This window comes from Theobroma cacao, chromosome 10 (genome assembly GCF_053813885.1).
Source record: "Theobroma cacao isolate CCN51 chromosome 10, ASM5381388v1, whole genome shotgun sequence".
NCBI lineage: Eukaryota > Viridiplantae > Streptophyta > Magnoliopsida > Malvales > Malvaceae > Theobroma > Theobroma cacao.
The window spans coordinates 6,480,487-6,552,575 of record NC_142648.1 but is presented as its reverse complement, the minus strand read 5'-3'; the positions used below and the strand labels follow the sequence as shown (position 1 = coordinate 6,552,575).

The following is a 72,089-nucleotide window of genomic DNA, read 5'->3' as shown; positions in this document are numbered from 1 at the left end:
GACATTATCATTATCAATGAAGCATTGCCAAGATATTTTGCATTTGTTGTAATCATACAAGAGAATATTATGATTAAATAGGCATAAACATGATTACAAAAGAACTTTGACTATTTTCACTAATCATGATTTCAATTCATTTCGCGAAATACATGCATAATTTCAATAAAAAACATGGGTATAAGCAAAAAGATGATCAATAAAGGTAAGATACTTGTTTTTTCTCAATGTTTCATAATTTATGAGTAATACCAATTGTTATAAGATATTGAAAATAAAGTACTCAACTTATGAATATATCTAACTTAAGCATCCAAGCATCAATGAATACCAATTGTTAAGATTCAAGAAATAAGCATACAATTGGTAACCTTTAAGCTCAAGTTGGATGCATACATAGTCTTTAGATTATGTAATCATTTAAACTCATGGAAGACGTAGTTAACATTTAAATGCATGTTCAAAAATATTTCAACTATGTCATCATAGTATATTATGATCTAACTTAACTCTTTAAATTTCTCATTCAAGAACATAACTCAAGTCAAGTTATATACTTCAAATCTTAAGGTCAAGTAAGATGAGATATCATATAAGCATGTGGCTTGACCAAAACGATAAATGAACTAAAAATATTTTTCATGACGTTCAATGTGTTCATCATAATCAACAAATCAGTTTTGAAATAATCAATTAAGCACAATTATAAAGCATATTCCAAATATTGATTCTAGACCAAGCATTTTAACTTTTCAATTTCTCAAAAAATAATGTCATCTATGCAAGCACACAAGATCAACAACTTCAAGCATTTACTCATGCCTTCATTTTCATCAAGAACAAGTCATAATAGCATTTTCAACATGTGACAAACTTGTTCAAGCTATATATCAATATAAGCTTAAGCATGGCAAATGGTTTTCTCCGATGGATTCATATTGATTAAATCAATTCAAGTAGTCAAGCGTTGTTTTAACTATTTTGAACTTATCAATTTGATTCTAAATTTTCAAAGCAAGATTATTCAAAAGATTAACATATTTTAGAGACAAGAAAATTAAAAAGATTAACTTTTAGGCTCAAATTCGTTGTTTAAACTACTAGAATGAGTGTGAGAGCAAGTTATCAAATATGCTTATGTTATTATCAATTACCTTATCAAATCATTTATGTTCAAGTGTAAATGCATCTCATACTCACATACCTTGCAATCAACAATTAATCATATATATTTTCAAGCAAATGCAACATGAACAACACTTAATATTCATACAAACAATTCATAAACAATCTATTTCATCACTCAAGCATTTTTCAAAATTTAAAAGAGAAAAGAAATAGATATCACTCCTTTTCCATTTGATGTTCAATCTTCAAATTGCTTTTCCTTGTTAATTTATACCTACAAGAATCACTTTCACTTGTTAATTTATACCTACAAGAATCACTTTCACTAGATATTTGTGTATCCAAATTGCTTTGGATTCTTAAGGGTTAGTCTTAACAACATATGCACAAGATAATAAGTTAAATAAGGAATGCAATAGGAATTTATTTGTTTAGAGGAGTTCTAACTTTTTATCTTTCATTTCCTTTAACAATACTTTTCAATTTCCTATTTTCTTCTTTTAATTGATCATAATTTTTTTGGAATATTTCAACATCAATTCTCAATTGATTGTTTTTGTTACGACCCAAATTCCGAGCCGTGATAGGTGCATAGGCTCAATGGACGTAGTCCACTAAGTCCAAGCAAGCCTATTAATATGACCTGTTCACCATTCCATCAAAATTGCTAAGTCACATTTTATAACTTTGAATCAAATTAATACTAAGCATTGCCAACTCATAGTGGCATACAAATCAAAATGTACATATATTGTCTAAACATACAATTTAATAATTTACATCACTTGTACACATTTACAATAAAATGACTCTGGGTTTTCAGCGGAGTGACCACAGTGAAGGTGTAGCTACTGAATGCCATTGATACCTACCAAAGGTACGAATCTACAAAGACACCTTGACCTAGCTACCGACTGCCTCTTGATTTGAAAACATAAAGTTGAAAACAGTGAGTATAAACCCAGTGAGTGAACAAGAAGGGAACAAGCATACCATAAGGAATGTTTAACAAAATCATGATGTATTCATTTTTCAAAATAATGCAATTTATTTTAGTTCTTATTAAACCCCTCATGTAAACCCCACCCCACATGAGTAAATCACTTTATGAAAAGGGTCCATGCTCAACAAAGGATTTGGAGAGTGAAACTTTAATAGCATTCATGTGAATCAAGTCAAATAAACGACGGATCCTCACAACAGTAGAAAGGTACGCTGCAACGAGAATGAATTTTTGCTGTAGCGACACTTGACTTAAATTATCAACTAGCCGAGGGTTTCTTAACTGGCCGAGGGTTTCTCACCAAACCTCCTCATTTTAAACTTAATTCATTTATTCCTTAATGTTGGAAGTCAATACTCAACTATGGTACCAAATAAATGGAAAATAGGATAGCAACCGAACCAAATGAGAAGCAAAACAGAAAGTTTTTCGCTGCAACGAAATTGAAATTTTTGGTCACAAAACAGAAAGTTTCTCGCTGCAGCGAAAAGCTACAGTAACATTCTCACTGCAGAGAGCATACATTCTCACTATAGTGAGATTTTCGACCAGCCTTACCCCTCCAACCCGAGAGTTTCTCGCTACAGTGAGATTCAATCTCACTGCAGCGAGAAACAGGGAACCAGCAAAAATTCCTTATTCCCTCAAGCAAAAGCCACCCTGTTCACATGACCAACACAACATGAAACTCATAATTTTTCAAAGTTTAACATGTCAAATTTCACATGCATTTCAACCATTTACATATTGATGAACTTTTTATAACACACATATCTATACATGTATATATATATATTCATCATCATGCACACTCTCCCATCATCATCAGCTCATGTGCACTCCCCACTAGCACATGGCTGGGTCATCATTGGCTTATGTGCACTCCCACTCGCACATAGCCGGATCATCATTGGCTTATGGGCACTTTTACTCGCACTTAACAGGGTCATAATTGGCTTACGCCCACTCCTACTCGCACATAGCCGAGTCCACATCAACATACAAAGAAGCACCCAATGCATATCATGCATATTATCATATTGTGATAACACATAAACCATTGTATAACATATTTTCACAATATAAAAATCACTTCACCAAAGACTTGTTCCCAATGTACATTTTTAATGAAAAATTGGATAAAATCTTTCAAATGTTTGTACAATTGCATTCACATTCCCAAAACAAATTTTGAAATGCAAGTCCACTCACCGGTATTTGTTGAGCCTTTAATCGACTTTAACTTCCCTAATGGTCCAATTGAGGCTGTGGGACTTCGTTAGAACCTATCATCACATTAGCATCACCAATATGTCAATTCACATACTTATAAAGTCCAAAAGCTTTCTTTTAGCTAACTTCCAATGGCCATTTAAATGGCTATCTATTCTCACTACCTTTATCACTCTAAAATGAATGAACATCCAACTACCAATTCACCGCCAAATCTAAACACTAATCATTCTCAGCACCAAAACTTAATTTTAGTATACTACTCACCTTGGTAGCTTGTATTTGAAATTCTTTCCAAAACTTTCAAGCTATTTTTGAAGCTTCCTCTTTCTCTCTCTAAAACACCTAACTAGTGAGAGAGAGTATGGAAATAAGATTTTTCAAGGGTTTTAAGGAGAGAGAGTGGAAGAGCACAAGGGTTTATGAAAAGGGTGCACCAAAAGCATGAAATTTGGAGCTATTTAAGGAAGGTTGTGGAGCTTTCTTATCAAGCTTTCATGGGGGATGAAAGCAACATGAGATGAGAGGAAGAAGAAGAAGAAAAGCTGTTGGAGAATGTAAAAGCTACTGGAAGAAAAATATATTTATAACCCATGTTTATCCACTCCATTTAAATTACCAAATACCCCTCCACAAATTAGCTTGTTCTCCTCCAACCCTTTATGCAATCTTTTTACTCTTTTAACACTGGGACAAGGTCCATAATGGTCTAGAAATGCTCGGGTTCATGAAAACTTAAAAATTCTAACCCGAGGTGAAAAATAAACATTTTGCCCCTACCATGAAAATCATCAAAATTTTTGTTTTCTTGTCATTTACCTATATTTTCATCTTTCATTTATGCCTTAGGCCTACTTAGGGCATAATATTGTTTAAAATCTTACTTTTATAGGCTTACTAAGGAAATGATGAAATTACCCCTGATAAGGGATATCGCGTGTACTTCTATCTAAGAGTCTATAAAGGTCAAGGTCTCATAGTTTTCTTCCATCAATGATTCATTTTCAATCTAAGATTTAGAATTTTCTCCTTTTGACTTAAACTTAGATCTTGATAGGTGAGAGTTAAGTTTTAAAACATATATGCCAATCACTATCTGTATGGATATGTAGTACATGAGAAGAAGAACCTACCTCATAGTTTGGTCTTGAAATCCGAAATTTGATATTTTCTTCATCATTACTTGAGGAGCTTTCATCCAAGAAATCATCATCTTCTAGTTCTTTTTCAAATGGTTACCCATATACCTCATCTAGCTTGTCCTATATCTCCTTGACATTTTCACAGTTTTGAACTTGATTGTATTGCCTCTCTCAAAGAGCACGAATTATGGTATATGTGGCTTTTGCATTTAGCTCAATTAGATCAAGATAATGTGAGTTCCAATTAGTCATGTCTTTCTTTATGTTGTAGGGACCATATTCAATTTGCTTCCACGTTTGATAATCATTTGCAATAATGAAGTGTCTCATTCTATATAGCCAAACATGAAAGTCTTCACCATTGAAATGTAGAGGCTCAAGATGTGGTAGTCCTTCTTGGGTTTTGCAATCATCAAGTGCCATGAGACAAAGGTTTGCAACTTCATTATCCTTCTCATCTTAAGAGTCATCACTATCGCTGCAAGTTGCTATCATTGCTTTCTTCTTGAATCTTCTTGAGGTGTTCCTTATGTTGTTATTGGAACATTCATATTTCTTATGATCAAGCCTTTTGCAATCAAAATGTATCAAGTGATCTCTTGTATGTTCTTCCTTAGGCAAATCCTTCCTTGTAAGTTTCTTATTTCTAAGGTTTTTCTTCATGAATTTATTAAATTTTTTAACTAGTATAGCCATGTCCTTTTTATTTCACACTCACTGTTAGTGCTTCTTTCTTCTTCCTCAACTATAGATTTAAGTGCTATTCCTTTTTGTTTGAACTTTTCTTTCTTAGGTTATTCTCTCTCATTCTCATGCCTAAGTGTCATTTCATAAGTGAGAAGGGAAGTTATGAGCTTTTCTAACTTAAAGTCATTGAGGTTTCCAACTTCCTTTATAGCTATGACTTTAGGTTTCCAAGACTTAGTAAGATTATACAAAATTTTCTTGACAAGTTGGGCATTAGGAAAGTCTTACCTTAGAGCTTTTAAACCTTTTACAATATTAGTGAATCTTTCAAACATGTCATTTATGGACTCGCTTTCTCAAATTCTAAAAAATTCATAGTCATGTGCAAGCAATCCGAAATAACCGATAATCCTAGAAAACAAATTTAGTTCATTATTTTTTCTACAACAGACATAATCATTTCAAAAGAAAATATCATTTCTATAACAAAAGAACAAGAAAGAAATGAAGAGTAAAAGGAATATCAAAGCCTTTTTCGATTCTCAATCTTTGATTGCCTTCGATTTCTTCTCGTTTCTCTATTGGAGAACATTTTTCTTTTCTCTCAAAACCTACCATTCATTCACTCTTTGAAGCCCCTCTCAACTGCTGAAAATCACATATTTATAGCCTATAGAAAACCCTTAAAACTCATTCTTGATTGGCTGTGATTTCATAATCCACATCAGAACATTACGACCTTGCTCCATGGGCATCGCTACATTGCTCCATGGGCACCATGATGCTTCTCCTTGGCCACTGAAGCATCAAACTCTCGGGTTTTTGTATGGAGATGCTACTTCTTCTTTGGACACCATAGCATTGAGTGCTTTTTGGCCATGATGCTACTACTTGTGCTTCCTTTGTGCGAACTATTGTAGTACCTCATCTTGAAATGTAAGTTTCTCCTACCTTGAGGTTGATTTGGGTAAAATGGTAAACATGAAAGTTGTAGGTCTACCTCTTAGATTTCCTATGGTCTAAAAATTATGTTGATTGAATCTCTGTAGCTTGAGTTAAGTTCAAATTACCATAACATGTTTAGTGAAAATCTACACTTAGTCCCATTTGCATAGTTCATCACCATTTAACTTTATGCACTTGAAAACTTGCAGACACAAGGACTAAATCAACATTGGCTTAAAATAGGACTTGCAACATGAAAATAAACTAGAATCACTTGAATTAGACTAAATTAACATGGTTTAAACTAATCAACTAAAAACATAAAAACTGTTTAAAAACTACTTAAAACATAAGGACTTAGCTACATTAACATCCCAAGATGTGGCTAAATAACTCTATATAATAAAGTTGTTAGTTAGGTATTTGTACAAACATTTTGATGGAGACTTGTGCATAGGTTTAGATTCTAGGTTAGCAAAACTACCCATGAATGTAAATATTAAGAGAAACGAATGTCAAATTAAGTATTGAATGAACCCATAATCCTAGGTTTTAATCTGTTTCTTTTTTCTAATGAATTTTTAGTTTTCACTAATTAGTTTAGTTTTTGATTGAATTTAGTTTTAATTAATTGCCTACAAAATTGAGTTACTTGAATAAGATTGATCTCTCATAATTTTAGTATTTAGTGAACAATTAGGAGCAAATCCCTGTGGGATACGATTTTGGACTTACTATCTATATTACTTGTTCAATGCGTATACTTGTGTGAACTAAATTGACAACAAGTTTTTACGTCGTTGCTGGGAATTTGTGTTTCCTATTTATTTTGCTAATATTAATATTCACAGATTGATCTTAATTCGAGTTTTTTTTTGTTTGTTTTTCAGGTACTTTTGGTTGAGGTGATGAATTATTATAACTATCAACGGCCATCTGAACAATTTATGCCTAGAAGAGTTGCTAGTGAGTATGAATTAAATGTAATTAGTACTTTGACCACCCAAGTAGATGCTTTGTCTCAAAATATTAACAATTGGGGTGTTAATGTTTTTCAAAGTGTTTTTGTAACATGTGAGCTTTGTGGAGATAAGCATTCCAGTAATTGCTGCCCAGCGTATTATGAATCAATGCAATTTGATAGAAGCTTCAATGGGCAGCAAAATAATTCATACTCCAACAATTACAACTCAGGGTGGAATCACCCAAAATTTTCATAGAGTAATGATCAAGGTCCTACATATTCATTATAACTTATTTACCATAATTGTTTTCAGTCACAAGTTAGAGCCTCTATACTTGAGAAGAAGCCAACTTTGAAAGAGATGTTTATGCAACACATGGCAAATATGAATGTAGTCATTCAACGCAACGAATCTTCAACAAGAAATATTGAGACACATGTGAGTCAACTTATTAATGACATCAACAATAGGGCTCAAGAAATTTTACCAAATGACATTGAGCCTAATCTTAGAGGAGAAGAATATGGTAAGCATTTTGATGAGGTAAATGGCAAAAATGTGGTAGATGATGGAGATCAAGTAGATCAAAAGAATCTTCCTAGTAAGCAAATTCAAGATTAAGATGTTCATATCACTTAGGTGATCTGATTCACGATTAGGGTAGACATATGCCTAAATGCCATATATAGCCAAATTAGAACACTACCTTAATGAACTTTATTTAATTCATTATTATAAGCATAAAGTGACCCAATTAAATTTGGTATTTGTACAAGCATTTCGATGGAGACTTATGCATAGGTTTGGATTCTAGGTTAGCAAAACTACCCATGAATGTAAATATTGAGAGAATCGAATGTCAAATGAAGTGTTGAATAAACCCATAATCCTAGGTTTTAATCTATTGCCTTTTCTAGTGAATTTTTATATTTCGTTAATTAGTTTAGTTTTTGATTGAATTTAATTTTAATTAATTGTTTACCAAATTGAATTACTTGAATAAGATTGATTTGTCATAATTTTAATACTTAGTGAACAATTAGGAGAAAACCCTTGTAGGATACGATTTTGTATTTACTGTCTATATTACTTATTCGATACATATACTTGCGTGTACTAAATTAACAACACTCCATTTCTTAAAAAAAAAAAGAAAACCCAGAGAAACTCTTCTTTTCTAGCCTAAGTTTTTTCTTTCTTTTCTCAACAAGTAGAAACGCCTCCTTTTTTATTTTTTTTCTTTCTTTTAAGCAGCTAAAAAAAAACCTCTTCCTATATTATTGCATTTTTTTAAAGTATTTGTAGGTGTTTTCTTAAAAACTTCCATTTAATTGCAAATCCCTTCAAATTAGATTTATTTGATTTGATTTTATTTTATTTTATTAGGATCAATTTCAGGGATTTTGTGGAGAAATTTTAGAAATTTGGCAAAAGGAGGAAATGTTGATTACCATGATAGCTGACCTTTCCTTGTTATTTTATTTATTTATTTATTTATTTTTTATGAAAATTGGGCTTGTAGCCTAGTTGATAAATTAAGTCATAGACCCATTAAATCTTTAAGCCTCATTAAAAATGAGTAAGCACACACATAAAGAAACAACAATAAATGAAAGCAAAAGAACAAAAATAATAAAATAAGATAAAATAAAAGAAATCAAGCTCGAAAAAAATAAGGTGTCTACACGTAGCATATCGGGAGTCATAAAAATGCCTTGCATACACGACTCCCATTTCCACACATGTTTTGATACATGTCTTTGTATGTTTAGGTAAGTGCCTTTGCACGTTTGGATTATTTGATTATTGGATTATATTATTATTATGGTTGATGTATAGGCTTCATAAGCTTAACACCATATTAGGATTTACACTTCATTGTGTTCGGTACATAATTAGAATGTTTGAAAATTGTGTATGAACTTTGTTGATGATGATGAAATATTATACTTGTGTTATGGTTGAATTACCTTGTATGTACCATTAGACTTTTGAATTATTTATTTAAATCATTTTTGAATATAAGTTATACCTTGAAGGGGTGTAAGTTAGAAAATTGGATCATGTTGGGTGTAAATGTGATTGGATTGGAAAACTAAAAGTGTAGGATAGACTCTTATAAAAGGTTGATCCCTAGCCATCAAAACCCATGAACAAGGTTTTGTTTTAGAAAGGATCGACCTTTCACCCTTAGTGGGTCGATCCTAGCAATGTTGTGAACACTATTTTGATTATTTAGTCCTTGATTGTAAAATTGAGGTTGAGAACTCTTATTTACTTTATGAGGCTATTGTTAATGTACTATTTGAAATTTGCATAATCTTTTGAACTTCATTTATGAACTACTTTTCCATTTAGCTTGTTCCCCTTCCCCGTTTTTGATCATTGAGATTTTACAGCTCACACACATGGATTATTTTGTTTACAGATTAATAGATCTTTTGGTGGTTTTTGGTGGTGTACTTGTGGAGTCCCCTGTTCGTCACACTTGGTAGGTCATCAAGAAGGCATCTCGTATATACTTATCTTGAGCTGTGTCACTCTACTGGTCGTGTCTTATTTTACATTTAATTTTATATTTGCAAATACATGCTCATATTTGGCCAATGGATGGCAATAGATGATCAAAGGATTTGTAATTATGATTCCGCTTATGTTTACAAATTACAATCTTATAGCTTTGTTGGAAAGGTTATAGAACTTGTGAACGCACATGAATGCATGAAACTTTTCGAAATTACTTGGTTGAGCATTTGTGTCACGACCCGGAACTCCCATCGAGCCCGTGACAACCGCCGCGACGTCTCGATCAACATTCATTACCCGAAATGTCAATCGAAACCCCGCAAGGCTTTAATATCAGCTTCTCATTTCCCCTGTGGGTAATTGTTTCCAAATACCACATTCTAAAAGATTTTAAATTGTTTTCAACTTAAACAAATAAAATAATAATTTTCGTCTCACAGGGGTATTTTGGTCATTTATCCCAAAAATCTCAAAATCATCTAAAAATATAGTATGTAAGTGGAAAACACATATTTCATAATCAAAAATAGTTTTGGATGTCTAAAATATTCGTTTAAAATGGAATTATGACTGTTATAATAAAATAAAAATATTAAATAAAATATTCAATTTTCACATAAAACGATATTTTAAGAACACTGCATAAATAATTTTTATAGCGTAAAAGCAAAATAAATTCTTACATACCGTAATACAGATAACCAAAGTATAGAATTTAATTTACAGTGACACGTGGGCTCACGAATGACCAAAAGTATCAAAAGAAATGAACCTACAGTTTTTGGATGTGGCAAGTTCAACTGTAATCCTGGCCGATATCAGTTATCTACAATCTATTCTGAGCCTGAAATGGGTGAAAAGGAGGGTGGTGAGATTATAAAATCCCAGTGAGTAAACAAACATCACTCAAAATATCTAAAGTCGAGTAAAAGGAGACTATTAAAACATTTCATCAAACTGTAATTTATCATCTTTCAACTTATTTTAACCAAATGAAATCAATTTATTTAAAGCAAATAATCAGTATGGCTTATGAATTTCTTAAAAAGCTTGGCTCATGCCAAAAATTATTATCATACTCAGTTATCTGTGATACCTTGGCCGAAGGCTATCCCAACTGAGTCCGCCAAGGCTATTAGAAAGTCGTGTTTTTATTTTGAAAATATAGCCATTCCTTGGCGTTGGCCGAGTTCCCCTTCACGTGGTGGTTTGGCGTGAAGTGAACTCTAAAAGTTATACCTTGGGAGTTACCCTACTCGCCTCTCCAACCGAGGTAAAAATATAACAGGATTCCGTGCCCCTCTAATAGGCTAGTCCACAGAATCCAGCCCACTGCAGCAGGTCAAACCCACCATACAATAAAATTTTGACAACATGACAGGGTTAATATATTACTACCCAGCCTGCAAGGATAAAATAAAACAATTCATACAATTCATAAAAAACACAGCCCAGCCAGTCATGCCAATATAATAACATAAGCCATTAATTCAATTTTAAATTTACAACATATCAGTGGTCTCCAATTACTCTATTTTCAAAATCGTTATTTCGTTTCAAGACAATTTATAAAATATTTTCATTTAAACTCATTTTGTTTACAAAACATAAAAATTTACCATTTGAACTCATTTTCATAAAATTCACCAAAATCGAATAAAAACATACTTTAGATAATTAAAATGATGGTAAGGTTACTCACCGTGTCTAGAGTGGGGATTTTTGAAATACTCAGACTATTGGTCCTCAAGTGCAATTTCCTTGCTTTTATCGGAGGACTCACCACCTTGATACAGTTTTAAATCAAGAAATTCACCACATTCGTACTAAATTGAAATTAAACTAATTTAGACTACTAATGCTTGATATGGAATGCAAAAATGTCTAAATTTTTGCCTAAATGCGGTATTAGCCTATTTCGGTCTTTTACCCGATAAATTGATATACGCGTCCGTTTAAACTCCAAATTAATTTTTTTCAATTTCTATACCTCAATTGCACCCAAATTGACTTAATGTCCCTCAGTGTGGTGCAAATTATCAGTCCCGATAGCAAATTACGAAAATACCCCTAGTGGGTAAAAATTTATATTTTTGCTCCGAAAATTTCCATTATTTTTCTAGGCTCATAATTCATCATTATTCGTCATAATTCCTCAAACAAACATCAAGATCAGCAGCCAATATTCCCCTAGAAAATTCAGCATAATGGGTTTCAATGGGAGAAAATTATTTCTCTAGCTTATTTTTGCTATATTTCAATATAACTTAACTAAAATCACTTAATTCAATTATAATCAACCAAAAATCAAGCTCAAAACTCATCCATGGAGGTTTGGCCAGCATGGGTGTCCATACCCACTTTCTAATTTTGCATGGAAATGAGAAAAAAATGCATGGGTAGTGAAAATCATAAGGAAAATCAATGAAATTTACCTTTTCAATGCTTGATTTCTTGATTTCTCTTGATTTTCCCCAAATTTTCAGGTAGGTTTCTTATTTGTTTTTTTTTTCCCTTTTCTCCCCTGGTTTGGACAGCTGAAGAAGATGAGAATTCTGGAATTTTTACCTTTTTAAAGGCTAAAATAATATAATATTATTTTATTCATTTTTTAATGTTTTATTAATTCCTTAAATTCTAGCCATCCATTTGTTTCCAAATTTTCACCATACACTTGTCCCACATATCCATAGCTTAGATAAAATTCTCAGACTTATCCAAAGTCTTGGTGGAGTAATTTTTTGAAGTTTACACTTTTGCCCCCGTAAAAGTCAAAAATTACATTTTTGCCCCAAAATCTGAAAAATTGCCCATAGACATATTTTTCATCCCTTATACTCATACCATTCTCCAATTTGTCAAATTTGATCTAAATTCTCTCAAAATCTCAAATTTTATTCGTGAGTGGCAAAATTACGATTTTATCCCAACACTCTAGAAATCACTGGAATTAAACTTTTTCACTGCCAAACCCTCAAATTATACTCCAATACTCAAATCATACTCCAATAAGTCAAATGGGCCAAAAAAAAAATTCTTTTCTAAAAATTCCCATTGTGTCCCTAGGTGGCAAATGACCAATTTGCCCCTGGACAGTAAAAATTTTGGTTTGATTCCAAATTGATCCTCGAACTCCAAATCACCATATTAAACCATTATGGGACTTTAATATTCTTAATTTCATTTTAAATTCTCTATTTGATCTACTTCGAGGCTTAAATTAACTTAATTGTACCATTTGGTACATTGTCGTCTTTTAACGATTTTTCTTTCGGGGCTTTCCAAGTATGCAAGCATATTGTCAATCATATGAATGACATGAAAAGTATTTTATAAGGTCGGGCTTGACAATTTGCACATATATATACAATGAAATACAAATTTCTAAGGATTTCGTGTGGTTATAATTGCTTGAATGTTGGTTAAAGGCTTGCTAGGGATAGGCGGTTTATTTTGTTTATTCCATGTGTCGGTCACGGACCCCCGAATTTAGGTTACGATAGGTGGTCATAAATACCCAAATGGAAACAGGTAAGATGATTGATGTGCCAATTGTTGGATAGTTCTCTGATGTGTTTCTAAATGAATTATCAAGTTTGCTCTCAGAATCAAAGGTTGAGTTTTGTATCGAATTGGTGCATGATACTAAACCTATATCTATAGCACCATATCGTATGGCTCAACAGAGCTCAAAGAGCCCAAGGATCAATTGATTGACCTATTGGATAAAGGTTTCATACACCTTAGTTTGTCACCATGGAGTGCACTAGTCCTATTCGTGAAGCAAAAAGTTAGATTACTCAAGTTGTGTATTGATTATGAACAACTAGACAAGGTAACAATCAAAAACAAATATCCCCTTCCATACATAGATGACTAGTTTGACCAATTGCATGGAGCTCATTATTTCTCCAAGATTGATCTGTGTTCCAATTACCACTAGTTGAGGATTAAGCAGGAGCATGTGCCTAAGATTGCCTTCCAAACTAAGTACAGACATTATGAGTTCTTGGTACGTCCTTTGGTCTTGCGAAGGCCTTAGCAGCTTTCATGGATATGATGAATCAGGTGTTCAAACAATACTTAGATAGTTTTGTGGTGGTATTCATTGATCACATTTTGGTGCACTTAAGAAGTAAGGAGGAACATGAGCAACATCTCAAGATTATACTCCAAGTGTTGAAAAAGCATTAATTGCATGCCAAGTTCTTAGGTGTGAGTTTTGGCTTGATAGCATTATCTTATGATGGGTTTGGCTATGGACAGCATGCTCAAAATACATAGCGGAGAGAAAATTAAAACTGTATAACTAAACAACAAAATCATGCCTCCACCCATGGATCACTTTGGTGATATTTAACACATAAAAGCACAAAATAAATTATTATTTAGAAAGTTACCGTGCCAAGTAATTTCATAATCATAATGGCACTTCCCGAAGCAATCTCATGAACACCATAAAGAGCAAAAACCCTAGCCAATCAAGTGCTTGGCCTCAAATGGTAGTACACACGATTGCACTTGAACTTTCAACAAAGGAAGGAGTTTTTAACGATACTTTGTGCTAGCAAAAAGGACAACAATTGTCCTTTTCTTCTTTTTCACAATCTTGGTCGAACTTTTCTCGAAAATTGCTTCATAAGCAAATTTCTCTTTCACACAAAGGGAGTGGTGGCAAGGAAAGAAAAAGTTTTTCTGTTTTGACAAAAATTACATTTTCTTCAATTGTGAAAAACTCTCATATGAAAAATATTAAAAGATGACTTATATAGTTAGGTTAAAATAACTTCAATTTTACAAGTAAGCCCTCAATATTATAACACATTATAATATTGGGCCCATTACTTAATTAAACTCTTTTGATTAAGTCCTTGGAAATTAAAATCAAAATTAATTTTCTTTATATTTTGCAATCAAGGTCTTATAATTATAACTATTTATAATTATGTCTAAAACTTAATTAAACTCTTTTAATTAAGTTTATAGAAGTTAATTACCTAGCATGTGATTTAAGTGTAACTTAAATCATCTCTCTCCCAATTTAATTCAAATGCAATAATTGTGTGACCTATTAGGTTCCCAACATGTTGGCAATGAAATTGATTAATGACTTAATTGATTAATATAAATTTCAATCAATTAATTTATAATCAATTCCATAGACCAAGATTGGCATCTAGCAATGCATCATGGCCACCCAATTGTTGGGAGAGTCAAAGCGTTCTTTGACAACCTTTCAGTATACAGTCTATTAGTGTAATTCATTCCCTCATCATATATCCCGGAGATGATAAGAGCTTGGTATGGTGTCTACTTTTATTGACTTCCATATTTGTTTCTACAATTATAACATTAGCTTTATAAAGAGTTATGAAACTTTTTTCATAATCTCCATGTCACCTTGGTCAAAGACTTCAATAAGCTAATGTTAACCAAGAACTGATAGGATATGTCCTTTAAAACACTTGAGGTGATGATTCCTATTTTGACCACTCATTTGCCTTCACATACTTCATACTATACCCAAAAGCATCTTGTTTTGGCATCCTTGGTTAGGCACTTGTAGGGATGAAATCAAAGCATAGCACTCCACACATAAGACAACTTGGTGTCTCAAGTCTAAGGAGTATTTACACAACTGAACATGAAAAGTGTTGCATAGACATTAGAGTGTATTACCAAATGCACTTCTCATGGCGAGTCATGTTCAGTGAACTTGCTCTCCTAGGCAAGCACCTATATTTTAGTTCCAAGTATCTCTATACTTCAATCTATAAGATCGATTGCTTATTTCCAAAGTAAAGAACATAGAATATACTAGTCTTTAAGCATTATTGATGTCCAGTCTCAATAATACATTAGCCAAAAACATTTTGAGATTATGCTTTGATGCATAGGAATCTCATAACTGCAATCCATTACAGTTTCCTTGCAAGGCATATCAATCTCATGGATTTCATCCAATTAAACTTATAACTCATTATAATTGATGTCTTATTGATGAAAGAAAACCTCTAATTATTCAACATGAATGATACTGTTGCATGATTGAAATCAAGCCTCAATCAATCCCAATTGGCTGCAGGGCTCATCTCAACATCTTCTTAGGTCATGTGATTTCCAAGGATAAAGCTAAAATGGACCTAAAGAAAATTGAGATCGTAGAGAAATGGCCAAGGCCAACCTTAGTAACTAAGATTTGTTGCTTTTTAGGATTAGTCGATATTATCAACGGTTCATCATGGGCTTTTCTAGACTTGCCGCACCGATGACTAGATTAACTTAAAAAAATGTGAAATTCCAATTGAACAAGGCATGTGAGGAGTGCTTTAGGAAGCTCAAAGCTTGTCTTACTTTGACAGCGATACTTAGCCTATCGCAAAGCATGGATGACTACAAAGTTTATTACAATGCCTCACGTGTAGGTTTAAGATGTGTGTTGATGCAACACAGCAAAGTGATAGTTTATGCCTTGATAAAATTGAAAAGGCACAACAAAAACTACCTTACACATGATTTAGAGATGACTAATATTGTATTTGCACTTAAGATTTGAAAGTATTATCTCTATGAAGAAACATGTGAGATTTATACAGATCATGAGAGCCTCAAGTAGATTTTTAAGCAGCAAGATTTTAACCTTAGGCAATGAAAATAGATGGGGTTGCTCAAGGCTATGATTATACAATCTTGTATCATCTCAACAAAGCCAATGTGGTGGCTGATGCTTTGAGTTGAAAGTCCATGGGAAGTTAGCCCATATAAGCAATGGTAAAATACATCCATGATCTTGGAGACATGGGATTGCACTTTGAGGTCAATGAGACTAATGCTTTATTAACACATTTTTGGGTTAAGTCAATGCTACTTGATCGTATTAAGGAAACCCAAGGTAAGGATGAATGAGTGACTAGGCCTTAGAAGATTCCCAAATGAGGAAAGAACAATAATTTGGTAGAGACTTTGATGGTTTACTTTGCTATGGAACGAGAGTATATGTGCTAAATATAAGCGATCTCAAGAGAGAGACTTTAGAGGAGACACACTTATTTGCCTATGTGATACACCTTGGAACCACCAAGATGTACCATGATTTAAAAGAGGTATATTGGTGGGAAAGCTTAAAGAGAAAGGTATCCAAGTTTGTGGCTAAGTCTCTAGTATGCAACAGGTAAAGTTAGAGCATCAAAGACCAACAAAGTTGCTACAACCTTTACTTGTGCCCGAATGGAAATGGGAGCACATTTTAATGGATTTCATGACAAGATTACCTTATATGAGTTTGAGTGATTATGGATAGATTGACTAAGTTCACTCACTTTCTACTAGTGAAAACCATCTATGGAGCGGTACAGTATACGAGACAGTATATTGGTGAGATTATGGCATTGCACAGGGTGTCAATTACCATAGTCTTTGATAGAGCTACATAATTCACTAGTCAATTTTGAGGTAAACTTTAGGAAGCTTTGGGAATTAAGCTTAACTTCAACACGACATTCCACCCTCAAGTAGATGGACAGTTTGAGAGAACTATACAAACCTTGGAAGATATGTTACGAGCTTGTGTTGTTGATTTTAGAGTCATATAGGATCGATACTTGCCTTTGGTGGAATTTTCTTATAATAATAGTCATCAAGCTAGCATTGATATAGTGCCTTACGAGGCTTTGTACAAGCATAAGTGTAGGTCACCCATCGCTTAGTTTGAGATTGGTGACTGAAAGCTCCTTAGATCGGGATGGTTCAAAAGGCCACTAACAAGATACGAATGATTCGAGAGAGGATGTTGACTGCGTAGAGTTGACAGAAGTCTTATGCCAACCATAAGCGTAGAGACTTGGAGTTTGAGGTGAGTGATCATGTGTTCTTAAGAGTTTCACCAAGGGAATTATGAGATTCAGTGAGAAAGGGAAGCTAAACCCTAGGTATATTGAACCCTTTAAGATCTTAGAGAGAGTTGGTTTAGTGGCTTATAGGTTGGCTCTACCCTTAGATCTTTATAGTATTCACTCGGTGTTTCATGTATCCATGCTCCATAAGTACAACCCGATTAGTCTCATGTGATCTGACATGAGGAGATTCAATTAAGAGATGACTTGTCATATAAGGAAATGCTAATAAAGATCTTAGATAGGCAAGTCAAGAGACTTCGTTCGAAAGATGTAGCTTCGATGAAAGTTCTTTAGCATAATCACTCTAGTAAGGAGGTGACTTAGGAAACCGAGGACGAGATATGAACAAAATGCCCACATTTACTTCATAACTGAGTTTAGTAACTCTTTGAATTAAATTCTAGGATGAATTTTCTTAAAGGGGGAGAAAATGTGAAACCCTAACCTTTTAGAAAAATTAAATTGTAACTTAGCTTGGTGAGCATGTAAAATTTTGATTTCAAATGATGTTTTTGAACATTTACAACCTAGTAATGGGTGCTTTGGTTGCCAAATGAGTTTCTTTATAAGTTGGGACTTATGAAGGACCAAATTTCTTGGTTTTGGTCTTGAAAACTGCATTTTGGATCAAAAGTATTGATACTTAAAGCCCAAGAATGCATCTAATGAATGAAGTATTGAGACTAGATGAACAAGTCTCGATACCTTCAAATCTAGATTAAAAGTATTGATACTTACTCCAAAAGTATCAATACCTTCATAGCAGATTAGAAAAAATAAAGGTAAAATAAACTTTTTCCAAATATTTAAGCCCTAACAACCTCTGACTTTGCCTTAAATGGTTAAAAAAACATTTGCACTTTATTTCCCAGCCTCTCTTTTCTTTCTTTCCTCTCTATTCTCTTCCTCACCATATTTAAAGGATTCAAGCATTTTAAAATTATAACCAAGTTCAGATTTTGATTTCCAAGACTTCTAAAGGTAAGGTTTCCTCATTTAAAAACATCTAAACCTTGGGTTTTGATTTCCAAAAATTATGGTCATTGAAATTCATTTTACTCTTTAAAACTTAGGTTTTGGAGTGGTTTTGGTACTTTCAAGCTCACTAAGGTAAAGTTGCTTAAACCCTTCACTCATTGTAGTATAATTCATAGTTAGGGTGGATCTTAGTTGTTTATTTTTAGATTTAAGTTGAGAGAAGAAGTTGGAAAAAAGATTTACGGTCATCGATGAATGTTATGCCTCAAGAACAAGGTATTAATAAAGGATTAATCTTGTATAAGTGTTGTTGGAAAAGTTGGCTTTTGGAGAAGATGAGTGTTCATTGAAAAGTGTTAAAGAAAAAGGCACGCTTCGTATTGGTGAGTGGTAACGGCTTTTTAAAAGTATTTTGATATATAAATACATAAACATATTTGGAATAGCATTAGGAATGCTTTTAATAAAAATCCAAATTTTTATGGGTTAAATGATGATTGTCACCATGTTCTAAATATGGTTCTAAAATGCGTATATGCTATATGTATAAAAATGGTTTTGTGGGGAGTAAACCTTTCAATGCTTTTGCTCTTCAAATGTGAATTGAGTTTTGGATTGTGGATGATGCTTGAGTTATATGTCGTAGCATGTTTAGAGAATATGGTAAAGAGATTACATGTCTTAGCATGTATTAAATGTTTATTATTTAGCTTGTGAGCTAGAATATGATTTACATGAATTTTACATGAAATCACATACTCTTAGTATGTTTTGGATGGCCATTGTATGGCTTAAATATTTAGCATATCATAAGTGCATCATCACCGCGACTCACATGTTCATAACATGTTTTGAATATCAAAATTAGCATGGGTTACATGTCCCTAACATGTTTTGTTGCGTGTCATGTCACGTTTTGATGGGTTGTATGTCTTTAACATGTTTTGAAACTACATGCCTCACCACGTTTTAAAATTCACATGCCTCACCACATTTTGAACTTACGTGCCTTGTCACGTTTTGCACATGCATTTCATGTTTTGTATCACGTGTTGGAAACATGTTTTGAAAACATCATTAAAAGAGCATGTCACATATTGTATACTTCATAAAGTATGACATGTGAATATTACAATCTCATTGTTTGATATGGATTGTTTGGATGATGAGACATGTGTTGAGAAAATGATCTAAGGATTAAATGTTTGAACATGTGTTTTGGTTGAATGATGTTTGGAATTGACTTGGGAGGTCAAGGGATGCAATCCTTTTTGAATTTTGCTTAAAAGAAGTTAAAAAATTGGTTACAAGGAAAAAGTATTGATACTTGCCAAGAAAGTAACGGTACTTGTTCAATAGAATGCTTTGGGTAGGCATTCTAGGCAAAAGGTATCGATACCTTTACCCAAGGTATCGAGACCTTGAAAGCAGAAATCATTCTACTTGGAAAGTATCTATACCTTGGGTACAAGCATCGATACTTAGTTGCAAACTTGATGATTTCCACACTATTTAAGGGGTTTTGAGTTCCATTATGATTGGATTATCTCTCCTAACGCTTAAGAGGTATTGTTGGACTTTGTGTTGTCCTAAGGTAAGAATGTGTGGGTGATTGAGCATTGGTTTGAGGAATGTGCATGTTTATTTTAAATGATATTTGCAAATACTCATCCATTTCATTTGTTCCCCCTCTCCGTTTCTACTCATTGAGATTTTATATCTCACCACATGTAAACTCTATTTTATTTTAGATCAGTAGACTTTTGATAGGCATTGTTAGAGATTTGTCCTTCCATTCCCCTTTGGTAAGTGGTTGTCAAGGCTCCCATTTGGTTAAAGTTTTCCACCTTATGTAAATCTGCTAGTCGAGTTTTCCGCTATCAAATGCTTACACTTGATTTAGTATTTGGTATTGCCCAATTTGTGGCTTGAGATTTTGGGTAATGTTATAACTATAAATTAATATTGTTGTTTAAGTACAATCAAGTTGGATTGTTTGAAACATAAATGTCATCCATGAGATATTTTGTTTTAATTATATATACATGTACATGATGAGGTACACCTCCCATGTTTTGATTATGAGATGTCACGAATGATTCGTTTTGAGGCATGGTTGGATCTAGCGGATTATATTTCATATGGACCCTTGTGCCGGTTGTGAACTCGAAATTAAATCATGATAGAAATGAATGGAATACAAATTTTGAAAAAATCAATTTAAACAATAAATATTCGATTAATATTTATAAATTACAACCCAAACTCTACTCGAATTAGATAAACACTACTTGTTAGATATCCAAACACTTTAACTTACACAAGTCACTTAAGATCAAATTATTTTAAGTTTTGGATAAAGTGACAAAGTTTTTGGTTGTTAAAGCCAGCTGCCTTTCAATTTCCCTTGCAAACTTATATAAATTTTACTTATTTATAATTATAAGTTGATTATATTTATTAAATATAATTTATAAGAAAATATAAATTGATCTAAAGTACAAGTAAGTGATATTACTCAGATAAATACTATAATCAAATTTAGATATTTGAAAATTTTAAGATACGATACTCGTAACCGGCCGAAACCCAAATACCCCCAAAACTCTATTTTTGAACTAATCTTAAATTCAAATATATTTTCAAACGTATGTATGAACCCATAATTGCAGTACACAAAAATTAAATATCCATCGCCATCCCTACAAATAAACCAAATTACAACTTCATTTCCTCAAAATTTAGAAGACGGGATGGAACAACATAATTATCAAACACGTAGAGTGCAGTCTAGAGGAACCCCAAATTATATTCTCCTTCATAAAAGCTAAAGGAAATTTTGCTGAAGTTGATAGGAATGAAAATCCCAGGTCAGCAACTGGTTCATCTGGAAAGCATTCAGAGTCTAAAATCTGAAACATGACAGAGAAAGAAGTGTGAACAACTGTGTTGGGTTATTCAAGTTCGATTGAGTTAGTTCCAAGGTGTGTTTTTTTGTTTCTCATATTTCTGGTCTTCATTTGCTGCCTTTAACGTCAGTTTTAGCTTTGATTCAATGATTTATTCATTCTGCAAAAACCAACTCTACATTAGAGGTAGTACCAGGATTTTATCAAGTTTTAGAGATGTCAACTTTCTTCAAAACTATACACTGGCTTCAGTAGCTATCAGATCTATATCAGGAAATGCAACCCATCGGCACTCATTTACGATTTCTTACCTCATAAACTCGTGTGGGTTGTCTCCATATTGTGCTTTTGCTGTTTCCAAATAAGTCCGCTTTAAAACCCCAGAAAACCCTGACTTTGTCATTAACTTCTTGAAGAACCATGGCTTCTCACAAACCCAATTCACAAACCTCATTAGAAGAATCCCGAAATTGCTGGTTGACAATCCTGAGGAAACCCTCTGACCGAAATTCCAATTCTTTTACTCTAGAGGAGATTCAAGTTCTAACCTTGCAAGAATCTTGTCTTCACACCCATATGTCTTGAGATGTAGTTTAGACAGCCACATCATTCCCAATTTCAATTTCTTCAAGGACTTGACTGGCTGTGATGATGATAAGGTTCTTGTAGCTTACAAGCGTTTTCCAGCTGTTCTTGAACGTGATTTCCAGTCCCTTGTTGCTCCTAATCTTGCACTGCTGCGAGAATGTGGAGTGCCAAAATCAAATATTGTAAGTAAACGTGTTGTCTACCCGCGTGTCTTTGCTCAAAATCATGGAAAGTTTGAAAGGGCTGTGGAAGAAGTAAAGAAACTGGGTTTCAACCCATTAAAGGAAGTTTTCCTTTCCGCTCTTAAAGCTTTGGTACAAATGCGCAAATCAACGCAGGAAAGGAAATTCTAAGTTTTTAAGGAATGGGGTTGGTCTGATGAACAGATTGCTTCAGCTTTTGGGAAGTTTCCAATCTGCCTGATGCTTTCTGAGAACAAGGTTAAAGCAGCAATGAATTTTTATGTCAACACAATGGGCTTGAAATCTTCATATATTGCAAACCATCCACTCCTTCTTGGACTTAGTTTGGAGAAGGAATTATTCCTCGGTGTACAGTTATTCAAGTTTTGTTGTCCCAAGGTTTGATCACAAAAGAAATCAGCCTTCATGAACTGTTGGAATCTACTGAAAAGAAGTTCCTTCAAAGGTTTGTGATCCCTGTATGAGGATCCTTGTTTTTTGAAGCTATATGAGGAGAAGCTAGGCATTTCAAAATAGATGGTAAAGCTGAACAAAATGAATTTTACTGTCATTTTTTTAAGGTTCAATCTCACTGATCTTCTTTTATGTGTTGTCCAAAGGTTTGATCAAGAAAGAAATCAACCTTTCATGAACTGTTGGAGTCCAGTGAAAAGAAGTTCCTCCAAAGGTTTGTGAACCCGTATGAGGATCCTCATTTATTGAAGCTATATGAGGAGAAGATAGGTGTTTCAAAATAGATGGTAAAGCTGAACAAAATGAGTTTTACTGTCATTTTTTATAGTCCAATTGTTTTTTGTCCATAAGCTAATCAGTGAGATGATGAATTTTTCTTTTGCATGACTTTTGAAGTTCATGAAGAAGGGCAGACACCGGACACAATGATATGCATTCTGTCTGTCTATTTTGGAGATTTTAAATCTTTATGATCTGCTCTATAAAATGTGCTGATGCCCCTATCTTGATTTAAACAGCCCACTGATGCATTTCCCTTCTTGTTTGTATGTCTTGCCTGTAACTGTTGTTCATTAATGGATATTGAACATAACATGACAAGGTATGAAATAAATTTTTGATTTCGAGTCAGCGTCATATACTGAAGAACTGGAGAAATTGTAAAAGAGGAAAAGCTTTATTTTTGCGTATTGAATGCTGTACTTTCCAGAAAATGTTAGTTCTCTAGCCTTAGCTGAACGTCGCATTTCTAGAGAGTTCAAATTTCAATAAAGCCTGAATCTTTAAATTTATAGTCTGGTATACATCCAGTATTTGAATTCATTGTCCAGAACTCAATAGAAAGAAATAGGAATATGGGGCCTTCAAAATATTAAATGTATCTCTCTTCAACTCGAGACCAGCTGAGCTGTTTAGCTGGAGTTTGCTGTGCCTTTTCAGGCAAGTTTGTAGCTTCTTTACTGATCAAAATTTGAATTTTATCCTTCCGTCATCTTAATTTGATAGTTTTAGTCTCTCTGCCTCAATTTTAATAAATTTAGCCTTTACACTTTTATTAAAAACGGAGTTAAGTACAATGGTGTTAAGATTTTGTTTTCAAATTGAATGACGTGGCATTTTGGTGATGATATAGTATGTTGCGGTGGATTAATTTTTTAGTTACAGGAACATATAAGTTTAAGAAACATCACATTTTATTTAATTAAATAAAAATTAATATTTTTATAAATTCTACAAAAATAATTGTTAGTACTTATTAAAGATAAAGTTTTTTTTTTTTGGTACTAATGTGTGTCAAGTGGTTAAACAAGTTTAGGTTAAACAATTTCTTGAATGGCCTTATATAAGAGACTATGTAAGTTGCATTTTGATTTCCTTTAAAGAGGGAACACGAAATAAGTTTCATAGAAATGGTTTATCTAAAGAAAATTAGTATTAAATATGCTGACTATTTCTTAAAGAAAATTAGCACAAGGGTGTCTTACTATTTCTTGTTTCCTTTGTAGCAAGGTTTATCCTGCTTGTTTAAATAATGAAGTTTCAATTATCCAAAAAAGAGAGTGCCTGATCTACTAGATACTATTGTGGTATTACTTGCAGCAATACCTTATTCTTCTACTCAATTTTTCCTTTTCTGTTACGTCTGCTGTTTCCGAAACTAGTTAAGAATATTTTGGTTCATTCTATGTCTTGAAAAGTCTTGAATTTTTAAGAACGTTCGATCTAAAATCAATTTGTAATATTTATGTGTTCAGGATACACCTCGCATTTGTTAAATTGAAATATTTTAGACATATAAATATAATAAAGGTCACTTCACTTAATGCAAATTAGGTTTAAGTTAAATTGTTTCTCTTAAAAATTTAACACGATATTAGAGTAGACACCGTCCTTATTTGTTGGTCACTCTTTTGCTGATCCATGTCACGTTATAGGTCTATGGTCCACCTTACATATGATGGGAAGTATTATAGTGATAGACCCATATCTGTTAAATTGAGGAAATTTCGAACATATAAATATATCAAAATTTCCGTCAACTATTATTTAATTGATTTCAAGTTAGATGTTTATCTTAAAAATTTAATAAGATAATTTCAAATTTACATCGTAAAAATTTTGGATATTTGAATTATGATCTTACCGTCGACAGTGGCAAGAACCAAGTAACTGATTATTTGCATTTTAACTTTTGGACTCTATAATGGAATACGTTTCAGCTCAAGCATAATTCCTAAAGGTTAGCGTAGGCTCCGAGGCTAAGCCCATGACTGAAATGTGGTGTTCTGACAATACTTTTTTTTGGTATTGATTCTTTCTTGGAAATGCTTATCAAATTTGATAAAATCCATAATTATCAGATTTGGTGGGAATTTGAAGGTGAGAGAAATTTATTTAAATTGAGTATTGAACATGAATACTTTGCTGCCGTACATACTTGATACGTAGTCTTGAGTTCATACTAAGTGAATGCATGATGTGGGTTGTCAAGGGGCTATTGAAATAATAAACTGATTGCTGGAAAAAAAATTACTCCAACCCGAGGCCTTGCTCAACATTACTCAAGTTGGCAATTAATTTAACAAGGTGAGTATGGTCGGTTTTAAATGAATTTTTAAGTATTAATATTTTGTTAACCAAATGTATGTGAATTGTTGTGGTGGAGATGTAATTAAGAAATGGTACAATGTGAATTCTTAGGAGCTGCTTGAGTTAATGGATTCAAGGTCAAAACCGAGTTATTGAATCCATGAAAGCTCTAGTGATGATGATAGATTGAATTATGCTAAGTCTTTTGGCAAGAATAAGCTTAAGCTAAGGAAGGTTGATTAAGTAATATAGGTGAGAAATCCCACCAATTGAGGTGAGTGGGGTTTATTATATGAATATTAATGCATGTAAATGCGTTGCCATGAAACATGATTGGGTGAATTAATGCCTAGGCCAGTATTGATTTTAAATTCTGGAATTTAATTTGAGTCCAATGCAAATGCTTGATGTGTTCTGAATATTTGAAATGTTATCGGGAAGCATGAGTTGCTAGACAAGTAGGTTAATTATTAACCTTATTGTCCCCTTTGTATGTTTAGCCATTAGTGGTGAGCTGTATATATTCTGTTCGTTTTGTTATGAGTCACATGGTGGCCAATGTATTGAATTGTCTTAATGTTTGATGCTACAATCCAAGGACCTTGTTGCCTTTATTGGTATGCTTCATGAGCGGATAGTTTTCTGCATTATTTGAGGTACATCAAGTTTGCCAGAATCTTGCATAAGATATTCTATATGTCAGAGAGTAGCTTGTCTATTATAAATAATCTAATTGAGGATAATTTGATACAATTTATAAGTGGGGCATATTGATGACTGTTATTTGTGAATTAGCTGAGTATATTGAGTTTAATATGACGTGATGAAGTAACATGTATTGGGGATATGAGGTGGTTGTTAACATGATAGTCTTGAGATTGGGGTATGTGTTTTGTCCGATGGTTAAATTCCAGATGTTGATTTGATTGTAGTTGACTGGCGTCCTTTCCCCTGTGACTATGTTCTTCGCATGCAAGGATGGTGGTAAGTAGGGACGGTCATATCAATCCCGCTTGTGATTTTGGATGATAATTATGATATTCCGTCAGTGGCTTCGACACTGAACGATGATTATGATATTCGGTTAGTGTTTGAGGCACTGTATGGGCAGAGGTGTAGGTTGCCCATTGGATGATTGGAAGTCAGAGAAAGGAAATTGTTGAGGCCGGAGATGGTACAAGTGGTAGTGGAAAGAACACCTGCAGTGCTATGATGCCATCTGATGGGTGTAGTGGCTTCAGCATTGGATAATGATTATGGTATTCTGTTAGTGTTTGAGGTATTGTACGAGCGGAGGTGTAGATCGCCCATTGGATGGTTGGAAGTTGAAGAAAGGAAATTGTTGCAACCGGAGATGATACAAGCGATAGTGGAAAGAGTACAAATAATTCGAGAACAGATGTTGGCAGTTCAGAGTAGACAGAAGTCGTATGCTGACAACATATGCAAGCCCTTAGAGTTTGACGTAGGCAACTATGTTTTCCTAAAAATGTCTCCACGCAATAGAATTCAGAGATTTGGCAAGAAAGGGAAACTCAATCCTTGATTAGCCTATTTGAAATATTGGAGCATGAAGTTGTCGTTGCTTATCGATTGGCACTACCGTCGGATCTTGGAAAGGTAAATCCAGCTTGTCATGTATCCATACTCAAAAAGTATGTTTGAGACTCTTTGTATATGATACAACATGATACAGTTCCATTGGAAGATAGGTTGAAGTACCAAGAGCAACCCATGGCCATACTAGATCGACAAGTGAAGAGGTTTCGCTCTAAGGATATCTTCATGGTTAAAGTACTGTGGCAAAACCATTTAGTCGAGGAGGTGACTTAGGAACTGGAAGTGGAATGCAAGTGAAATATCCAAATTTATTTGAGGACTGAATGTACATTTTATACCCCCTATGTCATTTCAATTCGAGAACGAATTTATTTTTAAGTAGGGGAGTTTGTAACATCCCATCCCCCAAGATGTTAATCAATGAGGATATTTTTTCAATTAAAGATGAATTATGGTTATGGAGGATATGAGGTGACATGGGAAATAAAATAATATTTTAATAATAAACCATAAAATAATAATAAAATAATATTATTTTATTAATGGTTGGTAAATAAGACGATGTCATATCAAAAGCTGATTTTGAGGAGCTAGGTTTCACTAAAGTGGAGGAGAGTAAGGAAATTTTAAAGAAATAAAGTATTGGTGGGGCCATGTACCATTATAAAAATAAAGTATAAATGTGTGTGTGTGTGTGTGTGTGTGTGTGTGTGTGTATGTGTGTGTGTATAAATATTATTGTGATATATCGGTGGCATGCAAAATAGATATTTTTGTTATGCATGTATAAAGGAAGGGTAAAATTATAATTAATAAAAAATAAAGGACTAAATTTGTAATTAATGAAAAGTTTAAGGGACTAAATTGTGAAAGATGAAAAGATTGAAGAGTCAAATGGTAAAAAAGGGAAAGTAAGAGGACTTATGTGCAATTAAACCATCCTTGATTTAAGGTATTAATGGAAAATGCATAAAAGTTTCATAAAGCATATGTAGCATAGCAAATAGCCATGCATGAAGAGAAAGAAACAATGAAGAAATATAAGGTGAATAAATGAATGGCACATGGGAATTGATTGTGCATGGGAATGGAAGTGCATAGAATAGCCAGCCATGCATGTGAGCAATTTGCCAGAAATTCCAAACCATAGGCAATGTGCCCATGGTAAGATTGAAATTCAAATGGCCATGTAAAAGCAAGTGAAACCCACCATTAAGGACACAATTTTCATGTAACTATTATGGGTGATTGGTTACATGGTCTAAAAGTTTACAAAAGAAAGGAATATGAGAGACAAGAAATGAAATAAAGGCAATTACATGAAAAGCCATATGTGGAAATGGTGGATGGCCATTCATTTCTAATAACTTACACATGGCCTTTGGCATAAGCAAATGGAATGCCACCTAAGGATTTCATTTGGATAAGATGATAAATGAAATAAAAGATAACCAAGTCTTGACCAAAGGGAAATAAAACAATCTGCCATATGTTATAAATCATGGATTAACTTGTGATAAGGTAAGTATTAGAGGAATTAAATAAGGAGAAGTCAAGGGGGAGGGGTTGTGTAAGAATTGGAAAATTTTGCCCCTTCTTTGAACCAAAGAACCTTTGACCTTCATTACTATCTTAGTGCAACCTAAGAGCTTCAAACAAAAAAACCTTCCAAGTTGTTCTATTATTTTCACATTACAAAGAAATCCTAGAGCCCATCTTTGACGCCCACAAAGCTCCTCATCATCTACATTTTCCAAGCAACCTAAGAGTCTTTCATGGTTATTTTCAAAAGGGTATCGCATGAGTGATTAAGTTTGAAGGTGAGAAACAATTGAGAAACCCTTAGCTCTAGGAAACCCGAGGCTACCAACTCATTTTTGAAGCGATTAAGGCTTCCCAAATTGAAGTTTGGGGCTGGAAATTAAATGTTTGGATTTGGCACTACGAGATTGGAAAAGTATTAAGGTTGTGCATTGTAGAAGTTAGACCACTAACAAGGTAAGGTGGAAAAAGGTTAGATGTCGGTACTTATTTTATCGAAGTATGTTTTACTAGAAAAGTATGTTTTTGGGAGGGGTGAACTTGTGATATTGACTTAGTATGTTTTATTACAAGGGGATTTAAAGGAGAATGACTTGTTGGAAGTTTGTCAAACCTGTAGCCAAGTGCTAAGAAATTGATTATTGAGTTTAAAAAGGTGTGGATAAATTTGTTGAAATTTGAAATTTAATGCAAATGTGCCTACTGACTGAATGTATAGATAATGATAACATTGAAATTGTATTAAGAGATAGTGTGATATTGATTGCTAGGGGGTGATTGAGCTAAAACTTAAATTGTTAAGAAAAAAAAAAGTAAAAGAGATTTAGGTGGTGGTGATTTATGCCCACTGGAAATTTTCAAGTCAACACATTTTATTAGTGTAAATAGAAATATTGGTAAAGATTCCCACCAAAATAGGTGAGTAGGTGTGAGACCCCAACCTCTATAGGCTTGTAACTAAGCATGATGTAATAATACGAGTTAGGGGTAATTTCATCATTTCCTTAGTAAGCCATAAAAGTAAGATTTTTAACAATATTATGGCCTAAGTAGGCTTAAGGAATAAATGGATGGTGAAATTAGGGCTAAAATGGAAAGAAAACCAAAATTTTGACGATTTTCACGATAGGGGCAAAATGGTTATTTTTCACATCGAGTTAAAATTTTAAGTTTTTATGAACCTGAACATGTCTAGACCATTATGGATCTTGTCTCAGTGTTAAAAGAGCAAAAAGATTGCATAAAAGATTGGAGGAGAATAAGTTAATTGGTGGAAGGGCATTTTTGTAATTTTATGGGAATGGATAAGTTTGGCCTATAAATATCTTGAAATTTCCAGCACCTTTTTGAATTTCTAGTAGCTGGTCTTCTTCTTCCCTTCTCGTCTCTCACGTTTCTTCAATTCCTCCATGGGAGTTTTCTTCAAGCTTTCATAACTTTCTCTCTCTAGCTCCAATTTTCATGCTTTTGGTGTACTCTTCCATAAACTCTTATGCTATTTCATCCTCTCACTTTAAAACCCTTTAAAAATCTGGTTTTCATACTTTCTCTCACTAGTTGGGCAATCTAGAGAGAGAAAGAGAGAATTACCCCATTGATTAGGAAGCTATTGGAAGAGAATTAGACTACAAAGGAACCCTAGGGTGAGTGATGAACTAAGCTCGATTTCTGGCTGCAGAAAATGGCTAGTAATTGGGATTTATGAGCTGTTTTATTGTTGAGTATGTTCATTACTTTTAGTGATTAAGATAGTGAACATAGATGGTCATTTAATGTGGCAATTGAAAACTAGCTAAGAGATAGCTTTTAGGGTTCATAGTTTGTAAAATTGACCTATTGCTTATGCTAATGTGATCCTAGGTTCTAAGGAAGCCCCATCATCTCATTTGGACAATTAGAGGAATTGGAGTTATCTAAAGGCTCTACAATCAATTGGTGAGTGGACTGCCTATCAAAATTGTTTTGGGAATATGACTGTTTTGAATAAAGTGTTTGAATGATTTTATACAACTTTTCTCAAAATGAATGCCTTGGGAACAAGCTCTTGAGAAATGGTTTATGTTATGATATGTGGTTATTATGGATTTCTATGTGGCTGCATTATGTTGATATACATATATGCTTGAATATAATGTTGTGTAATTATATTGACTCGGCTATGTGCGAGTAGGGAGTGCGCATAAGCCGAGGATGACTCGGTTATGTGCGAGTAAGGAGTGCGCATAACCCGGTGATGACCTAACCATGTGCGAGTAGGGAGTGTGCATGAGCTGGTGATGATGATGATGGGATGGTGTGCATGATGGTGATGGGTATATGTATATGTATACATACGTAAACATGTGTGTTATAAGAAATTTATGAGTTATGTATATGGATGTAATGTATGTGAAATTCGGTATGTTAAACTTTGGGAAGTTGTTATGTATTTCTTATTGGTTTTGAACATTTCAAGCATGGTGGTTTTCTTTGGGAGAAAGGGAAATTTTCATTTGGTGCCCCTGTATTTCGCTGCAGCAAGAAACTCTCGGGTTTGAGAACCTTCACCAGAACTGGTTCTCGCTGCAACAAGATAGTCACTGTAGCTTCTCGCTGTAGCAAAAAGGAATCTCGCTGCAGCGAGAAACTCTCTGTTTCATCAGTTGAATTTCGCTGCAATGAGAAAGAATCTCGCTACAGCGAGAAACCTTCTATTTTTGAGTTACAATTTCACTGCAGCAAGAAAGAATCTCGCTGCAGCAAAAAACCTTATGCTTTGGTCTCTTATCTTGTCCAATTGTTGCCCTATTTTTCACTTCTTTGCTACCATATCAGAGCATGGACTTCCAACATTAAGGATTAAATGAGTTAAGTTTAAAATGGGGAGGTTTAGTGAGAAACCCTCGTTCGGCTAATAACTAAATCCCAACGTCGCCACTGCAGCGAGAATGCCTTTCCGTTGCAGCGAAGATTCGTTGTCGTATTTTACTTACTTGTGTAATATTGAAGCTTTCATTCTTCAAATGATTTGTTATGTATGGGTTAATGATTTTCAAATGATTAATCATTTAAGGGTTGATGAGGGGTTTTTAATAAGAATAGAAACAAATTGCATTGTTTTGAAAAAGAATGCATCATGATTTCGTTAAAGATTCCTTATGGTTGCTTGTTCCCTTCCTTGTTCACTCATTGGGTTTATACTCACCATTTTCAACTTCATGTTTTCAGATCACGAGGTAGTCGGTAACTAAGACGAGGTCTCCTTGTAGACTTGTACACATCTTTTGGTAAGTGTCTCGGCATTCAGTAGCTGTACATTAGTCCGAGTCCCTCTGCTGGAAGTCGAGTATTATTTTGTTGTGTATAGACGAACCTAATGTAATTGTTAAGATACATGTTGAAAACAAATGTATATACACTTGTTTAGTATGCCAATATGAGATGGCAATGTTTAATAATATTTTGATTCTAAGTTTTGAAAAATGACTTAGCAGTTTATGATGGAATGATGAACACGTCGGACTAATAGGCTTGCTTGGGCTTAATAGACTATGTTTATTGGGCCCTTGCGCCGGTCATGGCCCAGAAATTGGGTCGTGACAGTAGGAATCCTCACCAATGTTGTAAAAGGAATTGCCCACTCACCTCTTCTTGTGGGAATCCTCACCAATATTTCTATTCTTGCTAATGAAATGTGTTGACTAGGAAATTTTCAACGAGTGTAAGTCACCACCACTTAAATCTTCTTCACTTTTTTTCCTAGCAATTTAGGTTTTCGCTCAATCAACACCTAGCAATCAATATCACACAATCTCTTAGTACAATTTCAAAGTTATCATTATCTATACATTCAGCCAATAAGCACATTTGCATTAAATTTCAAATTGCCATTAATTTATCCTCAGTTTTCTAAACACAACAATCAATTTCTTAGCACTAGGTTGTGAGTTTGAAAAATTTTCAACAAGTCTTTCTCTTTCAAATCCCCTTGTAATAAAACAGACTAAGTCAATATGACAAATTCACCTTCCCCAAGAACATACTTCTCTACTAAACTATACTTCGATAAAATAAGTACTAACATCCACCTCATCCCACCTTACCTTGTTGGTGGTCTAACTTCTCCAATGCACAACCTTAATACTTTTCCAATCATGTAGTACCAAATCCAAACATTTTATTTCTAGCCTCAAACTTCAATTTGGGAAGCCTTAATCGCTTCCAAAATGAGTTGGTAGCCTCGTGTTTTCTAAAGCCAAGGGTTTCTCCATTGTTTCTCACCTTCCAACTTAATCACTCATGAGATAGCCTTTTGAAAATCACCATGAAAGACTCTCAAGTTGTTGGGCAAAAGTAGATCATGAGGAGCTTCGTGGGGGTCAAACATGGGCTTTAGAATTTCCTTATAATGTGAAAATAACAGAAAAACTTGTAAGTTTTTTTTTTTGTTTTTTGGAGTTCTCGGGTTGCACTAAAAGAGCAATGAAGGTTAAAGGTTCTTTGGTTCTAAAGAGGGGCGAAATTTTCCAATTCTCACATAGCCCTTCCCTCTTGACTTGTCTTAATTTAATTCCTCTCATCCTTACCCTATCACAAGGTAATCCATCATTTATTATATATGACAGATTGCTTTATTTCCCATTGGTCAAGACTTGGTTATCTTTTATTCCATTTAGCATCTTATCCAAATGAAATCCTTAGGTGGGATTCCATTTGCTCATGACAAAAACCATCTGTAAGCTATTAGAAATGCATGGTCGGCCACCATTTCCACTTATGGCTTTCCATGCAATTGCCTTTACTTCATTTCTTGTCTCCTATATTCCTTTCTTTTGTAAGCTTTTGCACCATGTAACCAATCACCCATGACACTTACATGAAAATTGTCTCCTTAATGGCGGGTCTCGCTTGCTCTTATATGGCCATTTGAATATCAATCTTACCATGGGCAAACCGCCCATGGTTTGGCATTTCTTACAAACTACTCACATGCATGGTTGGCTATTCTATGCACTTCCTTTCCCATGCACAATCAATTCCCATGTGCCACCCAATTATTCACCTTATATTTCTTCATTGTTTCTTTCCCTTCATGCATGGCTATTTGCCACACTACATATGCTTTATGAAACTTTTATGCTTTTTCCATTTATACCTTAAATCAAGGATGGTTTAATTGCACATAAGTCCTCATAATTTCTATTATTTATCATTTGACCTTCCAATTTTTTCATTCTTCATAATTTAGCTCTTTAAACTTTTCTTCAATTGCAATTTAGTCTTTTAATTTTTATTAATTACAATTTTACCTTTCAACTATTATTATTTGTAATTTCACCCTTCAACGTTTCATTTTCTCTAATTAAGTCCTTGAACCATTCTCTTTTTTTTTTTTTTATAATTGAGGGAAGAGGGATCCGAACCCTACTTTTTAGGTAGGGGGATAATGCACCAACTAATTAGCTAAATGCTCGGGTGCCCTTAAACCATTATTTTGACTCTATTTATTTTCTATGATCCTTCCTTTACTTGTACATGACAAAAATATCCATTTTGCATGCCATCAATATATCATAATAATATTTAAATATATATACACTTTTATTCTTTATTTTTATAATGGCACGTGGGCCCTACCAATACCTCATTTCTTTAAAAATTCCTTACTTTCCCCTACTTTAGCCAAACCTAGCTTTCTGAAATTAGCTTTTGATATGAAATCATCTTATTCACCCATCATCAATAAAATAATATTATTTTATGATTTATTATGAAAATATAATTTTATTTCCCATGTCACCTCATATCCTCTAAAACCATAATTCATCTTTAATTGGCAAAATATCTCCATTGATCAACATCCCATACAACATCTTGAAGCCTAGCCGTAAATTAGTTTTTTTTAACCATAAATGACTCGAAGTTTAAACAACGGAGTAACATAAGGTAAGGCAATGAGATACCATTTACCTATAAAGTAAGTTGAGGTCCCTTGTCACCGATTGATCCCAAAGCTTTTACTTATTTGTCAGAGGCAACGATTAATTAGGGTAAGTCTTTCATAACTTAGTGAATGGACAGAAAGGGAAACAAGCAATATAGTAGAGTTTTTAGCGAAGGCATAATAATAATAATGATAAAGATGATAAACACATGTGAAGGTATTGTTAGTATAAGTCCTACAAGCCAATTTGTGGTTGTATGGGAACTGTAATTTTGAGATATTTATGTATGACATTTTGTTATTTATAATAACATTGAGGTAGTTCTTTATCCATAAGTTTGTGATTTAATTACTTTTTGTGCTTAGGTAGATAAAGCCCATGGAACTATATATGCCTTGCAAAGGAATTGTATTGGGATACAATTATGAGATCCTTATGCATTAAAGCATTGTTCCTAAAAGTCCCTAATCATTGTATCATTGAGATAGGGCATCAATAATGCTCAAAGATTGGCACATGTTATGTTCCTTACTTGTGAAGTAAGCAAATCGTTTTCATAGGTTGAAGTATAGAGAAACTTGGAACTAGTATGTGGGTGCTTGCCATGGGAGAGTGAGTTCACTGGACATGACTCACCATGATAAGTGCACTTGGTATTTCACTTAAGTGTCTATGCAATACTTCTCATGTGTCAGTTGTGTAAATACTCCCTAGACTTGAGACACCAAGTTGTCTTATGTGTGGAGTGCTATGTTTTGATTTCATCCCTACAGGTGCCTAACCAGGGATGCCAAAACAAGATGTTTTTGGGTATAGCATGAAGCATATGAGGCAAATGAGCGGTCAAGATAGGAATCATCACCCCAAGTGATTCAAGGGGAAATATCTCATTAGTTCTTGGTTGATATTAGCTTAATTAAATCCTTGGCCAAGGTGATTAGGAGATTATGAAATGAGTTTCATAAGTCTCCATAAAGCTAATGATCTGACTACAAGAACAAATATGGAGATCAATAAGAGTAGGCACTGCACCAAGCTCTTATTATCTTCGGGATATATGATGAGGGAATGAATTATACTAAAAAATTGTACATTGAAAGGTTGTCAAAGAATCCTTTGACTTTCCTAACAATTGGGTGGCCATGATGCATTGCTAGATGCCAATCATGGTCTATGGAATTGAATTAGTTAATTTAAAATTGAATATGATTCATTGAAATTAATTAATTAATTAATAATATTATAATTCAATTCCATTGCCAACATGTTAGGAACTTAATGAGTCACACACAAAGGTTGCAATTTGGATTAAATTGAGAGTGTGATGATTTAAGTTAGACTTAAATCAAATTCTAGGTTTTAACTACTAAGGACCTAATTAAAAATGTTTAATTAGGTATTGGTTAAATATTATAATTGTTATAATATTAAGGACTTATTTTGTAAATTTTAATAAGTTAAACTTAGATATAAATATCACATTATAACCACTCCTTTTTTAGAGGAGAAGTATTTTTCTCTTAAGTGCTGCCACTCTTGAAACGTTTATTTCTTTTGAAAACTTCTCCTTTGATTCTTTGCTGGAAATCAAAAAAGAAAAGAGGACAAATCGTTGTCCACTTGCTAGCATAAGCTCGTGGCATAAAGCTCTCTCCTTGAGAAGGATCCGTTGCAATTGTGTGTGCATCATTGGAGGCCAAGTGATTGAGTGGCTAGGATTCTTTCACACAAAAAGTGTTCATGGTTTTGTCACCAAAAGGAATCCATTTGATTACGATATCATTTGGAAAGGTAAAATTTTTTATTTTATTTGGTGCTTAACTTTGCATTAAACAACCAAGGTGATCTAAAGGTAGGAGGCATGGGTTTTATTTTATTTCAAATTATTTTTTGATGCGTTGATGCTCTAATCATGCCGTTCCTAGTAGGTTTACTATGCACAAAGTTAAGAAATCATGTGCAAAACCAATATAAATATTTGAATCCAAAATTCTCAAAATTAATAAATCGAGGCCATGGTTTTAATCAAGTCACATATAGTAATAATGTTATACTCAATAAGAAATAAAATAATAAAAGAAACAAATTGATTAAGGTACTTTTGGGTAGGTTTAAGAAATAGTGTGAGTCTCCAAGCATATATCGTATATCAATGCCTACTTGTGGGAACCCCCACACCACCAAATATAAAGTTGGGGCTTCTATCCTCATAATGCCTACTTGTAGGACTCCCTCACGCCACCAAGCATAAAATTGGGCCCCTAACACCTATTAATACTTACTCGTGCGACACCCATGCCACCAAGTATAAAGTTGGGGCTTCTATCCTCCGAGTGCCTGCTCATGGGACTCCCTACACCACCAAGTATAAAGTCGAGGCTTCCATCCCCCTTACTACTCCAATAACAAATCGATGTCTAGCAAGTACTTTGTGCACAAAGACCACACAATCTGGTGTGGTAACAAGACCTATACCCATAAGGCTTACCTATAAATAATTTATTGAAAATCCAAGTACATGTATCCAGTTTCAGTCACATGCTCATATAAACAATGTGTTACATATTTCAAGTTTTGAAATCAATAAGCAGTACATACCAAGTACAACAACAAAATCAACGAGCATGGCATAATTTTATATTTCATCCAAACATCATAATATTACCAAATAAGCAAATTTAAAATATTTATAAATGGACACCCTTATGGCCTATTGAATGCAAGTATTGTATAGATTCAAATGGTTTTTAAGACTTTCAAAACAGAATGGAAATTTAATATTTTCAAGGACTTGTTTCTCGTAGTTATAAAACAACTCATAGTATAGTTATTCTGGCAAATTGATGAACAGAGTAAGGTAACAAAAAATAGGCCTAATTGTCTAGCAACTCATGCTTCCCAATGGCACTTCAATAGATAAAATATAATTCGTAGCATTCTAATGTCAATACAAAACAGTGAGCATATTTGTAGTTATGCACTTATAGTAGCAATATCCATAGTATATTTTAAAAGGTATTGCTCACGCCCCTCCTTTGGTGGGAATTCTCACCAATATTTCTACTCACGCTAATGAAATGTGTTGACCAGGAAATTATCAGCAGGTGAAAATCACCATCGCCTGAATCTTCTTCATTTTTTTCCTAGCAATTTAAGTTTTAGCACAATCACCCTTAACGATCAATATCACACAATCTCTTAGTATAATTTCAATTATAACATTATCTATACATTTTTCTAGCAAGCACATTTGCATTAAATTTCAAATTGCAACCAATTTATCCTCACCTTTGTACTCTTAACAATAAATTTCTTAGCACTAGGCCACAAGTTTGATAAATTTCCTGCGAGTCCTTCTCTTTCAAATCCCTTTGTAATAAATCATACTAAGTCAATATCACAAGCTCACCCTTCCTAGGCACATATTTCTCTAGTAAATCATACTTTGATAAATAAGTACCAACATCCAACTTCATTCCACCTTACCTTGTTGGTGATCTAACTTCAATAATGCACAACCTTAATACTTTTCCAATCTCGTAGTACCAAATCAGTCACAATAAATTCACATGGTATTAATTCTTTGAACTTAAAATAATTTTTAATTTATTTTAAAGCTTAAATGAAGATTTCCTTACCCAAACATTTGATTTGCAGCCTTTAACTTTAATTTGGGAAGCCTTAATCCCTTCAAAAATGAGTTGGTAGCCTTGGGTTTCCTAGAGCCAAGGGTTTTCCCATTGTTTCTCACCTTTAAACTTAATCACTCATGAGATACCCTTTTGAAAATCACGATGAAAGACTCTCAGGTTGCTTGGAAAATGTAAATGATGAGGAAATTTATGAGAGTTAAAGATGGGCTTTAGGATTTCCTTGTAATGTGAAAATAATAGAAAAACTTGGAAGGTTTTTTTTTAAGCTCTCAAGTTGCACTAAAAGAGTAATGAAGGCCGGGAGTTGTTTGATTCTAAGAAAGGGAAGAATTTCCCAATTCTCTCACAACCCCTCCCCCTTGACTTCTCCTTATTTAATTCCTCTCATCCTTACACTATCACAAGGTAATCCATCCTTTATTAGATATGGCAGATTGCTTTATTTCCTATTGGTCAAGACTTGGTTATCTTTTATTCCATTTATCATCTTATCCAAATTAAATCCTTAGGTGGAATTCCATTTGCTCATGCTAAAAGCCATCTATAAGCTATTAGAAATGCATCACCGGCCACCATTTCCACCTATGTCTTTTCATGCAATTGCCTTTACTTCATTTCTTGTCTCCCATATTCTTTTCTTTTGTAAGCTTTTGCACCATGTAACCGATCACCCATGACACTTACATGAAAATTGTTTCCTCAATGGTGGGTCCTACTTGCTTTTACATGGCCATTTGAATTTCATTCTTACCATGGGTAGTTTGCCCATGGTTGGGCATTTCTTACAAACTACTTACATGCATGGTCGACTATTCTATGCAACTCTAGGCCTATGCACAATCAATTCCCATGTGTCGCCATTTATTCACTTTATATTTCTTCATTGTTTTTTTCTCTTCATGCATGGCTATATGCCATGCTACATATGCTTTATGAAACTTTTATGCATTTTTTATTTATACCTAAAATAAAGGATGGTTTAATTGCGCATAAGTCCTATTACTTTCCTTTATTTACCATTTGACCTCCAATCTTTTCATCTTTCACAATTTAATCCCCTAAACTTTTCATTAATTGCAAATTAGTCTTCTATTTTCTAATTACAATTTTACCCCTTAACTTTTGTTATTTACAATTTTACCCCTCAATGTTTCATTTCTTTTCAATTAAGTCCTTCTACCATTCTTTTGACTCCATTTATTTTGTACTATCCTTCCTTTACTTATGTATATAAAAAATATCCATTTTGCATGCCACTAATATATCACAATAATATTTAAATATATATATATATATATATATATATACACTTTTATATTTTATTTTTATAATGACAGGTAGACCCCACCAATACTCCATTTTCTTAAAAATTCCCTACTCTTCCCTATTTTAGCCAAATATAGCTCCTCAAAATTAGCTTTTGATATGACATCATCTTATTCATCTTTCATCAATAAATAATATTATTTTATTATTTATTATTAAAATATTATTTTATTTCCCATGTCACCTCATATCATCCATAGCCATAATTCATCTTTAATTAGCAATTGAAAGTTTATATTTTAATATTGAATATCGTATCGTATGGTCAGATACAGTAAAAAATTTTAAAATAATTATAAATAACAATTATACATGTAAAATAAAAAAATTAAAAATGTTATATTTTTTAATAAAAATGAAGATTATAGGGTATAAATTGAAAAGATGATTATATAATTTTTAATTTAAGCTTTCAATATATTCCTTAATAATATTTATTTTTAAATAAAATGTGCATCTTTCATATTAATTTATTAATTACAAATAAAAAAATACCTATCATGTTGAAGTTAAAAGGGAATTTGATTTTGTTTAGAATTTTTTTTGTTTAAAATCCAAATGTTAAAAATTGAAACTCATAAAAAATAGATTTTCATGTTTCAACTCAGAAAATAAAAAAAATAAAATTTTAAATTTTGTCAAAAATACTATTTAATTTCGTCAAAAGTGAATAAAATATTTCTATAAAAAATTTGAGTTAAATATGTTGAAAGTCTATCCAAAATGCATCCAAAATTCCATAAGAATTTATTTAATTTTGTTGAAAATAGCTTATTTTTTGTCATAAAATTCTTATAAATCCATCATAAATGAATATTTTGGATTAAAATAATGATTAAATTTTAAAAATAATATATTGACATAATTTGAAATTAAATTAATTTTTATTTTAAAATAATTATTACTTTACATTTAGTCAAAAATAAAATCAACAATGAGAGTGAAATTGAAATTTAATTAATGACGCTGGCGTGGTATATTTACATGTTATACTGGATGATAATATAACCATAATAATATAACTATATCGCAGATTTAATCTTGACATTAGATATAATGACTTTTTTTATTTAAAAAAATATAAAAATTTAATTGAAAGTAATGAAAAATTAAAAATCTATTTAAATTTTTTGAAATAATTAAAATATTTTAAAAACATTATACCTTAACTTGGCTTACACCATAAAATGGCAAGCCACAGAATTTTTATTCTTGACTTCATACTTACCTGTGCAAGATCTTCATTAATCATATATCATACCATGACTCTGCCTCTGACTCTTTGTATAGACATAAAACATGATGTAAGAGCATTTGAATATTTAGCTGATTGATTGGTGCATAGTTTTTTTGTTTAAAGGGCAGAATTTTTATTTTTGTGATAGAGAAAACCTTAGCACAAAAATGGGTTTTCTTTTTTGGGAACACTTGAGGCATTTAAATTTCCCGTGAGTATTGCCGACCCATAATGACAGAAATCTGATTTGCTTCCTTCCTGCAGTCTTTTCAGACAGAAAAGCTCATTATGGTTACGAGCCTGCTTCTTTCACCTACCTGGAAAATTTGTTGAGGATTTTTCGAAAAGTTTCAATGACTAATAACCTGCTGAGAATGCATATGATCATGTGAGAGTTAAGTGACAGGAATCTGTATCCCAAACTGCAAAAGACTGCCCCATTCATTGAGGTAATTTAAATGCCATACTTGTTAGTTGAAAGTTGATCTTCAATTTTAAGTACATAAATAAGCAAGATTTCTAGGGTCCAACACTACTCTTCTTCATGGGAGAATTAGTAAAGAGCGTTAAAGCTTGCCTAAAATGGCTTCTAAATCATCTTCACTAATGCTTGTTTTCTTTGTTCTGCTGCAGATGCTACTAAGCACGATTCAATCAAAGCCAACAACACGAACATTCAAAATTTTCCAAAGCCTACAGGGATGCCGCAAAGGTCATACTGTTGAAGGGCTTTGTGAGCTCAAACAGTATTTCAAGAAACTAGGTTACTTGAATTACGATCATGCGAGCTACAATGCTTACAAACATGGGAATGATAATGAGTTCGATGACCATTTGGAGTCTGCTATCAAAGCATACCAGGTGAATTATAAATTGAATGCCACAGGCAACCTAGATGCTGACACTGTGAAACAAATGATGAAGTCAAGATGTGGCATTGCAGATGTGATGAATAGCAATAACTCCAGGTCCATCTACGGTATTGGTGCCTCTCGTTATGAATTCTTTCTTGGAAATCCGAAATGGCCACTCTCAAAGACCCATCTTACCTACAACTTTCGTTCCAGTGTCAAAGTCCCTCTAGCAGAAAACGTAAGGTCCGTTTGTGTGCGAGCTTTCCAAAGATGGGCAAATGTGAGCCGTTTTACTTTTGAGGAAGTAGCAGAATACTACGTTGCTGATATTGAAATTGGCTTCCACAGTGGTGAGCATGGAGATGGCAACCCCTTCGATGGTCCTCAAGGGACTTTGGCCCATGCCAGTCCACCAACTGATGGAAAGTTGCACTATGATGCAGATGAAGATTGGAGCACCAACCCTGGTCCTGATGAGGTTGACTTGGAGTCTGTGACAGTTCATGAAATCGGACACCTTCTCGGGCTTCAACACAGCTTGGTCCCTGAAGCAGTTATGTATGCATATTTTGACTCTGGAATGATAAAGAGGAAGTTGCACATGGATGATGTTCACGGCATTCGTGCCTTATATGGCTTATTATGATAGGAAAACACTACACTGATAAGAGAAATTATATATGAATGTATGTCATCTCTATTATCTTAGCTCAGTCCCTATTTCCCACGTTTTTCTGTTTAATCAGAAACTATTTGTAAGGATCAATTTGGTTATCCTCTTTCTGCATTCTTCCTTGCTTTTCTTTCGAAATTCAAGCCAAAGCATCTTGCAAATTGTCAATAAAGGGAAAGGAGATACTCATATAAAAATGATAGTTACAGGCTGGTAAGAGGAGTGACTTTTTTACCAGCTACAGAGTGCAGAACACATGCATCTTACATACCTGTACTCATCTCACAAGTCATAACCAACAATGAGGCTGTAGCAATACAAAAGTTGGCAGCAAATAAACCAAAAGTTGTTGAGTTCTCCTAATAACAGATTGTACATGATTTTGTTTCATCAAAAACCTTTTGATCTTTTCCTGTATACTATGGCAACCTACAACTGGACATGAAATTCTTTTAGGTTATGGCTAACGAATGATTATACTAAAACACATGAAATTCAAGATTGTTTCACCTGCCAAGCACCAACCACAAAAACCTGTATCTTGCTGCGTTGGTTGCACTAGAACAGGGGAGGTCACCTAGACCAAGATTTGTAATTCTGCGAGCTCACCAAACCTTTTGAGAGGCTCACATCATATAAGTCGAGTCCAAGCTTCTTCTTATAAAGCATGGTTTTCACTGAAACTACTTGATCAAGCTCTAGCAATCACTAGCACGGCTGAATGTAGTTTCTACTTTAGTAACTTAAGCCTAAACCACAGCCTTACGAAACCGGGAAAAGTAAAATGTAGCACTACATTGCATATACTTCCTTGCCCTAGGTTGCTGGCAAATATCTCTTTCTTTCTTTTAAATTCTCCTAACCCTCAACATAAGCATCCGTAACCTAAAATCTTAACCATGAGTTGCTTGGGAATTTGTCCATCACCGGACGAAAATATTGAACCTTGAGTTCCATTCACGTAGGAAGATGAGCTCCAATAATCAGTCAAGGAGTATTATGGCCATTGATAGCATCTATTGTTGTTTAGCAGTAGCGTAAGTCTGCGCCCCCTTGCAGCAGGAATGTTATTTCAATGCCGCTTTGTACAATGGACTTATTGTAAGATTTGAGAGGTGGAACAGAAGAACAGTTGGGAATTGAGCTAATGTAAAATAAAGGGCGAGATCATTGTCCACCTCAGATTGTTCAGACTTCAGAATAAATCCCCTTCAAGGTGCACAGACAGAGTACACAGAAGAAAGTTCCAAAATATTGAAATTAGCTACAGCATCCACAATTAGAGAGTTTTCCCACGGGTGGACAACCAAGTAACATCAGAAAATGCTCTGGTCAACATTTTCACATCAGCAGATTCTAGCTCCCGGATAGAACATCAACTTTCAGTGTAGTGATTGTGCGGATGCATACTTTGTTAACACATTATTCTGGCTCGGCTATGATTATTGTTTGAGTGATCCAACCAGATTTTTTGGCACTTAATACAAGTAACAATCAAAACCCCAGGCCCAATTCTTAATATCTCCCATTGCCTTAAAGGGAAGCAGGACCAAATTTATTTATGTTACTAGAAGCTGCCTTGCCAACATCCAACACATACTTGTTAGGAGAGTAGCTGTAGGATAAAGGAGGTTCCAAACTCCAGCCTTTTCCAGCACGATGGCAAGCAAGTCAGAACAAAGGGAGGAGGGGAAAAAATTGGGAAGAAATGAGAAAAAAAAAAAAAGGAGCTAGTCTTAGCATTAGTTCTTGCAAATATTCATCAGGTGAGCAAGCATTTACTTGCCGGTAATGGAGAGCTGGGGCCTTCAACACATTTCCGACATCAGTTGTTAAATTGAATTTCCCAACGCAAGATTCCACTCTTCAAAAACAAGAACTTTTACCAGAGAAACAGGATGAGCAATAGCTTGAAAATGAAGTAAAAATTTCTTAAATCCATTAAACAAAACCAACTGTTAAAACCTTGAAACAACTGAAACAGCTCCATTTGCTTAAATATTTAGAAACAAAATAATCAGAACAAAATTGAACAGGAATGGGAAATTACTACAAAGCCGTCAAGAATACACTTTCTACCTTCACCTTAGACCAAGTCTAGCAGATTAGCGCTTTCCACCACCACCGCCCAATTTGGGGCCCTTTGGAGCAGCACCCTTGGGAACATTACCCTTGCCCTGTGTCTTCTGTGTTTTGGCCATCAGTTCTGCTTTCTTCGCCTTCTTCTCATCCTTAGTTTTCTTGATCCTCTCCTTAATTTCACTGCAGTGATATATTATATATTAACTATAGACTATGGCTCTATAGCAAATTTATTTTCCATATAACATAAAATTTGATTCTAGGAGGCCTAGACTTTTTACTTATCACTATGGGTTCACACAAAATCATGGCAATAAAATCATGCTAAATGAATCAGATCAGAACTAATTATTGCTGCATGTACCATGGCTATGTATGCATTATTTTAGATAAAAATAGAATAAAGGAAAGCATACCGGAGTGCAGCTTCTCGGGCAGCATCTCGCACTTCAGGTTTCTCAGTTCTCCTTTTCTGGATCACCTCCAAGGTAGCCCCAACAATAGATCTAGAATATGGTTTCTTAGTAGTACGACGCCTCTTTTTCACAGCTTCTGCAGCTATATCCTGAGAGTTATTTCAAATAAAGAATGTAAATGAAAAAAGTTGAGCCAATGTCAAAGCGATAGCACAATTGCAAACAACAAAATAAGAGGCTTCCACCTTCTTGTGTTGCTTTCTGTACATAGCTGTCCAAGTAAGCTTTGAAGGCTTCAATCTGTTGTGGAAGTACCTCTTGCATTTTGAGTTGGCAAACAGGAAGACCTAAAGAATTTGTTTATCAGCCTCAAACAACAGCCCAAATAACCACCTCCCTTCCAAAGAAAATCCCAAGCAGAAGATAAGAAAAAGGGAAATCTCGATGTCCCATAAATTAGAGCCCAGATTAATTTACCTGAGAATCAGATCTAACAAATCTGATACCCTTACCAGGGTATATCTTTGCACCACTAAAGCGGCAAAGTTCAGTCCTACAACACCAAAACAGAATTTTGTAATCAGAATGCAGCTTTGCAATTACTTAGATACTGAATTCAACCAATGCCACAACAAAACGTCCCAATATCAATAGTATCCATATTTTATGACCACTGAACGGAGCAGAATGAAAAATTTCACCTTCCCCTGAGAGATATGAAGTTCATAAAACTTAAGACCGTATAGCAGACACTACAAAAGGCATATATTCCCAAATAAGTCCATGTTCACCATTTCTACATGTCCAAAGCAATTTTAACACTTAAATCAATACTTACCGATACGCCGAACAGATTAAACTACTTCTTTACATTGCTGCCAATTCTAATAAAAACACAAACAACTTGACAACAAAAAACAAAAAGAAAAAAGAAATTTTATCACTTTATTCCCCAAAATTATCTCATCAACCAAAAGCTATATATTCAGATTGTTGAAAATCCAGAAACTAAAAGAGCCCAGAAAAATGGGCAGTTAGGAAAAATGAGGAGAAAGCTAAAAGGGGAAAAAGCAAACAAAGTGAAACTCCGAGCCTTTATTTTCTTCTACGTTTATCTCCCATTTCGTTTCCTTCATTTTCTGGGAATACAAAAACAAAAAGATAAGCAAAGAAAAAAGGGAAATGAGCTTACTTGAGAACCATGGTGGCTGGTGTTGATGGTTAGGCTGCCTTTGCCGCTTTGCTGCTCACATAAACCCTAGAAATTGAAACCCTTAATTAAGCCATTTTGCAGTAAAGGCCTTATTTTACATCAAAATTATAAAAATACCCACCAATTTAGTTTTTAATTCCTCTCAGTACCCCTCGTTATTTTACTGTTAGAATATTATTTAAGTAAATTACACTTATATTTCTCTTAGGGTTAAATTTTTTCACCCAATAGCCTGCGATTTTTCTTTTCATATTCAGCATTATGTGGTTCATTCCAATTCCATATTCGACAAATTAAGTCATTAATTTCACTTAAAAAATAAAGAATCTTGAAGCAACTTAATAGGTATTTAACGGGATTTAAATATTTAATGGTAATATATAAGATATTAGGGTAAGGTTCAAGTAACATTTTCAAAATTTAATTGAGCATTTATAAGGTTTAAGTATCTTATAAATTAAAAGGATTCGAGGATACAATAGTTAAAGAATAACGACTGCCTTATTGTTTGACAACTTTAGTCTTTGGAAGATATGACTTAATTTGTAATAAATTTTTATTGTAGTCTAACTAATTAGAGTAATCTCCATTTGAAATGCATTATAATATGATAAGCTGTTAAATTTAAATGTTAAATTTATTAATTGATTATTAATGATTCAATTATTACAAATGATTATGAAAAATATTATTTGTCATATCTTCAAAATATAAGGGATCCGAAAGTTGTGGATTTTTTTTTTCTGGAAAAGTCTTCCTATATCATATAATAATGTCTTTTACCTATCTCTATCTCATATTAGATGTCTGCTCTTTTATGTAATTGTGTGAGTCCACACATATCATTTTGCATTCTGCCACAAACTATTAATTTCTTATTGATCCAATTAATAAATTTATAATATTATCCTATGACTTAACCATCATTATGTATAAAGTTCCTATTTGATGGCAGTCGCAGTACTATGCTTAACCATTTTCAATTGACATCCTTGTCTGAAAATATAATTGCTCACTAGTTATAAGTTTGATAGGAATTTTGGATTATACATCGTATTAATAATTAAAATTTACTCATGTGCATTTTAATTTTTAAATTTATACAAAAAATTTTATAATTTTTCTTTGAAAAAATAAATCCAAAGGTTGTCATTTTGAGTTTAAATGTGATAGTCTTAATGGAGTGTTAGAAAGGGTGAATAACAAAAAAAAGAAATTCTAAAGGAAACTCTTAATTTTGAGAAACTTTTAAATAATTTTGAAATGCAACATTTAAAACTTGTTACATCAAGTAAAGAGTAGGTGCAGAGAAGAGGACAAAACACATGTATTTATAGCAGCTCGGTCCCATTAACCCATATCCGCTACCTTGATTACCCAATCAAGAATTCTCAACCTAACTTCATTAAATTAGTGGAATTGACGGCTTCTATCAAGCTTTTATAAGGTGAGCTTCAAGCATAAAACCCGTACAAGATTCCCCAAACTTTCTTTAGCTTAGTTTACCTTTCAAAGTGTTTATTACACTCTATGTAAACAAAGAATGCAACGAAAATGGAGTATAATTAATCACTTAGTTGATTTAAGATGTACAAATTTAAACTCAAAACTCTTTTACAAAGATTATAGTGAACCACAATAGAAAAGAGTACTCTAAGACACTTCTAAGCTCAATTCTTGTTGTTGGATGGTTCTTCCATTCATTTATGACCATTTCAAACCTGTTTTATACTTGAAAGATGAATGCTAGTCATTAGAGACAATTCGGAGGAATCTACACATTATTTTGTCCTTTAGTAGTTTTCTGAATCTAGTCAATTGGCTTGTTTAATTGATTAAAGTAGATTTTAATTTATTAAAATTGTTTTGATTGTCTCCCTGTGCTTAGAGTTAATTGATTAATCTTGGTTTTAACCAATTAATACCTCTCTATTTTCTTTTTAATCGATTAATCTATTCTTTAACCGATTAAAATCTTCTCAAATTATGTTAGTGTAGTAAGCTCAAAGTAAATATGACCAAGAGGGGGTGAATTGGGCTTTTTGAAAAATCCTTTGTAAATTTGACAAAGATTAAAGTTTTCTTGAGTCAAAAGATACTGCTTGTGTTGAAAACAAAGAGATTGATTTTCTTTAAAAATTCTTAGTAATGTAAACCAAACTTAAAATGAAAATCAAGACACAAGTATTTTTATAGAGGTATGGCTTTCTCAAATGCTTATGTCCTCTCTCTTAACTCACCATGGAGTTTCAAATCCACTATGAAAAATACTTTTTTAACAAGATCAAGTAAAACCATCACAAATTTACCTTTTAACAAGAGCAATTACAACCCTCACAATCGCTTTTTACTTGGCTTAAGCACAACCCTTGCAATATCTTTTAAGGGAAGTGAGCACAATCTGCAATTACCTTTTCACAAGAGCAAACACAACCCACACTAACTTTTCAAGGCTAAGTTAGAACCTTTACAAGAATATTTACAAGGAATGATAGCAATAAATGGCTCTTAAAGACTAGTGAGCTAAGTGTTTGTGCTTTGAGTACAATGGGTACAATAAATCTCAAAATATCAGCTCAAGAATATCAATGAATGGCTTTGAAAGCTTGACAAAAGACTAAAACTAGAGTTCAAGAGAAGGAAAATGATCTTGAAGCTTTTCTCAAAGATTGGAGTGAAATTTTGAGTCTTTTTTCTTCTAAATAAGTACTCTTGCTTCTAAATGAGTGGATAGCTTCTTTTTATACTCCCTTGAGTGAATAAAGCTGTTAGAGACAAGTTTAGTATGAAAATAGCTTGTTGTTGAGTCTTTGTAGTTGAGTATGAAAACTGTCTGTTAAATTTCTATCTATGCAAGTATACACATCGAAAAGATAGTATAACGGTTCGCAAAGTATCGATCCCATAGAAAATTGATCTAAACTTTTACTAAGTACTAAAATTATAACAATTTAATCTTATCCAAATAATCAAAATTAATTAATTAACTAAAACTAAGTAACCAAAATTTAAACTAAAAAGAAAAATCAAAGTAATAATAACTTGAGTAAAAATAAAATCAAACAAGCTTATGATTACAATATCCCTCACACTTCACCTAAATCTTACCTCTCTTCCTCAACTTATTTCAATGGGTTGAATTGTTAACCTAGAGTCCTCAATTATTTGTAAGGGTCTCTCGACTCATCTTATAAAAATATCTATTTTAACCAAAACACTATATCTCTATGTGAATTGAAATTAAAATAGATTCATTAAGTTCAGGCTCTAATTCTGACTACATATAGTATATAGCTATATCCCTATCTTTTACACAAATCAATCAATATGATCATATGCTATCCCAATTTTAGTTTACACTAAACTCCCTTTCTCAAGTTTGTTTAGGTTCTTAAATCAATTTAATTGGTGATTAAGCAATAAAAAGCATTAAGAACAAATTGGAATAAACAATTCAAATCCCATTAAAGATAAGCAAGAAAGAGATTAAAAATTTAGATTATATGTGAATTCAATTGCAATCCTAGAAAATAACTTTATCTCTTAATATCTAATAAAAACTTCATCAAAAGAAAATTAGCCATTAATCCGAGTCAAAGAAAATAAGAAAAACACAAAAGTAAAGACAGAAAATTAATAAATTGAAGCTTTGTGATCTTGATTCTCCTTCATATTATCTTGCTTTCTTGCTTTTTTTTGGGCCTTTTTCTCCAGAGAAATTGCTTGCTGCCTCCCCCCTTTAAACCTCTAAAAAAAGTCCCTTAAATAGGCTCCAAGTAACCTAATCCCCTCACATTTTTATTTTTGGAAAATCACTCAGTGTTGCGATGCTGGATTCTTGCTATAGTAGCACTACAGCGCTCTTCTTCTAGTGCTGTAGCACTCTCACCTTTGGAAAATGTATGGTGAGCTTCCTTTCACTATTGCTGTAGCCTTGTTCTCTTAGCACTACGGTAGTCTATCAAATTTGAATGTGATTTTCAACTTGATTTAGTCTGAATTAGGTAAAGTAGTAAACGTGAAAGTTTTTTCCTATCTCTTAACTTTCCAATGGCTTAAGAATCACATCAATTGGACTTCTGCATTGAAGGATATGCTCCAAATATAGTATCATGTTCAGTTCATGCATACTGCTACAATAATCTGACTTAGACAAATATTTTGACCACGATCAGATCAGAACTAGAAGAAGTAGTACCATAAAAAATGTAGCCCTTTCTCTTGTAATTCTAGTGGTCCAAGAATCACTTTATTTGGAGTTCTGTAGAGTGAGTTATGGTCAAAACACTGACTTATATGCAGACATACTTTTGGGTCTTTTAATACCTTACTTTTCAAAATTAAACCTAATTCTCTTAATTCCTACAAAAACATAAAAACTAATAAATAATGGCCAAATTAAAGTAAAAAAATATAAAATTAAAATAAATTAATAAATATAAATTAATTATAAAAATAATTAAATTATAATTAAAAATTAAAGACTTAGCTAATATTTAATAACAAAATTATACTAAAATAATTCTACAAAATAGAACTATCAAGAGCTCTATAGTAGACTATGGCTTTTGAAAATTTTGAATTAGGACTCTAATTGTCACAACTCAAATTTCAGGCCAGGACGGGTGCATGGGCCCAATGGACATAGCCCATTAAGCCCAAGCAAGCCTATCTATATGATCTGTTCATCATTCCATCAAAAGTTGCTAAAGTTATATTTCATAATTCCTATTCAAAATAATGCTAACCATTACCATCTCATAGTGGCATTACTAATCAAAATATACATATATTGTCTAAAACATATATCTTAATAATTTACATCAGGTTTGTCTATACACAACAAAAGGGATACTCGACTTCCAGCAGAGAGATTCAAGCAAAAGTACTGCTATTGAATGCTGAGATACCTACTAAGGAGACAAATCTACGAGAACACCTCGACCTAATTACCGATTGCCTCCTGATCTGAAAACATGAAGTTGAAAACAGTGAGTATAGACCCAATGAGTGAACAAAGAAATGGAACAAGCAATCGATAAAAGAAGTTAAGAAATCATAATGCACTTAATTGTAAAAACAATGCAATTTAGTTAAAATCTTATTAAAACCTCTCATTGAAACCCTTAATTGGTTAATCACTTGATGATGAAGGATCCATACATAATAAAGAATTTGAAAAGTGAAAACTTTAATAGCATTTAAGCAAGTCAAGTGAAACTATGGGTCCTAGTTGCAACAGAAAGGCATTCTCGCTGCAGCAAAATTTGGGCTCAATCCATCAGCTAGCGAGGGTTTCTCACTAAAACCTCTCATTTCAAACTTAATTAATTAATTCCTTAATGTTGGAAGTCCATGATCAATTATGGTGCTAAAGGGGTGGAAAATAGGGCAGCAACCAAATAAGGAAACAAGCAAGACAAAATGTTTCTCCCTGCAGCGAGAAGCTTCAGCAACTTGCTCGCTACAACAAGAATAAATTCTCGTTGCAGTGAGAACTAGGCCAATGTAACTCCCTCAAACTCGAGAGTTTTTAGCTGCAACGAGAAAGAGGACACCAACAACAAGTTTTATTAGTGCTTATGTCTATCACTTCCTATAAATGAGACTTTATTAGTGCTTATGTCTATCACTTCACATTTGGTTGAGTCAAACCATACCTTAAATCCTTTATCACACAATTGACTAATGCTCAATAAATTATGTTTCAAACCTTTAACTAACAACACATGACTAATTTGAGTTTGAGTGTTCTTACCAACCTTTCCTATGCCATGAATTCTACTTTTTGAATCATCACCAAAGGATACAGTTTCTCTCTTTTTTTTTTGTCCAACTGAGCAAATAGCATTTCATCTTCTATCATGTGCCTTGAGCAGCAACTGTCCATATACTATGGCTGTTTTTTCTTTAGTTAAGCTTTTGAACATGTATCTTTTAAGTGCAGCTCAACCTACAAAATAAATTTTTAATTTTTCTGAATAAGTACCCATACTTTGATGGGTCCTTGAAGGTTAGTAGCAATGTAAGATCCTTTTGGAACTCAAATCATTTTTGTTTTTTGTGTGTTTCTTCTTCTGTAGCAATTGTAAGATAAATGACCAAGTTTATCACAAACATAGCATCTAGGGGAAAAGTCATTTGCATTTCTTCTGAAATTTGTGCTATTTTTTTATGATTCTTTACTTAAATTCTTAAGAGCAACATTTTCATCTATTGCCTTTTGCGAAGCTTCAGTTCTATTGTCCAACTCTAATTTCATAACTTTAAAATTTGTTTTTGAAATTTTCAGTTCAATTTGTAGAAAATTTCTTTGCTCAAAAACAGAGTTGAAATCATATGTTATCGTTTGCAAATCAATCTCAAGAGATGCGGTTTTTCTTTTCAAAATTTTATATTTTGATGCAAGTTTTTCAAACTCATCATAGAGACATTCATACTCTTCTTGCAATTCATCAAATGAAATATCATAGGGGTAGAAGATACCTTAGATTCATCATCTCTGCCTATCAAACACAAGTTTTCTCTTTCTTTCACTTTCTCATTTAATAAGTCTTTAAAATTTATCTTTAACTCTTCAAGAGCCATGAAGCATAATTCAATTCGATTTGAGGATTTATCTTCACTTGATTCCTTGTCTCTAGTTACCATGTTGCTTGTTGAGCATTGATTCTAGCAAGAGTTGTCTTCTAATTCCTTTTCCATAGTTGTTTTTTCATATAACTCTTTTAATTTTTGCCAAATTTTCTTAGCACTTTTGCATATTAACACTTTATCATATTCTCTACAATCAAATGCACAAATGAGAGTACACATGGCCTTAGAGTTGATTTGTACTCTCCTTATTTCAGCTTCTATCCACTCGAACCTTGGCTTAGTAATTAGCTCATTGGTTACAACATTTAAGGTTGAAGGAATGAAGGGTCCATCAGTGATGACATCCCACATCTCATAATCTATTGCCCTAATGTATATTGACATCCTAGTACTCTAATATGGGTAATTTGAGCCATCAAACAGAAGTGATTTATTTGTAAACTGTCCCTCACCAACTATAGACTTTTGAAAAGCCATTTGGATCTTCCCAAAGGTGTTAGACCTTAAGAATAGGGAACCTACTCTGATACCACTTGTTGGTCCCAAGTAAATGTGCTAGAGGGGCGGTGAATAGCACTTTTTGGCTCTTGGCAAGATGAGGAACTAATTTGAAAAGCAATAAAAATAAAACCAGAGTAGACAATGCGCAAGAATTTATAGTGGTTTGGTCCAAGACCTACATCCACTACCTTGATTATTCAACCAAGGATTTTCCAAACTAATCTACTATGAATGGTGAAATTCACAAGCTTTCACCAAGCTTTTACAATGGCTTTTACTAAGCTTAGCCAAAATCTTTCACAATAGTTTTTACCGGGATCAACTAAAACCCAACACCTAACTTTTCAAGGCTAAGTTAGAACCTATACTCAATCAAGTAATTCTAGCTTGAATCAATCCCTTAGAGTGACTCGCTCATTCTAAGAATACAAGGAGAGAAGTAATAAGAGTGTACCTATGATCACACAATTGATCTAAATGGTACAAAGTGAAGTGCAGATCACAATTACAAAGATAGGAGTTGAGTGTAGTAAATGATCAAAAAGTATTTTCTAGTTTTTGAGCTCATTTTAGTTTTTGGAAGCCTTCATTGCATTTCTAGCAGTTTGAAGCCCCTTTTATACTTGAAAAATTAGCTCTGAAGTGAGTTGGATAGTTTTTACCATTGAAAATAGTTTTGTTGTAGTGCTAGTCGTTAATCTATCTTTTAGTGCACAATTCAAATTTTCTGATAGAATGCTCTTAGACGACTAACTTATGTCTTAGTCGACTAAGTTGTCTCTGTTTTCTGTTTCCAATTTTTGACAGTGAGCACTTAGTCGACTAACTTACTTCTTGGTTGACTAAGTTGGTTTTGTTTCGAAGTCCAAATTTTTGGCAATAGCTTCTTAGTCGACTAACCCACTTCTTGGTCGACTAAGGCTTTTCTATTTCTCAATATTCTTAAGCCCATCAACTTTTGATCTAAATTTTAGCGGACTAACCCTTCATTATTCAACTAAGGAACTTCTGTATTGTTGATTAGTTGTGGCTTCTTATCCATATATATTTTTGATATGTCCCATGGAATTATTTATTTACCATTGGCAGACAATTCTTGTCTTGCACACTCAAGTAGAAATATTAGACACAAATGAATGGGAATATTTTATTATCATCAAAAACTAATGGAGCCAACAGGTCAAAGAATCGCTTTATTTGAAGGTCCGTATAGAAAGTTATGGCCAAAATACAGAAACATGTGCAATGCAATTCTGCACCTTGAAATTGCTCTCATTCTTTTACTAAAATTCTTCTTTCAAACACCTACAAAAGCACAAATAAATCAATGACAACCTATCTTATTCACATTAACACCAAATTAAGTATAAAATTAACCATAATTAGATTAACTCACCTAAAATAACTAATTTAAAATAATTAAATAAACTTACTGATTTCTATACATTACTACAAGAACTAAGATAAATTATTATCAAAATTAAGCCCAAATAAGTCTATATTATAGAGTTGTCACATTTGAAGTGGATCTAAGCTTGGAAAATCACTATAGAGGTAAAATGAAACCTTTTTATCGATTAGTTTGGGATTTAATCAGTTATTAACTTTGAAACTCGCTTTCTTTGAGCTTGGTTGCTAACCCCCTTGAGATTTCTAAAAGCTAGAAATCTAAGTTAAGCACTTTAGCACTAAAGGTAAAAATTTAATCATCTTGAACTAAAAATCTGAAACTTAGGTTTTTACAACCATGAGTAGTTGGAATTAAACCAAGTTTGAAGTGTTGGAAATTTGTTGAAAGTTGAGAAATAGTTATTGTTTTGATTTGTTCAATGGGAAAATAAAGTTGCTAAAGCATTGTGAGCTAAACAACTATTGAGGGCAAGGAACGCTCAATTTGGCGATTGGAGGAGAGTTATTGTCACTATAAGTAGGGATTATTGTTTGGTTTAATGCATGTGATGCATGATACATTGATAATGCGTTGCCATATTTAATGATGTGATGCATAATGCATTGCCATGATACTTGATTGATGTATAAATACCTAGATAAATAAGCCTAGGCTAGTAAATTACATATATGTGGATGTGTATGTGTGCTTTAGTGCAAACCACCTAGTGGCACATGTTTAAAAACCTAGACTAGAGAGTCTAGCTATGTTTGTCTAAAAGATATTGTGATACTTGTGTTTGGGAGTAGTTTACTCAAGACATATAGCCTTTAGGTAGATTATGAGTGTTTAATATCTTTGATAGTCAAAGGCACATAGAAATGATATAGGATTAGCTGAAAATTTAAAACCTATCAAGTATGATATTTGGTATGAAATGGTTTATATATGGTCTTAATGGCATGAAAGCCTTGATTGTGAATATGTGTTTTGTTTAATGGCGATGAATTCCAAGCATTGATCTATTTGTGGTTGAGTGGAATCCTATCCCTATGACTCTGTTCTCCGCTGGATGCTTTGGCTTTGAGCGTGATTTGATTTCCTTGCTAGTGGCTTTGCTACTAAGCATGATTTGAACTCTTCATCGGTCACTTGGGTGCCATGCATGATTTAAACCCTTCGTCGGTCACTTCGGTGCCATACGTGCTTTGACTTCTTCACTAGCTGCTTCGACATTGGGCATGATTTGACTCTTTGCTGGTTACTTCACTTTGTGCATGATTTGACTCTACCAGCTAGACATTGTACATGATTTGATTATTTTCGGGAAGGACCACTCTTTGACTATGATGGTATGATTTTTGTACAGCATGCTATAGAGATGATTATGTGATCTTTGATGTGTTAATTAAACATAATTAGTATTTGATGGAAAACTTTAAGGTAAACCAAATGAGTTGATTTTGATATTGTGCCTCTAGGACTTAGCTTTGTTATCAACTTCCAAGGTGAGCCTGATTGGTTATACATTATTTATGGGGATGATTGTTAGAACATTTTGATTATATCAGGAATGCATTATATGTGTGTATGTATATTTATCTATACAGTTATATTTAAATTATCTGCTTCCACTTATTAACTATTAAAAGACTCACCCCTCTAACCATTTGCAAATAAAGAAGCCCCAAGACTTGTATGACTAACATTGTTTCTAGATCAACAATTTTGGCATTCATTAAGCATTTTTCATTTGGCGTGTTCACTCCACTAACTCCGACTTAAGGTCAATTCGCTTCTAGTCTAGTCTTTGAATTATATTCCAATTTGAAATATATAGGCATTATGCTACCAAAGTTTTCATTAAAGGTTGTATGGTACTAACCGCTATGTTAGCTAACGTATGGCTTATGTATATGTTAAGTATTGTGTATGAACTAAGTGCCAAGGGGCACCGCTTATGTACTTGAATTTTAAGTTATATTATGAATATGTTAATGCAAAAGAACTTTCGAATGTCTTATTTGATTCGAATTTTCAAGGCTTGCTCAGGTCCTATGGGCCTTGCACGCTAGACTCGTGCGTCGATCATAGTTCCCCAGTTTGGGTTGTAACAAATATAAAGCCATAGTTGACCCTATTTTAAAAGGCTCAAGAAAATGAAGCTTTGAACTGACATAGTTGACCTTGGCCCAACTATAGTCAACCCGAACAAGTAAAAAACGTGGAAGAATAGACTTACATAGACATGGTCGATTATAGAGGAGGCATAGTCAACTATAGTAGCTTAGATTTGCAAAAAGCACGCACTTGGGAACAAGATTGAGTAGAGGAAGGTTATACTCGACTATGGATCCTTAATTTGAGAAATTTGAAGAACATAGTCGACTCTAAGAGCATTGAAGTCAACCCTCAAGCTTCAACAATAGTCAGATTTAATTTAAACTTATGTTTAATGGCTCCAAACTTCACCCTAGCTATAAATAACCATATTTGAGCTATTCAAAAGCAAGAGAAGACTTGAACCAAAGCTTCAACCCTAGAAAGACCTTCAAAAACTCATCTTCATTCTCTACCATCTTTTTAGTATTTCATCAAGATTTGAAAAGCCATATACTTACTTCATTAAAGCTGAAATTTCTTTTCTCATTACACACAAGCTTAAAGTATTAGCACCCAACCTTTGTAAAGGTATTTTTTTGCTAAAATTTGTACTCCATTGTAAATATTCTAACTTAACATTGAAAAGCTATTTGTGAAGGTTTGTGGTTGAGTCTCTAAAAATCATTGTTGATGGGTTATCGCTTGATCTCGTTAAAAAGTAAGAATCCTTTTGTGGATTATGTAAGGGTTATCCCTTTGTCCCATTAAAAAACAAGAATCCTCGATAGTGGATTGAAATTCCTTAGTTACCAAGCAAGTGTATGTAGGCATCGACAAAGTCAAACCACTATAAATTCTGTCTCTTTTTAATTTTCAACATTATTATTGATTGCTCACATTTGCCTTAGGAAAAAAGTTTTACATTGATTTATTGCTTTACACTTAGGAAAATATTTTCACTTTATTATTCAAGGCTAGCATTTAACTTAAGAAAATATTTTTCTTTGGTATATTATTTAATGTTAGTAATTTATTGTTAAAAGCTTGTTTTTGATACTTAAAATTATTTTTTGAGTGAAAAGTTTTAATTTTTATACTTACATTTTCAAAAAAAAAATTTAAAAACTAATCACCCCTTTTTGGTATTTTAATTTTTGAAATTTATATACTAACAAATTATTTTATAAGACCTTTAGTAGGTTGATTCTTGCCACCCATTGTCTCAAATCTAACCTTTGGAAGCAAGTACAGTACTTCCAAGTTTAACGTTGATGGATCATCAAGGGGCAATCCTGGTGTTGCTGGAATTGTTGGGGTGGTGCATTATGTTTTCTTATGTTTAGGTGATTCAAATCTTGTAGAATTACTTGCTATTAGAAAAGCTTTCTCTAAATGAGCATAGTTGACATGGATGGTGATAGGAATTCTATGTGCAGATATGCTATTTTTCACAAATTAAGTGACAAAAAATTAACACATATAAATATTGTGATCAATATTACGTTTCAAATTGGGTGACCAAAATAAAAAAAAATTCAAAAGTTAGGTGACAAAAAAGTAATTTACTCCAAATAAAACGATTGTTGAATAAATTAATATAAAGCCTTTTGTTTAGGGTAGAATATTGCAAATTTTTTTATTTTTTATTTGATAAAATATTAAAAGCATGTCGGTGTCTGAGGGTGTACTTTCCAAGAACTCCCCCCCATCGATCTTTGATGATCGGAGTAAGAAAAAAGCAAGGATAAAAAAATGAGGGTCAAGAAGGAGATTGAATGATTATCCATCAAAATCATTCTTTTCGTGATGCCTTGATGTCTTCTGAGGGCAAAAGTTTCTTTTCAGAGGAAAATGTGAACTTCGATGAGTCTAAGGCCACTGATTCAGATAGCGAACCGTCATAGATTCAAGGGGATGATGATGAGGATTATTCATATGGGTCTTTTAAGGGCGAGCCTTATCTTGATATTTCAAAGCGCAAACAAGAGGAACTTGCTAGAAAATGGAGTAAATCGATTATAGTTCGTCTTTTCGGATGAGCCATATCTTACAAAGTGCTTTGTGACAGAATTATTTCATTATGGTCTCCTAAGGGATTGTAGACACTAAATTATAAACAAGAAAAAATTAAAAATATATATATAAAAAAAATGATGAAAAAAGAAAGGAGAGAGGTACGACTGGCAGGGTGCGGACGCACCCTGCCAGGCACCTCTCTCACCTGCCAGACGCGAAAAATTCGCGTCTGGCAGGATAGTGGAACTTGCCCCCGGGTGCCCAGGGACAAGGCAATGGAGCGTGCCCCCTCCAGAACCCGAAAATCGGGTATAAAGGAGAGGGGGCACTGTAGCATAAAGGAGGGAGAACCTGCAACAAAAAAATCCCAGCAGCCACACCAAAAAAATCCACAAAAGAAATCGAAGAGAGATATCCAAAAAATAACCAAAAAGGAGAAAACGTGTTCAGGGAGAGTGAAAAAGGGAGTCCGGCCAGGAACCAGACCGATTGCGGCTGAAGATCTGTCGCCGGTTGGGGAGAGCCGGCTTTAGCGACGCCGCAAGGAGGAGCTCGCCGGCGGAGAAGGAACCAGACCGTCGCGCCACCAGATCTGTCGCCGGTTGGGGAGAGCCGACTTGACCCACGCCGCAAGAAGGAGCTCGCCGGCGGAGAAGGAACCAGATCGTCGCGCCACCAGATCTGTCGCCGGTTGGGGAGAGCCGACTTGACCCACGCCGCAAGGAGGAGTTCGTCGACGCGAGAAGGAGCCCGACCATCGACGTCGCCAGATCTGTCACTGGAAGGAAGAGCCGATCCAGGTGAGGAGCGACGCCACCAGTTGAGAGTGCCGACTTGACCCACGCCGCAAGGAGGAGTTCGTCGACGAAAGAAGGAGCCCGACCATCGACGCCGCCAGATCTGTCGCTGGAAGGAAGAGCCGATCCAGGTGAGGAGCGACGCCACCGGTTGAGAGAGCCGACCGGTGAAGGGTTTTAGAGAGAGAAGCCGGCACCTGCGAAAAGAAAGAAGAAGGAAATATTTTTAGAGAGATGGGAGAGAACCGGTGCTATTAGAGAGAGGAAGTGAAAGAGAAAAGAAGGAGAAGCTTAAAGGGTAGTGGGCAAAACGGTGCCGTTTTGCTGATCGGTTTTTGGAGGCCACAAAGAAGTTGAAACGGTGTCGTTTCAAAGGAAGAAGAATACTCTTTTGGGCCTTTAACAGTGAATTCGGGAAGGAGATCTAGTTGGTGGTCCTATTGAACTTGGGTCAGCATCTGAGCCCAAGTCGGGTAAAAATTTTCACTTATTCCTTTATGAATTTTTTTTTCTGTTTTGTGATGAGTATACCGAATATGGGTTAGCTAGATCATTTAGTATAATGTTTGAAAGTTTTTTTAAAATATAAATAAATAAATAAATATTTAAAAATATAAGAATTAATACAAACAACAAATATAAAGGTGAATATTAGTGGTAAAAGAAGTAAATTTAAATACTTTGTGAGACATAAAAATTATAATAATAAATAATGAAAAAATAATAATAATAAAAAATAATAATAATATAGCTTTATATGAAATAGAGAAAGGAATACGAATAAGGAGAGAACGAAAATAGGATAAGATAAAGAATCATTAATAAAATAAGAGTTTAATTTATTACCGATGATGGGATAATCAATCGAGATGCGAGAGGTCGCAATCCCGAGTTTATGTTCCCTAGGCTCGAAATCCGAATCAAGGCTCCACCAGTACAATGGGAGGGCCTTGATTTCAAGATTCCGAAATCCTTATTAAATAAAGAGTTTGATTATACAAAAAAAATTTACTTGAAAAAAATTACTTGATAAAAATAATAAATAAATAATAATAATTCAAACATATAATAAATAATTAATTTGTGAAAATACAATATACATGACATTAAATAAATAAAGTAATAAAAATAATAAAAAAAAACAACTAATTTAAAATCAAGCATTGAATATTAAATGGCACAAACTATAAAAAATATAAAAAAATAAAAAATAAAAAAATAGTAATAAATATATATATATAATAAGATATCAAACATTAGGTTTGAATAAAAGATTGCTTATGGAAAATATAATAAAAAATATATATAAAAATATATAAAATAAAAATAGTATAATAAAAAATATATAATTTTTGTTCACTAAAATAACATAGAATTATAAGCAATTTGTCTAAGTATAAATGGAAAACATAAGAACTTAGAACAAAAAATGTAAAGTATAAAAAATAATAATAATAATAAGAAATAAGAATAGAAAATATGATAATAAAATATATAATAAAATAAAAATAATTAATAGTAACAAAAAACATAGATAATTGCATTAGCATGGCATATATGTATTGCATCATACATATCATTGCATATAAATATTTCTGTTTCCGAGTTTAAGCCCCGATGATGGGATCTTTCAGGGATCCTGCGAAGGCGGGTATCTCTCGAAAAGTTCATTAGGTGAAAAAGATGTCCTCGGATCCCCACCAGTATGATAGGAGGGCTCGAGAACCATCTTTAATAAAAGGCTTTTGCCCGAATTAGGTTCATTATGCACAAAAATATTATTTTAAAAAAGAAAGCGTACGATGACCCCGATGACGGGAATTATTCGTCGAATTTGCGAAGGTGAGTTTCTCGAATAATTCCCTAGGTGAGAGAATATCCCGAGTCCCACCAGTATGATGGGCGGATTCGAAAAATATCCTCGATAAAAGGTTATTCGTCCGGCATTTTTATCTCACGCCATGCATTTCATCTCGCCACCCATTTACATTCCATTTTAGGTTAAATAGGAGATATAAAGATAAAAAAAAATATAATAATAATTAAGGAAATCTAGTGAAATTAAAAATTAAAGCCTAATAGGATAATCTAAAAAATGGTACCGTTCATGGAACGGGCGTCCGAGGGGTGCTAATCCTTCCCCGGGCGTAACCGTACTCCCAAACCTAGATCCAAAAAATTGTAGACCGGTTTAAGGTTCTTTTCGGTGAGCTTAAAATTAATTTAAGTTTTCATCGATTAGAATCGAGTCAATAGGTGGCCAATCGCACCTAGTAAAAAAAAAAAGATTGGTGGCGACTCCTAGTTTAATTTTTAGTGAGTTTTTACATTCACGTCTAGCGGTCGGGTTCCCGGACCCGCACGTTATGACAGGGATGTTACAAAGTTGCCGATCTTGATGATGAGAATTATTTGATTAAATTCTCTTTGGAAGAGGATTATCTCAAGGCATTGTTGGAAGGATCGTGATAGTGTCGGGGTAGTATTGGTTAGTGAAACCATGGTTTCTTTCTTATTACAGAGAATCTCATAACCTGTCTGCAATTGCAACATGGATCAGATTTCCTAGGATGCCTCTACATTTCTATCATAAATCTGTACTGAGGAGGATTGCATCTATTTTTGGCAAATTTATTAAGATAGATTATAACACAAATGTTCAAAAAAGGGGAACATTTGCTCGCATTGTTATTGAGCTGGATCTATCAAAACCTTTATGTGCTATATTTTTTCTTAATGGACACCCACAAAGAGTAGAATATGAGGGCTTACCCAGGGTCTGTTTCAGTTGTGGTATTTATGACCATGTTAAAGAAACTTGCCCAAGACAAAAAAGTGAACAACCTATTACTAGCCACATTCTGAAGGATGGAGACACTTCACAAACAAAGCCTTCCCTATTCAGTCCATGGATGTTAGTATCAAGAAGAATAGCTAAGAATAATAGTATAGTTCGACAAAATCAGCCACGTGACAAATATGGTGGAAGACCAACTAGTCAAGGGTCAAGATTTGATATTTTGGGTGATGTTGATGAAGTGGATGTGACTCCTAGGAATCACATAATGGAGAAAAGAAGGGCCTCAAAGTTGAGAGTTGCTGAAAAAGTTAATGATGGTTTGTTGAGTAAAATGATGAACACGGTTGATCAGCAGAGTAATGATATGGTAGGACTAGTTAGTGGTGTTATTAACAGTAATGTTTCGATCCCGTCATCAATGATACAGTGTTGAGGGTGTTGGATGATAGCACAACAGAGAAAGAAATCAGTTTCAAGGTCACAATGCCTAACAATGGAGCCTTTTCCCCCATCAATAGAGAATAATGATGCAGTAATATAAGCTTCGTCTAAGGAAGGTGATAAATTGCCAAAACGAACCATCTTTGATCCCATCAAACATACTGTCACAATCGTGATCATCAGAAAGGTGGATGCGGTTCCTAATCAAAAACAACTCGCAAGTGCATAGAATTTGAGGACTCATGCAGAAAAAAAAGGTGGGGTTTTACTTCAAGAGAAGAATGGTAGACCTCTTGATAAGAAGCCATTAACTAGATTGCAGAGCATGTCGATAAAAAAAAAGGGCTACAGCCAAGAACGCAATTACCACAGTACAAACTAATGCAGTGACAGGCTTATTAGAAGACAATGGGTTTGAGTGCTGTCTCAAATGTGGCTATGGCAGAGGTAGTGAATCAGCTTGCTGTGGCAAATGTTCTAGAAAAGTCTTTATCCATTTTGGGAAAAGATATGGTGGAGAATTAGCGAACTTTTTCAGTTTCGTCATCTTTATATATTTTGTTATTATGAATTTTAATTTCATAGTGTGGAATTGCCAAGACGCTCGTGACAACAATTTTGTCAGGTTAATTAGAGACTTTGTGAATCAATATCGTTGTTCCATGGTTATTATAGTAAAGCCCAGGATCAATATCGTTGTAATTAACTTTACAAGCTTCGAAAGATCACACAGAGTTGATCAGTTGCTTTTTCAGGCGACATATAGATACTTTGGCAGGAAACTATTAATATAAAGGTGATTACGAATCATTCACAATGTATTCATGTCGCAATAGAGCATTTAGTGGGAAATCTTTGGAACTTATTTGCAGCTTATGATCATCCAAATCCATCTATTATAACTGCCTTGTGGGGGGAGCTTGCAAGATTTGTTAGGTATGTTGCAAAACCATGGTTGGTAATAGGTGACTTTAACTCTTTCCTATTTTCACATGAAAAATCTTAAAGGTCTACAAGGGGCAATCAACCCTCTTCTCACTTTCAAAAGTTTGTAAATGATTTCGAATTGATGGATCTTGGGTTTAAGGGACTTAAATTTACCTAGAGAAGAGGTATGGTTTCCGAGAGGCTTGATAGAGCAGTTTGTAATATGCAGTGAAGGCTAGATTTTAGTGATGCAGTAGTTAACCATCTTCCGAGGATCAGTTCGAATCATAGACCATTATTGATTTCAACGAGGGAGGATTGTAATGTAAATAGAACATAGAACTTTCAATTCCAAGCAACATAGTTGTCTTTTATAGGATTTGAGGAGTTTGTGAAGCAAGCATGGGATATTTTGAGCAGCATTCATGTAGCTTTGGTGAATTTTTCTGAGAAAGCAAGTCACTGGAAGAGAGAGGTGTTTGGCAATATCTTTTATAGGAAAAAACGATTACTAGCAAGATTGAATGGGGTTGAAAAAGCACTAGAACTGTGACCTTTCAATTATCTGAGAGAGTTGAAGTACAACTTATGACTGGAATATGAAACCGTATTAAAGCAAAAGGAAGCGTTTTGATTTTAGAAATCCAAGGCAGACTGGTTGAAGTTGGGTGACCGTAAAACCAAACATTTTCACCTTCATGTGATAAGAAGGCATTGCAAATTAAAAATTTTGTGACTTAAAGTTGCAAATCAGGAATGGTGTGATGATCTGAGGCTGTTGAAACCTTTGAATATTCAAAGGGCTGAAGAAAATGATGAACAAGGGAGAGGATAATCGAGAGAGAAGAGAGAGAAAAAATACTCTTGACTCAAAAAATGGCTTCTCCACTACTTTTCATTTTTGTAACAACCAATATATGTTGTTCAAGGAGAGAGAAAATGAAAAAAAAGAAATAAAAAACCAGATGAAGCCACATGGCATTACAAAAACTGGGTGCTGAAATGAAAAAATTTCTTGGCACAATGACTTGTACACTACCACTACCACACAGCTTTACTAATTCAAGCAGCCAAGTTTGACTTTTCAACCAACATAAAATAAACAATAAAAAAACAAACAAATAAAAATTGAATCTGACTTCTTCTTCCTTTAGAACTTCAACCCGTGAAATCACCATTACTTCTTCCTTTGCTGTATCTTCATTTGTAGATAAAAAAACCATCAATATTCAACACACCTCCTTGGTGTTTGAATTGCAAATCCCCAACTCAGATATCAAAAACATGAACTGATCCTTACTTAGATTTTTAGTAAAAATATCTGCTAACTGCAGTGTAGTTCCACAGTGCTAAATATCAACTTTTTCATCTTTCATAGCCTTTCGGAATGCATGAAACTTCACTTTGATGTGTTTTGTCCTGCCATACTGCACAGGGTTTTTAGCAATTGAAATAGCAGATTTATTGTCAATGAACAGTGGTGTATCCTTCTCATAGTTATACCCTAGATCATGAAAGACTTTTCTCAACCAAATCACATGATTTGTAGCAGCAGCAGCAACAATATATTCTGCTTTTGCTGAAGATTGAGCCACCACCTCCTATTTTTTTGAATTTCAGCTAAAAACTGCACTGCCAAGTGAAAAAAAATAACCAGATGTGCTTTTAGAATCATCAAGACTTCCTGCCCAGTCACTGTCACAATATCCCATAAGAACAGAGCTCTTCTTCTTCTAAAACTTCAAGCCTAAATCTTCTGTTCCTTTAATGTACCTCAAAACTCTCTTAACTGCAGCAAAGTGAGTTTGTGAGGGACTTTGCATAAATTGAGACAACAAACTAGCAGAGAACATAATATCTGGTCTTGAAGTTATTAAATAGAGTAGACTTCCAATAACGCTCCTGTATACTGAACTTTCTGCACTTGGGGTACCATCATCCTTGGTTAATTTGAAATTTGAAGCTAAAGGAGTATCCACAGCTTTACATATCTCCATGTTAAACTTCTTCAGAATTTCATTTGCATATTTACTTTGATGTATGCAAATATAATCTAACCTTTGAATGAATTGTAACCCCAAAAAATAGTGCATCTCTCCTAAGTCAGTCATTTCAAATTCTTTCATCAACTTGTTCTTAAAATCACTCAAGGAACTAACATTTGAACCGGTAAGCAATAAATCATCAATATATAGAGAGAGAATTACCTTGACTAAAGCTATAGGGTTGTTCACATACAGTGTTGGCTCATTTTGACTCCTTTAAAACCTTCAACAATGAAAAAAAAGTCAATTCTGTCATACCAGGCCCTTGGAGCCTACTTCACGCCATACAATGCTTTCACTAGCTTGCAGACTTTATTCTCAGTCCCTAGTTTGATGAATCCTTCTGGTTGATGAATATAGTTGTCTTCTGCAAGATAGCCATTCAAAAAAGCATATTTCACATCAAGATGCCAAATGTTCCACCTTTCTCGAGCTGTCAATGTAGCCAACAACCTTATTGTGTCATGTCTCACAACCGGAGCAAAAGTCTCCCAGTAGTCCACTTCATAAATCTAAGAATACCCTTTTACCACCAGTCTTGCTTTGTACTTGTTCACTGTTCCATCAGCATTAAGCTTTGTATTAAAAATCCACTTTGTTCCAATTACATGCTGATCTGTTGGTTTATCCACCAATAATCAAGTAGCATTCTTTTCAATCGTCAGCATTTCTTGCTCCATTGCTTGCACCCACCTTCTGTCCGTTGCAGCTTCTGCATAACTAACAGGTTCACACACTACCATATCACACCTGGCATAAATATCTTGTAGTGACCTTATACCCTTCATGGCAAGACTTTCATCTTCAATATCTACTTCTGCATCATTTTCTCTCACTGACAGCTCTTGCACCAAGTTCTGAAAATTCAAGGAATCAACAGCTAACTTCTCCCAATTCTAGTAAGAATGTTCATCAAATTTGACATCTTTACTAACAAAAATCTTCTAAGTCTTTACATTATACAATTTGTATCCTTTCAAGACCTCACTGCATCCAATATGAATGGCCACAATACTTTTTTTATCCAACTTGGTCTTGCTTTGATTAGAAACCTTTGCATAACAAATGCTTCCAAATACTTTCAACTGAGCAACTGAAGGTTTGTAACCAAACCAAGCTTCAAATGGGGTTTTATCAGCTAGTGCCCTTGTCTGAGTTACATTCAATAGGTAGTTTGCTGTATTCACAGCTTCTGCCCAAAAGTGGTTTGGTAATTGCTTTTGAAACAACAAGCATTTGGATATCTCCATCAATGTTCTATTTTTTTCTCTCAGCAACCCCATTTTGCTGAGGGCTGTATGCAACAGTGAGTTAATGAGTAATGCCAAACTTAAAAAGAAACTTTTCAAACTCCCCAACAGTGTATTCCTTACCATTATCACTCTTGAGGATCTTAATGCTCACATTAGCTTGGTTTTCAACCAGATTCTTAAACTTAACAAAGTAAGATAAAGCTTTTGACTTGAGCTTAAGAAAATAAATCTAGCAATACTTGGTTAGATCATCAATAAATATAAGATAATACTTATTGCCACCTAGAGAAACAGTTTTCATGGGGCCTCCCAGATCAGTATGTATGAGCTGCAGCTTCTCAGATGCTTTCCACTTCCTTTCTTTTGGGAATGGCAGCTTGCATTGCTTGCCTATCTGACATATCCCACATAGTAACTCAGGTTTTTCAACTTTAGGTAAGCCATCAACCAACTTCTGAGAGTACATCATTTGTAGAAAATGGTAGTTGACGTGTCCAAATCTTTTATGCCATAATTCAGAATCATTAACACAGCTAAGAAAAGCTTTGCTAGTTGCCCTGTTCCAGTCAATAGGGTAGCACTTTTTCTTCATCTCAACAGTCAGCACCTCTTCACCTTTAGGATAAAAAATGGTACAATATTGACTCTTAAATAAAAGTGAATAATGATTTTCTGTGAGCTGACCAACACTAAGTAAATTTTGAGTGGCTTCAGGGACAAAATAGACATCATGTATGTATTTGTTGCTTGCTTAAGTTTGGACAACTATTGTCCCTATACTAAGAATCCTAAGAAATGACCCATTACGAATCTCCACCTTAGCCTTATAGCTCATGTTCAATGAGGTAAACTGACTTTCATCTTCAATCAAATGATTTGAACAAGCACTATCTATCAACCACAAATTTTTCTTGTTTGAATTACTGACCTCTCGAACCATGAACAACACCTTATCTGTATTCTCCACTTCCTCTACAACAGCAGCCTTATCACCAGGATGTGAACTCTTGTTTTTACATACTCTTTCAACATGTCCTTGCTGACCACAAGACCTACACTTCACATTAGGCCTATACCAGCAAAACTTAGTAGTGTGAGTGGTCTTTTTACAATGAGTACAAGGAGGATATTTGGTCTTTTGTTTCCCAGACTTATCATCCGCTGGTTTCTTCCCTTTCTCCTTCTTCTCTTCATCAATTTTCTTTGAACTATTACCACCCAATTTCAGGTTCTTAGTTCTAGCTACAAGAGCACTATCCAGTGCTTTCTTCTATCTAAAAGCTCTCCTATATTCTAACCCCTCTAAGGCATTTACTAACTCTTTCAAGGTGAACTGTGATAGATCTTTGGAATCTTCTAAGAAAGAGATTTTATATTCATACTTTTCAAGTAAGCTAACTAGCATTTTACTAACTAGCCTATCTTCAGGTACTGTTTCCCCCAACAATCTAATTCACAATCCCCATCAACTTTCTTGAAAACTCCCTCACAGACTCATCATCATCCATACTCAGCATCTCAAATTGTCTATTCAAGTTTAATGTCTGAATCTATTTGGTACGTGCACTACCTTGAAATTCATCCTTCAAGTAATCCCAAACATCTTTAGGATTTTCTAAATGCATTATCCTAGCAAAAATATCATCAGACAAAGCAGATTATAAACAAGACAAAGCTTTATACCTCTTAGTTATGTACTCTTCATGCTGCTTCATTTGTGCAATGGTTGGGTTAGCATGTCTTAGCATTGGCTCAACCCTAGTTTCCACAGCTTCCCAAATGTTGAAAGCCTTCAAATAGGACTTCATTTTGACTAACCAAAAAACATAATTTTCCTCAGAAAAAATCGACGGAGCTGATGTACTGAACCTAGTTGTGGCCATGGAGAAAAAAAATCACAATCGGATGAAAAAACAACCAACAAAGCACGATAGATAAAACAGAAAAAAAAAAATGGCACCAACAATCCCTTAAGATCCTTATAGATTCTCTGATACCATGTTGAAACCTTTGAATATTCAAAGGGCTAAAGAAGATGATGAACAGGGGAGAGGATAGTCGAGAGAGAAGAGAGAGAAAAAATACTCTTTGCTCAGAAACGACTTCTCCACTACTTTTCATTTTTGTAACAACTAATATATGCTGTTCAAGGAGAGAGAAAATGAAAAAAAAAAAGAAGAAATAACAAACCAGATAAAGCCACCTGGCATTACAAAAACTGAGGGGCTAAAATGAAAAAATTTCTTGGCACAATGACTCGTACACTACCACTACCACACAGCTTTACTAATTCAAGCAGCCAAATTTGACTTTTCAACCAACATAAAATAAACAATAAAAAAACAAACAAATAAAAATTGAATCTGACTTCTTCTTCTTCCTTTAGAATTTCAGCCCGTGAAATCACCATTACTTCTTCCTCTGGTATATCTTCATCTGCAGATCAAAAAACCATCAATATTCCACAGAGGCAATTGCAATTGCTTGCTATGGATTTTTTCAAGCACTTATACTCCAAGGAAAGTAATGAAATCCTATCATATCTAATCCGAAATGGCTTCTTTAAACTTTCAGAGGAAGCGTATGACTTTCTGGGATGTTCAGTTGATGCAGATGAAGTTCGTGAAGCACTCTTCGAGATGAAACCACTTAAAGCACTAAGGTTGGATAGTTTTCAAGCTTTATTCTTTCAATCTCAATGGCAGGTGGTGGGACAAAAATTAGTGGAATATATTCAGGCTGTCTTTAATGGAGCAGATATTGGTGCCAATCTATGTAGTTATTTAATTGTCTTGATTCCCAAAGTTAGGGATCCTGAGTATATTATGCAATTTAGACCCATTAGTTTATTATCGGTGGGTTTCAAAGTTTTAATGAAAATGGTAGTTAATAGATTAAAACCATATATGCATTTATTGATAAAGGAACCACAAGCCAGTTTTATTTCTAAGAGACATATTGTTGATAATATAATTATTGCTCATGAGGTAATACATTTTTTTCACAACAAACAGGGATGAAAGGGATGGATGATGATTAAAATTAACTTGGAGAAAGCTTACGACCAACTAAGGTGGGAGTTTATTCATGATTCACTTTTGGAAGCTAGAATCCCAGATAACATAGTTGATATTTCAGTTAGGAGCTGGAGCTGTTGTAGTTCTCACATCTCAAGGAATGGTGTGTGTTCCGATAAATTCTTCCCCTCAAGAGGAGTACGTTAAGGAGATCCACTAGCTCCCTATTTATTTGTACTATATCTAGAAAGATTAGCTGATGGCATTAAGTAGGCAGTTGAACAAGAGGTGTGGAAACCGATTAGATTGGGTCAACATGGTCCGGCTCTAACTCATCTATTTTTTGCTGACGACCTCAAACTTCTTGCAGAAGCTTTGAAAACTCAAATAGAGGTTATAAAGGTGTCTTGGAGGACTTTTGTGCCTTTTCAGGTGAGAAGGTGAGTATAGCAAAATCAACTTTTTTTTTGTTCCCTAAGGTCATGTTTGGTAGGTGGAATGGCTAAGCCATTCCCCCTCTATTCCTTACAAAATTTTATCCCCTTGTTTGGTTTGCTCTTGGGGAAGGAATAGCCATTCCAAAAGGAATGACTATTCTTTAAAATTAGGCAAAAGCTTGGAATAGCTAATACCACCATCCCCCATGGTATTAGCTATTCCACACTTATGAGAATAAAATTTATACATTTTGGACTAAAATGTCATTATTTATTTTTAAAAATTACAAATTTAAATTTATAAAATTAATATTTTAAATTAAAATATAAAAATATTAATATTTTTATATTTTAATTATAACATATTTAAATTATAAATAAAAAATTAGTATTTTAAAATATTAATTTTTAAATTATTAAGTGAAATTTAAATTAAAAAATGAAAAATGCAAATAGAGAAAAATAAATCTTATTATAATAAAAAGGTTAAGTTATTAATTATATATTATAAAATATTTTGAATTTAAAAATTAATTAAAAGTATTAATATTTTAATCATAATAATATTTAAATTATAAATTAAATTACCAATTATTAATATTTTCAATCAATTATAAATTATTAATATTTAAAAAATAAAGTAAAAACAAATAATCATAATAACATTTAAATTATAAATAAAATAGTAGTATTTTATAATATTAATGATTAAATTACAAATAAAATATTAATACTTAAATAATCAACTATTAATATTTAAAAATATAAATTATTAATATTTAAAAGATAAAATAAAATAATAAATAATCACAATAACATTTAATATTAATGATTAAAGTATAAATAAAATATTAATATTTAAACTATCAATTTTTAATATTTTAAATAAATTATACATTATTAATGTTTAAAAATAAAATAATTTAAAAAGAAATAATCATTATAACATTTAAATTATAAATAAAATATTAGTATTTTGTAATATTAATGATTAGATTATAAATAAAATATTAATATTTAAAAAATAAAATAAAAATTAAATAATCATTATATAATAAAGGGTATTTTTATCTTTTTATTTTTATTCTTTTTTTATTCCAAAGTTATTTTTACCAACCAAACACTGGAATACGTCATAATAATCATTCCTGCTCTATTCCATTTATCATACCAAATTACGTAATATCTATTTTATTCTATTCTCATCTCATTATATTCTCACGTAATAGCTATTCTATTCCATTTGTATTTATTCCGCGAACCAAACGTGCTATAAATGTATCTAGGGATGTGATTAATAAGTTAGCATAATGCTCTAGGTTCTCCTATTTTGAAAATATGGGGAAGTACCTAAGGCTCCCTTTGTTGCATGGCAAAAGAGTGCTAATAGTTACAAATGTCTTATTGATAAAGTCAAGAGTCAGCTCAGTGCATGGAAAGCATCGTCCTTATCCTCAGCAGGGCGCTTAACTGTTATCAAATCAGTGTTGTCCAGCATTCCACTGTATACAATGTAAACAGTTTCTATTTCATTGAAAATTTGCAAAGACATTGAGTTTTTATGCAAAAAGTTTCTTAGGCATGGTGAGAATCACAATAAGAAGGTACATCTGTTGCGATGGAGTACACTTTGCAAGCCAAAAGTACAGGGAGGTATGGGTATTAGAAGTTTATCTTTAATGAATGATGCCTTCGTTTGAAAATTATGTTGGAGTTTATTGTCTAGGCCCGACTCACTTTGGGTAAGAGTACTTGTCCATAAATATAATTTTAACAGGGCTCGAAATCCAGATCATATTATACGAAATGGTTGCTCTAACTTATGACGGTCGATGAGCAGGTTATGGAGTGAGTTCATCAAACATGCGAGATAGTCTATTGGCGATGGTGCATCTGTGGGATTTTGGACTGATATTTGGGCAGGGGAAGTGCCATTACTTAACACTACTGTAGCCATGAGACTTATGGTAGATAAGAGAGAACAGGTAAGGGATTACATGTTGTCGACTGGAGGTTTGGAGTGTTACCAATTGAAGTGGTG

General features: G+C 33.7%; 1 protein-coding gene, 1 long non-coding RNA gene and 2 pseudogenes across 6 annotated transcripts; 2 read left to right on the top strand and 2 right to left on the bottom strand.

Annotated features, from left to right (window-relative positions):
* Positions 1 to 21,484: 21,484 nt before the first annotated feature.
* Positions 21,485 to 23,142, top strand: LOC18586595 (transcription termination factor MTERF15, mitochondrial-like; annotated as a pseudogene). The gene is made up of 2 exons (XR_016023222.1): positions 21,485 to 22,721; positions 22,802 to 23,142. The product of XR_016023222.1 is annotated as a transcription termination factor MTERF15, mitochondrial-like (transcript).
* A 13,011-nt stretch (positions 23,143 to 36,153) lies between these two features.
* On the bottom strand, positions 36,154 to 38,253 carry LOC148760314 (uncharacterized). Its single transcript, XR_016023126.1, has 2 exons — positions 37,909 to 38,253; positions 36,154 to 37,413 (listed from the first exon to the last, which is right to left on the bottom strand). It is a non-coding gene; the product is annotated as an uncharacterized LOC148760314 (long non-coding RNA).
* A 2,498-nt stretch (positions 38,254 to 40,751) lies between these two features.
* Positions 40,752 to 42,106, top strand: LOC18586593 (metalloendoproteinase 2-MMP pseudogene; annotated as a pseudogene). Of its 2 annotated transcripts, XR_016023185.1 has the most exons (2): positions 40,752 to 40,935; positions 41,120 to 42,106. The product of XR_016023185.1 is annotated as a metalloendoproteinase 2-MMP pseudogene, transcript variant X2 (transcript). The 2 variants fall into 2 exon arrangements; XR_016023184.1 differs by lacking the exon at positions 40,752 to 40,935 and having other exon boundaries at positions 40,990 to 42,106.
* Positions 42,107 to 43,930: 1,824 nt separating this feature from the next.
* On the bottom strand, positions 43,931 to 45,782 carry LOC18586592 (large ribosomal subunit protein eL24). Of its 2 annotated transcripts, XM_007010070.3 has the most exons (6): positions 45,704 to 45,729; positions 45,213 to 45,263; positions 44,989 to 45,064; positions 44,757 to 44,858; positions 44,512 to 44,660; positions 43,931 to 44,275 (listed from the first exon to the last, which is right to left on the bottom strand). In XM_007010070.3, exons 1-6 carry the CDS (start codon positions 45,712 to 45,714, stop codon positions 44,119 to 44,121), a joined length of 546 nt encoding a protein of 181 aa, XP_007010132.1. In that variant the 5' UTR covers positions 45,715 to 45,729; the 3' UTR covers positions 43,931 to 44,118. The 2 variants fall into 2 exon arrangements, with proteins under 2 accessions (XP_007010132.1, XP_007010133.1); XM_007010071.3 differs by lacking the exon at positions 45,213 to 45,263 and having other exon boundaries at positions 45,704 to 45,782.
* Positions 45,783 to 72,089: the final 26,307 nt, after the last annotated feature.

Bases quoted from the DNA above. Each gene is read 5' to 3' on its own strand.
- LOC18586592 (XM_007010070.3), bottom strand. The intron at 44,859-44,988 runs GTAAATTAATCT...CAAATTCTTTAG, and splicing joins TTGTTAGATCTGATTCTCAG to GTCTTCCTGTTTGCCAACTC. The intron at 44,276-44,511 runs GTATGCTTTCCT...ATATCACTGCAG, and splicing joins GCCCGAGAAGCTGCACTCCG to TGAAATTAAGGAGAGGATCA.